General features: G+C 37.2%; 9 protein-coding genes, 1 long non-coding RNA gene, 2 other non-coding genes and 1 pseudogene across 18 annotated transcripts in view; 5 read left to right on the top strand and 8 right to left on the bottom strand.

Annotated features, from left to right (window-relative positions):
• Nucleotides 1-213: 213 nt before the first annotated feature.
• Nucleotides 214-4,674, bottom strand: LOC147569857 (binding partner of ACD11 1-like). Of its 2 annotated transcripts, none has more exons than XM_086656369.1 (5): nucleotides 4,327-4,674; nucleotides 2,385-2,494; nucleotides 2,212-2,287; nucleotides 1,027-1,110; nucleotides 214-920 (listed from the first exon to the last, which is right to left on the bottom strand). In XM_086656369.1, exons 1-5 carry the CDS (start codon nucleotides 4,330-4,332, stop codon nucleotides 348-350), a joined length of 849 nt encoding a protein of 282 aa, XP_086512495.1. In that variant the 5' UTR covers nucleotides 4,333-4,674; the 3' UTR covers nucleotides 214-347. The 2 variants fall into 2 exon arrangements, with proteins under 2 accessions (XP_086512495.1, XP_086512496.1); XM_086656370.1 differs by having other exon boundaries at nucleotides 2,385-2,488; nucleotides 4,327-4,554.
• A 2,416-nt stretch (nucleotides 4,675-7,090) lies between these two features.
• On the top strand, nucleotides 7,091-11,201 carry LOC147569856 (syntaxin-22-like). 2 transcript variants are annotated; one of them, XM_086656368.1, is made up of 7 exons: nucleotides 7,091-7,524; nucleotides 8,159-8,252; nucleotides 8,736-8,875; nucleotides 9,134-9,208; nucleotides 10,008-10,165; nucleotides 10,256-10,356; nucleotides 10,811-11,201. In XM_086656368.1, the coding sequence occupies exons 1-7, from the start codon at nucleotides 7,337-7,339 to the stop codon at nucleotides 10,874-10,876; spliced, it is 822 nt and encodes a 273-aa protein (XP_086512494.1). In that variant the 5' UTR covers nucleotides 7,091-7,336; the 3' UTR covers nucleotides 10,877-11,201. The 2 variants fall into 2 exon arrangements, with proteins under 2 accessions (XP_086512494.1, XP_086512493.1); XM_086656367.1 differs by having other exon boundaries at nucleotides 7,093-7,524; nucleotides 10,008-10,356.
• A 1,074-nt stretch (nucleotides 11,202-12,275) lies between these two features.
• LOC147569855 (B3 domain-containing transcription factor VRN1-like) lies at nucleotides 12,276-14,777 on the top strand. 2 transcript variants are annotated; one of them, XM_086656362.1, is made up of 5 exons: nucleotides 12,276-12,518; nucleotides 12,618-12,857; nucleotides 13,406-13,754; nucleotides 13,871-14,118; nucleotides 14,350-14,777. In XM_086656362.1, exons 2-5 carry the CDS (start codon nucleotides 12,684-12,686, stop codon nucleotides 14,590-14,592), a joined length of 1,014 nt encoding a protein of 337 aa, XP_086512488.1. In that variant the 5' UTR covers nucleotides 12,276-12,518; nucleotides 12,618-12,683; the 3' UTR covers nucleotides 14,593-14,777. The 2 variants fall into 2 exon arrangements, with proteins under 2 accessions (XP_086512488.1, XP_086512489.1); XM_086656363.1 differs by having other exon boundaries at nucleotides 12,348-12,406; nucleotides 12,519-12,857.
• Nucleotides 14,778-15,301: 524 nt separating this feature from the next.
• Nucleotides 15,302-21,484, bottom strand: LOC147569854 (heat stress transcription factor A-1b-like). Its single transcript, XM_086656361.1, has 2 exons — nucleotides 19,701-21,484; nucleotides 15,302-17,099 (listed from the first exon to the last, which is right to left on the bottom strand). The coding sequence occupies exons 1-2, from the start codon at nucleotides 19,950-19,952 to the stop codon at nucleotides 15,822-15,824; spliced, it is 1,530 nt and encodes a 509-aa protein (XP_086512487.1). The 5' UTR covers nucleotides 19,953-21,484; the 3' UTR covers nucleotides 15,302-15,821.
• A 382-nt stretch (nucleotides 21,485-21,866) lies between these two features.
• TRNAW-CCA (transfer RNA tryptophan (anticodon CCA)) lies at nucleotides 21,867-21,938 on the bottom strand. Its single transcript has one exon. It is a non-coding gene; the product is annotated as a tRNA-Trp (tRNA).
• A 1,095-nt stretch (nucleotides 21,939-23,033) lies between these two features.
• LOC147569852 (histone acetyltransferase MCC1-like) lies at nucleotides 23,034-25,725 on the top strand. Of its 3 annotated transcripts, none has more exons than XM_086656365.1 (6): nucleotides 23,034-23,172; nucleotides 23,731-24,079; nucleotides 24,188-24,332; nucleotides 24,430-24,529; nucleotides 24,677-24,905; nucleotides 25,340-25,725. In XM_086656365.1, the coding sequence occupies exons 2-6, from the start codon at nucleotides 23,973-23,975 to the stop codon at nucleotides 25,509-25,511; spliced, it is 753 nt and encodes a 250-aa protein (XP_086512491.1). In that variant the 5' UTR covers nucleotides 23,034-23,172; nucleotides 23,731-23,972; the 3' UTR covers nucleotides 25,512-25,725. The 3 variants fall into 3 exon arrangements, with proteins under 3 accessions (XP_086512491.1, XP_086512492.1, XP_086512490.1); XM_086656366.1 differs by having other exon boundaries at nucleotides 23,039-23,172; nucleotides 25,349-25,725; XM_086656364.1 differs by having other exon boundaries at nucleotides 23,039-23,172; nucleotides 25,337-25,725.
• Nucleotides 25,726-26,108: 383 nt separating this feature from the next.
• On the bottom strand, nucleotides 26,109-28,308 carry LOC147569851 (THO complex subunit 7A-like). The gene is made up of 3 exons (XM_086656360.1): nucleotides 27,946-28,308; nucleotides 26,773-27,387; nucleotides 26,109-26,433 (listed from the first exon to the last, which is right to left on the bottom strand). Exons 2-3 carry the CDS (start codon nucleotides 27,364-27,366, stop codon nucleotides 26,299-26,301), a joined length of 729 nt encoding a protein of 242 aa, XP_086512486.1. The 5' UTR covers nucleotides 27,367-27,387; nucleotides 27,946-28,308; the 3' UTR covers nucleotides 26,109-26,298.
• Nucleotides 28,309-28,578: 270 nt separating this feature from the next.
• LOC147569850 (protein EXORDIUM-like 2 pseudogene) lies at nucleotides 28,579-29,745 on the bottom strand (annotated as a pseudogene). Its single transcript, XR_015231351.1, has one exon. The product of XR_015231351.1 is annotated as a protein EXORDIUM-like 2 pseudogene (transcript).
• Nucleotides 29,746-30,947: 1,202 nt separating this feature from the next.
• TRNAI-AAU (transfer RNA isoleucine (anticodon AAU)) lies at nucleotides 30,948-31,021 on the top strand. Its single transcript has one exon. It is a non-coding gene; the product is annotated as a tRNA-Ile (tRNA).
• Nucleotides 31,022-32,817: 1,796 nt separating this feature from the next.
• Nucleotides 32,818-34,486, bottom strand: LOC147569848 (peroxidase 55-like). Its single transcript, XM_086656359.1, has 3 exons — nucleotides 34,034-34,486; nucleotides 33,710-33,904; nucleotides 32,818-33,502 (listed from the first exon to the last, which is right to left on the bottom strand). The coding sequence occupies exons 1-3, from the start codon at nucleotides 34,244-34,246 to the stop codon at nucleotides 32,939-32,941; spliced, it is 972 nt and encodes a 323-aa protein (XP_086512485.1). The 5' UTR covers nucleotides 34,247-34,486; the 3' UTR covers nucleotides 32,818-32,938.
• A 14,263-nt stretch (nucleotides 34,487-48,749) lies between these two features.
• Nucleotides 48,750-49,687, bottom strand: LOC147569847 (S-norcoclaurine synthase 1-like). Its single transcript, XM_086672411.1, has 2 exons — nucleotides 49,388-49,687; nucleotides 48,750-49,191 (listed from the first exon to the last, which is right to left on the bottom strand). The coding sequence occupies exons 1-2, from the start codon at nucleotides 49,572-49,574 to the stop codon at nucleotides 48,878-48,880; spliced, it is 501 nt and encodes a 166-aa protein (XP_086528537.1). The 5' UTR covers nucleotides 49,575-49,687; the 3' UTR covers nucleotides 48,750-48,877.
• A 6,707-nt stretch (nucleotides 49,688-56,394) lies between these two features.
• LOC147569846 (uncharacterized) lies at nucleotides 56,395-57,754 on the bottom strand. Its single transcript, XR_015231350.1, has 2 exons — nucleotides 57,444-57,754; nucleotides 56,395-56,782 (listed from the first exon to the last, which is right to left on the bottom strand). It is a non-coding gene; the product is annotated as an uncharacterized LOC147569846 (long non-coding RNA).
• An 880-nt stretch (nucleotides 57,755-58,634) lies between these two features.
• Nucleotides 58,635-60,948, top strand: part of LOC147569845 (uncharacterized) — a 6,290-nt gene continuing 3,976 nt past the window's right edge. Inside the window, exons 1-2 of the mRNA XM_086656358.1 lie at nucleotides 58,635-59,379; nucleotides 60,215-60,270. Coding sequence (XP_086512484.1) covers nucleotides 59,227-59,379; nucleotides 60,215-60,270 — 209 coding nt within the window. The 5' untranslated portion in view covers nucleotides 58,635-59,226. The remainder of the gene's footprint in view (nucleotides 59,380-60,214; nucleotides 60,271-60,948) is intronic.

The following is a 60,948-nucleotide window of genomic DNA, read 5'->3' as shown; positions in this document are numbered from 1 at the left end:
ACGGAGATGAGATAGTCGTGGTGATGGGAGATGGCTAGGAAGGAGAGAAATGGTTGTAGGCAATGATGGAGGTGGAGCCGGTAATGGCGATGAAAATGAGAGATAGGGTTGAGAGGTGTCTCCAGCAGAGAAGGTAAAAAGAGAACTCATTTTTTAAAGATGTTATTACCAGAAAAAAGAAGTAAGATGTTCAAAACCCTAAAATGCAAGAGATATTTAACTGAGTATTAACATAGAAACCACCAATTCAACCCAACAGGAAGGGATTAAAACTGTTGTAAATCTATAACATGTTCAAAGAGCAAAGCAGTAATATGATCCAAAGTTATTTACATATTTCTATGAAATCAAAGGATCAAACCTTGAGCAGGTTCAGGCTTAGAAGGCTTCTGTTCGTCTTTTTCAGCTCTTGGAGATTCATCCAGATGAACCCTAGCATAATCATCCACCATTTCTCTTCTCTGTTCATCTTCAGCCACCCCAACTTTCTCTTTTGCCTTCTGACCCACCTCTCCAGCTACTTTCGCTACCTTATTGAAAGCACCAGTTACCCACGAAGCGCTTGTTAATACATATCGGTTTTTCATAATGGCAGATCCAGCAGTGCTAGCTTTCTGCTCAGCTGCTGCAAAAACTGATTTCGTCTTCTCCGATACCTGAAATTTCTGGTCCATTTCCTTGACTTTTTCGTTAACAACTGATGCACCCATTGATACCTTCTCAGTGAGCCCAATCTTTTGATCTAAGGAAGCAACCTTGGCAGTGGCAGTAGATGTTAACTGGTGTTTTTCATCAAGGGCTTTTGCCTTGTTAATCGCGTCTTTCCCCAAGATGAAGCCCTTGGCTAACATGCTACTGATGACATCCTCTGCCTTCTGAACAGCTGATTCAGAGCCACCTCCAACACCAACTTCTCTTACCTAAAGCGGTCAATACGAGTTTGGGTTTGAGATATACTAATTTAGACTTCATATGTGAGTATGTAATTGAAAGGGTAACAGGAAATTTCTGCAGGTAAGATCTTACAGGAGGAGGATTTAAAGCAGCGGGTGGAAGCACGTAATCTGGAGCTGGAGTTATTGTAACGGAGAGGTCAACTATTGTTGCTCCCTGTAAATTCAGAACTTAATGATCAGATAAGAAATTGAAAATGATTAACATGCGCAAGTTTTGAGTAGTCTTAGGGTTCTCGCACACCCCAAAAGCTAATTCAACAGATAAGATTTCACTCCTACTTATGAATTGAGCACCTGCCCTTCAACAACCACTATGGGATATCCCAACAATCACCACCTTGAAAATTGGTTTTAATTCAATAGACCTATTGAGCTGAGAGTAGTTGTCTCCTGGGTTCTACCAGTTTTGGGTGGTCTTGGGCCTCCATCCCCCCAAAGCTAGCTCAGGAGGTGAGGCTTTTCCGTCACTATGAACTTATCACCTGCATCTATGTCGAATTATCTGAATTCTGAACAGCAAGATAGCCTATAAAGTCCTAAGATTTTTGGTAGCATGGTGAAGGATCTAGGGGAACAGATCAACATTACCTCTACATTCTTTTAATGGCTGCAAACCGTACAATCCTAAAGTTCATTATTCTATCACTATGAACTTACCACCTGCATCAGATAGCCTATAAAATCTAAGATTTTTGGTAGCATGGTGAAGGAACTTGGAGAGCAGATCAACAAGTGCCCTAAATTCTTTTAATGGCTGCAAATTATGCAATCCTGAAGTTCGTTTTTCTACCAAGGGTTCATTATCCCTTACCCAACCCATCATAAAAGTAATTGAAGTGAGATTCGAAAGAGGGATACACATCAACTGAACAGCAAGAGAGAGAACATTGTAAGAGAAACACAACTAGATCCTAAACAATTAAACTAGCAGGTAAAACACCGACGACTTCTCATCCTTTTCTGAAAGGAAAACAGTAAGATGATTATAAATTTATAATTGTCTCATTTGAGTTGATTTTGGACACAAAATTGTCAGCTATGCATGACAGCATGAGCCATAAAATAGTGGGAACTTTTGTTAGGGTGGTTCTAATCTTGTGAATATGATCAAAGATTAGCCTTCTAACTTGTTATAATGATAATAAAGTAACGACCAAGAATAATGCCTATGATCTATTATATGCTTTATGAATATGTATTTGAGTTTTTTTTTCTCTAATAAACAAACAGAAAGAAAAATCTTAGATGAACATACCGAAAGAAGAAGTGCAGTCTCGGCTCCCTGAGGATCCTTGAAGGCAACGTACACAATCTGAGAACGTTCGTCGGCACTGCAATAAACAGATATTAGGACTGATATTGTTAGAAAGAAGCCAGATGAAGAGAGTAGGAAGACAAAAGGAACTAAGACACTCTAATAGAAGTAACCTTTGCATTTCAACATATTCAATATCACCAGAGAAGGAGAAGAACTCCTTGATGTCTTGCTCTGATGCACTTAAGGAAACATTGCTAACTTTCACGGCTTTTACCTGTATCTGTATAATAACTCAATAAGCAACATGCAGTCATACTAAGTTAACTGCAAAGCGAAATGGTTTACTTCACCCATTTCAAAAAGAATGTTTTACTTCATCACAACACAGAAACACATCTCACAATGGTTCTCTTAAAATCAGAAGTTTAAAAACTTAACAAAAGAATATTCAACCAAAGTCAAGAGTGAAATTAGTATTAGAAGCTTTTTGTATTCAGTACTCAATTAAAAGATCCAAAGACAAATTAGAACTCCTAAAATGCTACCCAGGATACCAACTATTAGGACTCTTTTCAGCATAAGATAACTAAAGATAGCATGTTATGACCTCCTAAAACCCTCTAAGAGCTGTTGCCAAATACATAGAAGTAGCAATCTAACCAATGAAGGAACGCGCCTAAAAAGACTAAATATCCTCCCCTCCTTAAAATAAGTTTGACCTCAAGCTTATCGCAAACGGTCGTGTTTGAGGTGAAAATGCCGCTCCACACACGCTGAAGAGGCAACATGGTGTTGGAGTTACACGCTATTGGTTCTCCTGGTAAAATGAAGGGACCATAGCGGTGGATTTTGGCGGAGGCCATAACAGCAGTTCTCTGAATAATTTACGACTCGACGTCTGATGACTTCCACGGGAACTCCGCCAGTCCATTCTATTTCAATTTTCGATGCCATTCTAGCACAGTCTCCTTCACTGGAAGGGCTAAGGTAGCCTCGGTTGGCTAGTAAGCAAGATTTTCAGTTAACTAAGCAGCAAGGCTCTCGGCTGAATGGGCAGTGGACTAGGTTCCATGGGTGTTTGCTGGGGGGAGGAAACAAAGGCTTCACAGAGGGCTGCTCAGTCGAGTTTTTCACAATGTATTATTCACTTGTGGCTACAGTAGCCATAACAGCCAAGTACTTCCACATGGCCAGGTTTTGATGCACGTCCCCATTCACATACCAACGCTCGAGTCAGATCATTATAACTCTAGTCTTTGTAGCGTTTATGCAATTGATTTACTTCATTATAAAGTAAAAACAATTTTCACAAGATCGACGCTTAAGGAGAATTAAGTATCACGGAACACAAAATGTATAGTGATACGATTGCCCGAAGCAAGTATTGTCAAGTTCCTCTAACAACCGCAATCTACAATGCACAGGTCCTTTAACTCGTGTCAAAATAATTATTCTCGACGGGGCAAACAATTGTTGATCTTCGTCAATTAATACTGACTAAACATTTCAACTAGCATATTTATGTTTAATAGACAGGTAACTTCCTGACTAAGCTGATACCCTTCGCCCCTTTCCTTTTAATTAATTAAACACAATTCACTCGACATAACACGAGTAGCCTTCAACAAGATATGAACTTATATTACTAAACCTGCCTCAATGAACCAATAACTTATATTATAATCTATGACTTGCTTCTATGGCCAGCGATATCACAGGGAGAAAAGAGTATGGAGTACTTATTTATAATTGAAGAAACAACCATGAACTCAACCACTGTATGAATTTCTACTTCTCTCTGTCAAAAACTAGTATAACTTTGATGAATTAGACTCAGGAACAACGATAACACAGTTAAAAATCATCGAAATCAAACAGATCTAAATCGATTGAAATGATCTCTAACAGAAATTCCCGATTTAACTCAAAAACAACATTAAGCTCAACACCAGATCATTCAATCCATTTCAAATGCTTAAAATACTCATATCATATAAAAGAAACAACTAATCAATAAGAGAAACTCCAAAACCCTAGGCATGCAGTTAGTTGTTCATCATAACCGTTTAAAAAGCATAAATCGATGAAAAAAATGATGAAATTGGTACTCACCGACATTGAATCTGTTATCTGAGAAGTCGAAGATCGATCTGTTGAATAGATGGAGAATCACGCCGGAAGAATTCGTCGGAGAAATCAGGGTTTTCTTGATGATGATGATGATGACAAAAGTTTTATTTATAAATCTGAGACGAGTAGGTGAGGAGGATACATGGGGAAGAAAGAGAATTGAGAGTTTCGAGTTTGGACCCAAAAAAAGAGAACGAGAGTTATTTTCACGTGATATACTTTTGCTGTGTTGATTGAATATAAAAATTGATGCGTATCGTCTCAGAAAGTGGCACGTTGTAATTGATGGCACACTCTTCCTCCATATAATTCACCCACTTTTTGAAGTCTACTGTCTACAAATGTCAAGGCTATCAGTCAATCTATGGATTTTGATGAATTTGTACGACTGGTAGCCCATATTTCAAAAAAAAAAAAAATTAAGAAGTAATCGGTAGCAATTCTTTTTTTTTTTTGTTGAGAATAATCGGTAGCAAGTTGGTGAGTGTATCTTATCGACAACACAGAGATCCCAGGTTCTCGATTCCACTGAAGTGCAAATCCAAGAATATTGAACTTAATTATGAATAAATTAGTTTTTGTGGGCAGTCATTTAATTTCGTCGGGTTTTAGATCAATAATAATTCAACAGTTATTGTGTTTATCACATCGATGTATCAATGCGGTCTTTATAATGACCATTATAGTCAATATCAAAAAAATTGTCTACAAAAAATTAGTGACATTTCTTTCTAAGTAGTTTAACAACAAAATTAATGATAATTTAATATTTATTTATTTAATTATGATATAAGGAATACAAAGGAAAATAAATTAAAATTAAAAAAAATTAGGTAATTCATTTTGGGACGGAAGGGGAAGGTAATATAATAATTAAATCTTATTAGTTATTGATTGAGTTTATCACAAATAAATATATTACACTTTCATTAACGTGAAATCCACGAGAGTCGAAACAAGGTTCTGTTGTTTAAAGGGAGAATAGAATCTCTAGAATAAAAAAGTAATTGTCTTCAATCTCAACTATTAACGGAGTGATTCCTTCGCCGAAATCCCTTTTTCCTTGAAAGAGATTTATAATTATTATTTTTAGTCTTGCACTTTGATCTCGGTGGAGGGACTAATTTGATTTGAGTTTCCTCTGATTGCCTTTCATCTCCTTCTTCATGTTCAGATCTTCTATCATTTATTTGTTTATTTTCTAGAGTTGTCGAATTTAAAGAGAAGTCTAAATCAGATCTGGGAGTAAATCACAAATATGAGATTATTGAGAAAGCGAAGATCAATAGTCGCTTTAATTAGTTACAGTAAATGTTTGATTCAGTGGTTTTCTTCAACTGCTTTATTTGAAAACTTCGAAAAATTTATTGATCCAACAATTTAATTTAGGATTTTTCTTTTTTATGTTGTTGCAATGGATCTCTCTATCTACACCTACCATTTATTATTTTATTATGTTGGTCTTTGTTAGTTCATCTAGAACTTCCAGTTCAGACTTGGCACAATGATGAAGAAAAACAGAAAGAGCACAAAAAAGAAGATTAACCATCATCTTATTAAATCAAAAGGTTAACAACTTACCAAATCAAGTTGACAACATCTTATTCAATCAACTGCCTATGCTCGGTTCATTGTTCCTTCATATATTTAAGTATAAAAAAGTTTGAGGCTTTTAGGGTATTCCCATTTGCGATCTTTAGGATCTTTTCATTTTGTGACCTTTAGGGTCTTTTTATTTTGTTATTGTAATGTTGTTCTCCTTTAAGCTTCATGTTGTAATTTACTTTTGTAGATATGATGTTGTACTCAAAGTAGTCAAAACTCTCAAAACCATGTAAACCATATTAGATTGAATTCATACATATGAATGAAAATTCTAGTTTAACTCAAAAAAGAAATGCATAGAAGTCCATGAAAATCTATAGACAATGTAACTATAAATTTCATTAAGATGTCAATAAGAATCCATAACGTCCATGGCCTCTCAATTTTCAGTGAAGATGTACATGGACATGAAGTCTACAATTGTCCTTGAATACTCCGACTTTCCTAACATTCTATCTAAGCAAGTACCAAGAAGAATGTCAAATAATATATCGGTCCAGGGTGCGAACAACTTTTCTAATCTAACCTACAACATTGTTTTCGTGGGTTCGAGACAAATGTGGTGGAGTTGTGGTGATGGTTGGGAGTTGTGATTGTGCTGGTGGGTGTAGCGATTGTTGAAAGGTGGGTGGGCGTGTGTTGATGGTAATATTGTGGTGTTGATGGTTTATTAGTAATAATAGTAGTGGTTGAATTACAAGAGTGGTGATGCTAGTGGTAGTGAGATGTTATGATGTTGATGGTTGAAGTATGGTGATGGTAGTATAGTGGCAGTGAAATGTTTATGGTGTAAGTGCGGATTCGTGGTGAAACTGGTGGAGTGATTGTCGAAGCGAGTTGGCGACGGGGTCAAAGAAAACATTCTTATTTTCAGTCTTCCCTACGAATTCCAAAACTCGGATGTAGAGAGAGTATGAGAGAGAAAAACAAAAAAGAAGAAGAAAGAAACAAAAAATATCTCAAGGGGGTAGAATTGGAACGAAAACATATACTGTAGTTAACTTTCTTCTCTTAGATTTGTTAACTCCGAGAGGCAAAACCGCCTGTTAGATAATAAGAGGGACTAAAATAGTCGGTTGGACACATCATGGACCTCAAACGGAATTAACCCTATTAAGCCAAGTACATCAGATACAAAATTCCAAATCAACGTCACCAATTTCTCTCTCTAACCAGCGAATTTCTTCCTCCGACGCCCAAAACAAAAACCCCCAAAACGAGACTTCGAGAGTCCCTCCCTCTCCCTCCTCAACTACCGGTTTTTTTTTTATCTCGTCTTTCCCAAACCCCGAATCCCTTCTCTCAACTTTCTGCGAGATCGGTGCCGGAATTTCAACTTCTATAGTTTTCAGAAAGATCAAAACTTTTTGGGAATTATAGGGAAAATATGAGTTTTCAAGATCTAGAAGCTGGTCGTACTTTGCCTTCTAGGCGTGGATATATTAATGGAAAACAGGATCCTACCCAAGCTGTTGCATCTGGGGTTTTTCAGATCAATACCGCCGTTTCGACGTTTCAACGTCTTGTTAATACCATCGGAACGCCTAAAGATACGCCTGAGCTCCGAGAGAAGTTGTGAGTTTTCAATTATATCTTCTTATATATATCTATGTGTTTGCAGTTGATTGGGATTTTGTTTGGTTGGTTAAAGATGTGAAATTCCAGGGTTTTGATGATTTGGGTAGGTGGAATTTGGTTGCAATTTAGAGATAAATTGGGGTTCAATTGCTATTTGTATGTCTCGAATTAAAATTTGAATTGGGTTAAAAAGTTCAACAATTAATGTCTTGTTGATATGGGTAGTCAACAAGCACAGAATTTTTTTATATGCCATAATTTCTAACACAATTAGTCATCAGTCTTTAATTTTGTTCAATTTTCTGGTTTTGTGATGAGAATTTAGTTATGGCTCAAGTCTTTAGTATTCTCAGCAATTGAAACCTATCTATATTTTGAGAAATCTATAGAGTTGGTCAATGTGGTTATATCATGTGGTGGTTTTCTGAATTTATTCCTTAGTAGTAGCCCAATTTCAAGTTCAACGGAAATATGGAACTCAGATATGTTTAGACTTTTGTTCATGACCGTATATGTAGTGGTCGAACTTTTATTACTTATTTACGTATGCTCGAAGTTGGGTTTTTCATTACTTATGAACATCGATATAATGTTCTAATGATTTTTCATATTAATTTTTTTACCCTGATAGGCGCAAGACAAGACTACATATTGGGCAGTTGGTAAAAAATACTTCAGAAAAACTTAAACAAGCCAGCGACACAGATCAACATACCGAAGTCAGCGTAAGTTCATATGCTTCTCTGAGAGGAGAGAACTTTTGGGAAAAAATTGGTCATTACTCTCTAGGCTATTTTTTTTTTGTCAAAAAGAATCCATCGATTCTTTAGGCGTCAACTCCTTACGGAAGGTTTGCACATGCTTTTACAAGTTCACACATATTACATAAGATCTTTACATAGTTTGCACGGGTTTCCACAGGATTGCCCGGTTTTCATATGGAGCCTAAACGAATAAAAACATTGACATTTCTTTTTAACCACGACCAATAGAAAATTGAGACTTCGTCCCAATTTCCTGATAGTTTTTCAGCCTTCGATGGATCTTTATATTGTAGTTTACGTTCTAGCTCCATTTCTTTAGGTTTCCTAGTGGGTGATGATGCATTGGCTAACACATTGCTACCAAAAGAGTATGATTTCCATCGATTTTGTCTGTTTTCTCTATGAATTCTCCTTATACCTTGAGCACCGTCCATCTAACTGCAGACAAGCAAGAAGATAGCGGATGCTAAGCTTGCTAAGGACTTCCAGGCAGTTCTAAAAGAGTTTCAGAAGGCTCAACGTCTTGCCGCTGAAAGGGAAACAGCATTTGCACCTTTTGTTCCTCAAGCAGTTCTTCCATCCAGGTAATTACTGAAAGACGCCTTTAACTAGTAACTAATCTGAAAATGACTCACTCTATACTAATTGGTTTATTTGCAAAACCTGATATTCGTGGCAAGTGAAAATTGACTCAACTTTAACCAACATTGATCATAGTTGCTTATAGAATTTCAGTATGGTGTACATGAAATCAAGTAGTTTTTAACTTTCTTGTATAGCTAATCGTACTTCCCTCCCTGTTTCAACTGTTCGTGACATTATACTTTTTATCATGAAAACAGCTATACTGCAGGCGAGCTAGATATTAGTTCGGATAAGAGTCCTGAACAGCGTGCTGCTCTTGTGGAATCTAGAAGGTTAGTAAATGTTTCTATCAGTCCTGTGTGAATATTCAGCCTATATATGTTTGTGAGCCTAGAATTGATATCTTAGACTTCATTTTAGGGTTGTTATTCTTTGTCAAAACAGTCTTAGCACAATGTTATCTAATCTGTTATATGGTTTGGTCAAAGTTTTTTTGAGCTGCGACTTTTAGTTGTCCTAGTTTGTGTTTATCACTTACGCCCTTAGAATGTTATTTCCTTTAATACGTAACTTTGTATACAGAGGGTCCAAGTGACATATCAAAAGACAAACTCACGAGGAGGGTCCAAGTGCTTTATGCGATGGACCTGGCTTTATATCTAGGATTTCAGATGAACAACTATTGTAAGGGCACTGCTAACTGATCTATAAAGTATGGATGAATTTGATCAAATCATCAGATGTTACTTTTCAAGGAGACAAGTGCTCTAGATTAAATTTCAAAAAGTTCTCCATGATTGCATCTGTTGCGCATAGTCAAGAAAAGTCAAGAAAATTTTAGTCATTCTATTTGGAGCCAAAAAATGTGGCGTACCAGAACGATTGCGCATGAGTACCGAATACCTCTTTCCTATCTATAACAAGGAATTAAATTCGAAATATTTTGTTCAAAATGACCAAAATATCTCCATTTCCATGCCTAGCGAAATTTTGATTGAAACCAAAATTTAACTAAGTTTCTCGTAACAATGCCTTGTCAAGGAAATAAATTTAGATGACTGAAATATTTTTGTCTCTGATCCTTCTGGTCAGTCAACGACTTGTTTCTGATCTTTTGTATTTGTGCAACAGGCAGGAGGTGGTGCTACTGGACAACGAGATAGTTTTCAATGAAGCCATAATCGAGGAACGAGAACAAGGGATTCAAGAGATCCAGCAACAGATTGGTGAGGTAAACGAGATTTTCAAAGATCTTGCTGTACTGGTACACGAACAAGGAGCTATGATAGGTAACTCATTTGACCTTCCTAACTCTTGTGTTTGTTTCTTTGATCTTGTCTTCATCTATCACCTAACGTCTAAGAAATATTGGCTTCCAGATGACATTGATTCCAACATTGAGAGCTCACATGCAGCCACTGCACAGGCAAAAACACAACTTGCAAAAGCATCTAAAACTCAAAAGTCAAATTCATCTCTGGTAAGATTTTAGAGCGCTATGTTTGTTTAAACATATATATGGTGGTTTCAGGCAAACATGTTGATGATTATTCGACCATAACTCCATAAATTACAGAGACACATGATTTTTATAGTTGCGACTCATCATTATCCAGAGTCCAAACTTTCGTCTCATGTGACCAGAGACAGAAAGCGCCAACCTGGATCTTATTGAGGGCTTGATTTTATAAGCTCCTCTAATGGACAGATTGGCCCGGGTTAATTGGTTCAAATCGAAAAATTTCAATCTATTAGGACCTCTCTAAGAGGAACAATTAGTAAGCTAACCCAAGCTATACTAGAACTTCCCCCCTGCCCGCAATGCCACAACATCATATGGTTTTCCCCAGTCCGCCCATAATTGACGTTTACCTTGAAACTTGGATATATTTCGCTTATTATTCTTAATCTATGATCACCTTTATGTGATGCAGACATGTTTGCTCTTGGTGATCTTTGGCGTTGTTCTTCTCATTGTCATCATCGTCCTTACAGCATAATTAGCATTGCGGTTCATCCCAATCAAGAATGCAGGAGAAGGCAAAAACTGTGTTTATGAAGGTCTGATCACATTTGGCTGATCAGATGATATTTCAGGCAGTCGGGTTTACTGAAATTTGTGTCATCTTGTGTCTCTACATTACAAGTAACTATAGTATATAAGTTTGGGTCATTTGTTGCTTTTAGTGTGGAAGCTTTTACCTTTTCTTTGTCCTCATTGTAAGTTGGTGTTTAAGGTCTTTGTTTGGATAGTTTATTTGATGTCATCATCTGGTGATGTACAATTCTACTTCTATCATCAATAAATTCAATATTTTTTAAAAATATCCTTTCCCATATCTCAACTCAAGCAGATAACAATATTAAGGGCAATTATTTCTAAATGATCTGATCTACAACATTCTTGTGTTCACCAGTTAAATTGTACAGAAAATATGAGTATCAATAACTCTGTATTAAGCAAAAGCTGGTTGATCCAGGTTGTTTTAGGTTGTGGAACTAGGAGTTCTTTGCATTTCATTTTTTGCTTAATTTCTCTCATAAAGTTCGAATAATAGATCACGAGGTATTCAATTTCTTTTATTTTATTTTAGTTGCATTTATCACAATCACAATTTAATAGTTTTACTTTTCATTGAAAATTTTAAGATGTGTTTCTCTAGACGATTGTTACTATGCAGAAATTGTTCATGTTTGGCGAAGTATTTACATCAAAACGATTTTATTTTGTTCATTAATAAATATTGTTCCTCCGGAGAAAGTGTTGCTTCATGGTACAATTTGTGATAAGAAAAAGATTATTTTTTTTCACGAAAAAGAAATGATATTCGCATCCAGATGTTTTCACATTTATCAAACAGATCCTTAGCGAAAAATGGAAGGCGAGACCTTTTGGAACTTATTACTTGGTTCTAACTTTCCAGATAGAATGTCAAAACACCTTGGTTGCTCAATTGGTTGATAATGTCGACATAAACTCCAAAACCCTGAAAGTCCCAAGTTCGATCTACCAGATGAGGTGAAATCCATGGTTATTGAATTTGAGTTATTGTGCTTATCACATCTTGAATCTTGATGATGTATCAATGTCGTGTAATTACTGACATAAATCGTAGTCTATTTCCAAAAAAACTTCCCACATAAAATACCTTGAACGCGAGACCAGCCCAGCCCATTCATTATAGTGGACTTTGATGGGTAGTACTGCTCAATTTGGGCCTCCGCCCTTCGGGTGTCCGCAACCCGTTAGAAGACCGGGTAAACAAATCAGCTTGAACTTGAAGACACCTGCAACCCCTCTCTATCTCTCTCACTTTCAAGATACTATATATGTCACCAATAATGCTCTAACTCTTGTTCATAATATGGTCAGTTCAGGTTCTAATAACTATATATAACACCAATAATGCACCAACTCTTTATCATAATAAGGTCAGTTTAAGTAAAGTTCAGGCTCACACATTTACTCTCATCCCCAATTTTTTTTTTTATTGAAATGGTCAGCCAGCCGGACTCTCATCTCCACTTCAGTCTTAGGATTTTCAGTACCCTGCGCTACCTGAACTTGTGAAACACTTTCTGAACTGTACATCTGTGTGTGTGTGTCTGCGCGCTTTCTTCATCGACCAGCACACTACTGAGGTATCTTTCCACTCTCTTCTCTCTCTGTCTTCTCTTCTAATATCTCTAGTCCACAGTCTCTCATCTCATTCCATGTCTTCCATTTGAATATGTGTTCAGTCCAAGCGAAAGCTAGTCCAGTAAACAAGAACAACTAGTTAGCAGTTCCTACCCAAGTTTGTAATCATGAGTAACAGGAGACCAGCAGGGAGTAATATTACTGGCTATAATGGGAAAGGGAAAGGGAAAGGGAAAGGGAAAGAGAAGAATAGAGAATTAATTGCTGATGAAGAAGAAAATGCAGGGTTTGGAGGTTTCTTCAAGATAGTATACCTACCATTTGTTCAAAATGGTTGCTTTGTAAGTTCATCACACCTCAAATACTATTTTTTTATACCTATTGTGTTTCATAGGATGCCAGAAAAAGTGGGCTGAAATCAAGACAAAATGCGATATGGACGGCCGGATTTCACCCATTCTTTTTGAATCTCCATATGCACTACAAAATAAGACTAATTTTGACGGCATAAGTCCGTCGAAAATAGAGGATCTTACCTTGGAAAAGGTTTTTTTACGACGAACCCAACCGTCGTAAAGTGGTCGTAAAAAATGACGTAGCAAATAGCTTTTTCGATGACATACTTTCGTCGTAAAAAAACACTTTCAACGGCTCACCTAGAAAAGGCCGACGTTAATACCGACTACTCTCGATGGTGTGCAAAAAACCGTCGGTACTAGATCTATTTCCGACGGTTTCTGGTATCGATTGGAAAATCATGACTATTTTGACCACTTTTTGTTTTCCGTCGGAAAAGATATGTCACAAATAACACGTGCATATGTCCTTTTATTATAGAGTTCAATCTTTTTTATATCATTTAAAAAGAGAAATCTGTATCTCCACTCAGGGAATCCCTAAGAAATTCATCAGGCTACATGGAGAAGGTTTATGTGATACTGTGGTTCTTCAAATTCCTAATGGATTAATATGGAAAGTCGAGTTAAGCAAAGATAAGAATGGTTTAGTGTATTTCACCAAGGGTTTAAGTGAACTCTTTGACTATTACTTACTCAAGAATGGGGATTTTCTAACCTTTACTTATAAAGGAAATTCTAACTTTCATGTTTTGATTTTCAATATGAGTGGGTGTGAGATTGATTATGATAATCCTTCATCTCATAATCAAGTATCTAATGATGAGAAGGGAAAAGGTCATGAAAATCTCTCCGACGAAGATTATATTCAAATTACTTCTGGTACGTAGTAATTTTTTTTTTTTTTTTTTTTATGTTATAATTACTATTTTATTTAGTCAAAAGAAAAAAAAAGTTGTCATAGCGAATATGATTACTAAGAGTACTACTTGATTCAGATGACGAATACGACAACGACAACGATTATGTTTCATCTTCAGGAGGTTTTCAAATGATGAACATAGGCAATGGTGAAAGATCTACTATGGAAAAGAACACGACGAAGAAGAAATCTGGGCCAAGAAGGAGGAGTGCTACCTCCATCATAACAAGAGATAGAGCTGATAGTATAAATAAAGAATTCAAATCTCAACATCCTTTCTTCACTGTTCCTATACAATCAGCCTATTTTCATCACACATATCTGGTGAGTTTCGAATCTTACTGTTGTTTGTAAGAAAAAAAACGCGTTAGACTGAAATACCCCACACGTGAGGGGGTGTGAGAAAATAGTCCCATATGGGAAAAGAGGTATCTAACAACCAAACGTATAACGTCTAGATCCTCTCAACTCATTGTCGATCGATGACCATAAACTTAACGATATATATTTATATATATATATATATATAACTATACTTGTGTTTATTATATGCAGCCAATACCGGTGAGATTTGAGGGGAGACATATAATGGAGAGTATGACAAGTATAAAGGTTGAGGTTGCAGATGGTCGATCATGGCCGCTCTCAATCATCCCGAGAGGAAGAGACTTAAGGCTTAGTAGAGGTGTTGTCGATTTCATCAACGACAACGATCTAGAGGAAGGACACATCTGTGTTTTTGAGATGATTAAGAAGTTCTCTGAATATGTTTTGAAAGCTCACATTTACCGTCCTTGATCAGACCTACCTACTTCAATGGCTTAACCCGCAAATTTGCAGTTTCAATTTGTGTTTAGTAATTAGTTTCTTAGAACAGTTCGCTGTAATTGATGATTACTAGACTGATTTCATTTTATCTGTATTATTATTTAGTTTGGCTACGGTTTAGTTGTTATATTAGAAACTTATTACCAACATAAAAAGTATTGACTAGTTCTTTAGTAGTTCACCAGGACACGAGGGACATCAAACTAGCTTGGACTATTACTTTTACTTAGGTAGGCAACGGCCAGTTACCGTTCATTTTGTCCAACTGGATTTGGTTTGGTTGATTAGTTCAACCGATTTGATCTGATTGGATTTGGTTTGGTTCATTGCTTCAACCGAATGCGAAATGTTATATAAACCTTATATTGATCGTAAAACAACTCAACAGTACAAAGAAAAAAAACATGAATTGTTCATTTTAGCTTGGATTAGCTTGTTCTATTCTGCCAAAAAGATATACCGGTTTAGTTAGTTAGGCTAGGTTCGAGTGGTCTTGTTTATTTTAGCACATCCTACTACTTTCATAAATGAGAACATTTCTTTTGTCCCCTGAGTAGCACCAAAAGTAAGAGTTCGAAAATCAAGAGTTTTGTGGATATTCAGACTAAATGTCTTTTCTCTCACAAGCAAATATCATTAAGTAACACAACAAACAGTAGAAGAGTTTCGACATCCACAGTGAACACAATTGGCATGGAATGCCTCCATCTCCACTAATACCACAACTATCCTGTTCATTTTTAGGTTCATAACCAACACAAAATGGAAGAGTCGATTTATTTTCTTTCTTATCATTTGAGAAAACATGAACAAAATTTCTGATAAGTAAAACTTATAAACCCATGTCAGAATTATCATTACAAGGACCCAGAAAAATTATACCTTACAGAGCTCCCATGGTTTTTGCTTCAACTCTTTTTTACCCCTTTTAGTTTAGAAGATAAACATTTAGGGAAGACAAGTACTTTTCCTGTATGTGCATTAGTAAGATGGGGCAATAATGGGTATTATGGGTTTTCTACTTATAGCGAGAGAGCGATGACTTAAACAAATAACAATGTCGCAGTGGTGTGAAGTGGGCCAGGCTACCTGAGTTGGGCGTGTTCAGTTTGCAGGACAGGCCAGGTGGACCGTGGCCAGCGGCCTTGAGCCTGATCGAGATAAGTGGGGCCGACCTGGCCCGATTGACACCACTACTCTCAGGCTCTGTTGTTTTTTGATGTAAGAAGGCCCATCTGTTGAGTTAGGTGGTCCACATTGTCACTCTTGCCCCATCCATTGTCCTGCTGCCCTCCTGTTGCTGGTTGCTGCTGCTGTCCCTCTTCTTCATTCCTAACATTTTCTGGCGTACCTGAGTCGTTATTCTCATATTCTTCCATCAAGAGCTGTCCACTTGACAGAATCTGTTCCCAGAAAGGATCATTTATGCTAGGAAGCTTCATTCCTTCCAACAAATCTGCATCTTGATCAGGTGAGAATTTTTCGCTTTCTAACAGATTTGTATCATCCATCCCCGCTAAAACATGATCTAGAAAACCTCCATTTTCTGTCTCAGCATCCGCAAAATTTGCACCATCAATTTCGATTTCGTTACTATCTAACATCATTTCTTGGATTGGAGCAAGATCTGGAGTGATAGTCTCATCTCGCAGATCAGCAAGGATATTCATATCTGCTAATGGACTTGTTGTTACCATATCTTTTACTGCACCAGAAAAAGATTGGATCTCAGATATTGCCGCTGATGGACGTAACCCTTGAAGTCCAGAAAGTTGCATAAATGAATCTGGTGGGACTTCCGAAAGTGTAACCCCAGAAATGCGATTTGACGTGGTATTGCCACTGTCTAATGCCCTTGATGGCGAGGAAACATCATCTCTAAAAAAACTATCGGGTATAGTTTCTGTTTCTAGTCCTTGAGGTGTATCGAACTTTAACTGCATTACCATTGCTTTTGCCGCCTCATTCATCAGTGGCTGGAATTTAACGATCTGCCCATCGGTAGAATTACCATCTTCTAAATTATCTTCTTGTTTCGGAAGTCTTCTTTTCTTGTTAACAGCTATCCGTCGATTCGTTTCATTCTGTTGTTGCATCAGTTGAGTTAAGATACCTGGACTTTGCATTGCCTTTGCTAGAAATGACATCATTTGTTGTTGGCGTTGTTCCATGCCTTGAAGTCGTTGCCCTAAAACCTGCATCTGATTATCAGTTACTTCTTGTTGTTTCCTGAGCCTAACTAGCTCTTGCATGAGGACGTTTTTGTCCCTTTTAAGTCTCTCAATCTCTTCCTCAATCCCAAACTTTCCCACTTCAACACATGCCCCCACTGAAGAATTCTGTCCTTGAGGTTGTTGTTGATGATTCTGTATATTGGACGATTTCCGCCTATTTATACTCTTTAACAAATGCTTTTGACCTCTTAAAAATCCTTCATTTGCGAACTCCCAACGATCAGGATCAACCTTCCTGAAACCCTGAGCAGAGCAACAGTGGATTGAATTGTTAAAGGAGAAGAGATAATTTAACCGTAAAGGGAGAAAACTGAATTAAACAAAGGTAACATGTATATATAGAGTCAAGACAAGATCGAGGTAACACAAATCTGTTTATCAGAAAGCACTACTAAATTTGTCTCATCCTGCACATAAAACAATGTGAAAGATATAAATGCTTTCAGAATTGGGATGTCACACCCATTATAGAAGATTATTGTCCCAAAGCCACCATCCAAAAAAATAATCATATCTGCATATATGCATGAATTGGAGTTCACAGGCAAGAGTCAAGACAATCAACTAAATGAAACATATATGAAATGAATCACAGATCTAATCTTGGCTTATTTTCTTGGCTTTCAGAATTGGGATGTCACAGATCTAATGTTGGAAAGTTAGAATATGAAGCTGAAATCTTAAGCCCCTTCCCCAATTGTCAATCAAATCCCTCAGCTCCTTTACGCTTGAAAGTTTCATAGGTAGGTATATCATTAAGAAAGCCTCACAAGACACTTCATAGTTGATTCAATGTTCTCTTCTCCTCTCCAACGACATATTATAAGGTGGCATTTAATCCATTTAAGAAATAGGACTTCCATGGCTAGAATAAAAATTGGAATTAGAAAAAGTTTTAGATTCAGGGCACATAGCAATCCATTTAAACTGAAACAGGATTTCGATCATATACGCAATCCTCGAGGCTTGAAACCCCAATCTCATGTTTCAAGTCTTCCAACTGTTTCACGAACTCTCTAAATTGTATGACTGTTTATGGAAGTAAAACCGAAACAAAGCAAACACAATCAACTAGAAATAGCAACAAAAGCTGCGTTAGTACCGACAGAATACCAGTTTTGAAGTTCAAACACAGAACATGCAAATAGAGTCGGCCGAATTGTCAGAATTTAACAGATAAAAACAAAGGAAAGGAAATGCAACAAGATAAGATAAAAAGTAGTTTAAATATTTTAAGCACCTAAGGAGTGATTTTCCGGAAGAAAACCAAAAAACAAGGGCCGGGCCATTTTAGTCACTACAGGGGAAAGATCTTATGACTAAAAGAACAAAACGTGCCATCAGGATTCAGACAGATGATGAGAAGGTGAAAGATGGAAACAACCTTCAGTTTGTTGCCTGGGGACTGTCAAAAAAAAAGGAAAAGGATACACAAGGCACTGAGAGAAAAAAATCCAGGATATAGCCCTAAAATCTTCTCAATTCCTACTAAAAAATGTACAGAGTTACAAAGTGCCGACTAAGGCGGCAGCACTAGTGCTCCAACAACCACTATCTGTATGCAGCTTGTTTTCAAAGTTGTAAGTTATATGGCTATTTTATATTTGCAGTTTCAGCCTTTCAGGTAATACCCCAGAATATAGGTCAAATTTATCACTGATTTATTATCCCCAGTTTGTGAAGCACATTAAAGTTACATGAAAATCCGCATGTTTTAACAACTTTACAGGTCAGGCTAAGCTGTGAACAGCAAGCAACAACCAGTTTTCTGCCTAGGCCCATCAAACCAAACTGATAACCTCAGTAGGAAAGTTAAGCGAGTAGATATCATAGCCATGCATATCCAACAACCGAGATTATAACTCTAAAAAGAAAATGTGCAGCAATTTTTGAAACATGTAAAATGCAGAAACATATAGGGTTTCTCATGAAATGTAACAATAACTGGCCCGTTCAAAAGAGCATGCAGTTAGAACATCTTGCAGACCATAAAGGGCTCAAACATGGCACTTTTATTAGACTGAAATGGTGGAATTTCTTGTTCACAAACAAGGCTATATACCCAAGAAGTAAGTCATCTGTTTACATTTTAAATCCGATTAAATCCATTACCAAACTCAGAGAAGTGTAGGGTTCAGGGTTTCACAGCAATTTTTGAAACATGTAAAATTCAGAACCGTGTAGGGTTTCACATGAAATGAAACAATAACTGGCCCGTTCATAAGAGCATGCAATTAGAACATCTTGCAAACCATAAAGGGCTCAAACATGGCCACTTTTATTGGGACTGAAACCATGGCATTTCTTATTCACATAAACAGATATATACCCATGAAGTAAGTCATCTATTTACGTTTTAAATTCAATTAAACCATTACCAAACTCAGAGAAGTTTAGGGTTTCACATGAAATCCAAATACTGGCCCATTCACAAGAACCATCTTGCAAATATAGCAATTGAATTGAGACTGAAAACCATGGAATTTCTTATTCACATAAAAAGGTTATATACACATGAAGTATGTCATTTGTTTACGTTCTACATCCGATTAAACCCATTACCAAATCCCTTTACGACTTAAAGAAGACAACCAGATGCAACCACTGGTTCGACTTTAAGTGCCTAAAATCTTACTAATCTCTAAGTTCAAACAACTAGATATAATGGATCCACCAACAAAACCTAATGATATCCCTGATTTTGTTAATGATTCGCCTCATGTCGGAATTTCTCCATTCAATATTCAATAACTAAAATTCAAACTATTGAAGAAAAAAAAAAAACTCTGACCTAATTATTAAAACAAAAACAACATTCAATTAGAAAGGGCAAAAATCACATACATATGTATTTAACTGGCGGACGAAGCTGGAGAAGTTACTGTGCTTAAAATATTTGGGCAAAAGATCTGTTGCGAATTCCGATGGTTTCCAAACAACAAAGCTATTATTGCTAGAACTCCAAGAAACAATAGAATCAGTCGACGGATCATCGACCATATCATATGTTTTGCTTAGAAATGGAGGTGGGGAATTTATGTTTAGGTTTGAACTCGGCATCGTCGTCGTCGTCGTATTGACTTGACTTCTATCCATTTTATTGTCCAATCATCGGTGACAAATAATTGAATTTATTGATAAGGAATCAGTATCAGAGAAATGAAAACAGGTCGTGAAGTTAAGAAATTTAACTGGAATTAGGGTTTCATCGATGAATTCTATACATCGCCATTGATAAAGTAGGGGGGGGGGGGGGGGGGGGTGAGAGATGGCCAGGGGGATTTAAGATATTTGAGTTACAGAGAGGAGGGAAAGAGAGAGAGAGGTAAAACCCTAAAATGGAGGAATGGTGTGCCGTACTGTCGTCTGGTTAAATTGATCTTTCCTAGACAAATGTTTTCATTTGCAAAACTTTCTGTAAAACGGTATTATAGCGGTATGGACAATGGACCGTGTGGTACAAGTACCGTTAAAGATATGCCACGGGCCACGACTTTGAGCACGACGAGTCCGAAACATCCAAGATTTTGGGTGAGAAAATCCTTCTTCTTCGTTCTAAATTTGGAAGAGCTGGCGATAGGTTTAAAAGGTCTGACATTCTGGAACCCTTCGAGGGAACTTGAGTCTGTTAGAGCCTATGAACGCCTGAAATTTGAAAGTTGATCCAACCAGCCCAATTTGATGAAATAAACAGGTCGAGTTCGAGTTTTGAAGTGTTACCCGACGTCTCGCCGAGCCCATAATCCCACATCGTAAACATATAACACATGTTTGGATATGACCCTCGTTTATCATGGTCGAGCTTCTCAAAATTTCATTAAGCTCTAGTGACCTACTGGGTCTTGACATTCATGCATTCATATCGACAACTTCTGAAGAGGTCACTCTTTGAGTAGCATGTAAAGAAATCATCCCTTTTTAATAGTGTAAACCGAACCCACTGTCTGATACACGCCGAGGGAATATGTCTGTTGTTACTCGACCTGACCCAATTCTCACTCCTACTCATGACCTTTCAGTGAAAAAAAACTTACTCTTGTTCATTTTCTCTTTCCACCACCACCTCTGCTCATCGCTCCCATATCTTTTTCTCTGTTTCATCAAAGGGGAAGATTTTTTCATCGGAAAACAAAATCCAAAATCGAAAGATGTCGATCAACTGGTATGGAACTTCCCTCTGATCAATTGATATGGTCCGCGCAAGGGGGACCTTCGCATTCGCTAGAGAAAGCTTGAGTAGATAGAAGAAAGAAAAATGGTGGTGGGGCGAGACGATGAAGAAGAGTTTTTTTTTTTTTTTTTTTTTTTTTATGGAGGGTCATTAACACTGTCAGTGTGGTGGTGATCCTTCTCTCACATGAAAAGAGGGGATAGAGGACATTCAAGATTTTTTTTTTTCACACAAAAACATGGGAGGTTAGAGAAGTTTTTTCATGCCCCATAACATTTATATCTTAGGATAGCTTTTGTAGCATTTCTTGGATGAAATAGAACTCAAAGATTATATTAGGTAAATACTAATAATTATGGAATTTGCCTTTTCCTTGGATTTCATTGAATCAAGATCTTGCTCCCATACCTGTGGGAGATCTTGGTTATGAGATCAAGAAAGGTCATAATAAGAGAACAGGATTCCTGTGAGACCTTCTTTTATTATCAGTTTAAAGTTGGATCCTTTTTTTTAACAAACCCTATCACTTTAGCATGAAGAAATGACTTTGTTATCTCATACTATTGTTGTGAAGGCCTTCAAATACTGCTTCTAATGAACTCACTTAAGGTCTTTCCTCTGCGGTAGAGCATCTGATTAATTCTAATTGTTTCACAAGTGAGAATGATCAGCTTGGCTGCTTGGGGGCCAAAATTTCCTACACAAAGAATAAGAATCCCAAATTTAATCCGGTCTGTCACAAATGATGGTTGTCACTAATAAAATTAAACCCAATAAGTAACGATATATCACTGTTGATTTTTCTGTCTCTAAAAGGTACCACCGAAAATAAAAAAAAGTGAACCCGACGTGAATCGAACACGCAACCTTCTGATCTGGAGTCAGACGCGCTACCATTGCGCCACGGATCCCTTGGATGCTCTATGTCTTGCTATTTCTTTATAAATATTAATGACATTTCATTACAAACAACAAATTGGTTTTGGAGGATTATAAGGTTCCACAAATGAAGATGCCCCGTTATCTTATCAATGTAGCTCTAGATCATTAGAAGGAATGGTCGATCTTGGTGGTAGCCATGATGGATGATAGTGAGCACTACTTAGAGAGTTGTAGTGAGCGATGGTGGTTGTCGGTGATGATTGTGAAGAAGATAGACATGAGAGTGAGAGGCTAAATACAAGCACGTTTTTATTTTTAAGTCCCTAAAATGACGGCCAAAATCAATTGAATCCAATTGGATAGACTAGTTTTTTGCAAAACATTTTTTGTCCTTCAACCGAGCAACGATTAGGGGTCTTCAAAGGAGTGGCCTAAAACAGTAACATGACCAGTAACAAGGGTGATTGAACTAAAGGTCAAAAAGATATGGTCAATAAGGGAAGTCCGAATAAAAAAATAAACAACAGGTCCAAAAAGTTATGTTCAGACTGACAAAAATGTGACGTCAACAAACTTTTACTCTTGAAAATAATTATGCACTTGAAAAATTGTACACTAACATATCTACCCATACACATTTCATAATGTGGAGTGCAAAACACTATATTTATCCAATGTATAGTACATTTTTAAATGTCATTCCCTTCATCTAGTATTTGTCATGATTCATAAATTCGTGGACAATACATTTCCAAATGTCCTTCCTTCTATCTGACATTTTGAACGATACGTATATCGTGCATAATACATTTTGAAATGTCCTGTACATAATCTGATGTTTTTCGACTGACATAACCTATGTGCGTCTGACATAGCCCGTGCTCACCTGACATAACCAATGTGAACCAGACACAAATCCATATACATTACATGTAATTTACATTTTTACCCGTCAAAATGTGACATTACCTCATCCAGACCTTCTACATGCCTCAAGTTTTATAGTTTGGACTGATTTCATATATTTTTGTCTGACTTGGACCCTTTTCGCATTAAAATGTGTTACATTTTGGACCTAAAAATAATTCGGCAGCAAGAAAACCACCCTATTCTGCCTGCCGTTCAGCTAAGATAACAGAAAACCCGTCTCTTCAAACGGCGTCAGCAAACAAACGGCATTTCTTCTCTCTCTCTCTCTCTAAAATCTACAGTCGATCCCTCTTGCTTTCTCTGACATCTTCCAAATCATGAACCTAAAATCAGGTACCTGCTTCGAATTCAAAAGAAAGAAAATTCATCAGATATTTGCTCCTTCTTAACAACTTTTGTATAGTCAATTATTTCTTATTTTGTATAGTCTATATTAGGTTGATTATCTATAGGTTCCTTTATTTACATATGTAGGTTTTGTGATCTATCTTGCTTTACCCTTCAATCTCTGAACTTTGTTGTTTTTTGACCATACGTGGTTGATGATATGTTTAGTTTTGGTAAAGGGTCGAATTTGAAATTGATATTTAGTCCAAAACCTAATTGAACTTCAACTGGGGTTTCAATCTTGATTTGAAACCTAGCTAGTTCTCTATGTTTTTGATGGTCCTTATATACATCAAGAATTTTCTCTTCGATAACCTTAGAAAATCTAAATGTTGTTTAGGAACTAAGAATTTGAAATGATTTTTTTTTTTTTCATGTTCTATTAATTGAATTATTCGAAGTTTTAGTTCATTTGCTTGTTCGATTTTATAGGGGTAGCCTTGTTTTTGGCGACACATTTTATACATCTCATTTTCTTTGCTTCTTGATTGTACTTGTTGGCAGCAATCAAATTCATTAGATGAAGACAATAATCTCTAAGAGTTTGTGTTTCGAACGAGATTCCTATAACTTATGGTACCTGTAAGCGATTTTACTTAGTGGGTATTAAACAGTCGGAAGTTTTTCATGAACAAAGGCCATAGTTCTAATGTTTGGCGTTGTATAAATGGAATAGGAAGTTATTGAACTACTTAATATGGATAAAATCTATCAAGGGAATTGGCATTTGACACTATAACTTTTCAATGGTAAACCCAAACGATCCACTTTGTTCATCCGTTACTTATAGGCCTATACAACCCTCTGATCTTGGAGTTCTCGAGAGATTACATTGTGATTTATTTCCTATAAGGTAAAGTTTATTTCTTCTTTCATTTTACTCTTTATATCTCTAGTAAAATTCTAGTTTTGTCATTTCCAATTATTCTTGCAAGTTCTATAACGAAGACGATATTATTAGGTATGAAAGTGAGTTCTTCGTCAATGTTGTAAGTGGCCGGGATATTGTGTCTTGGGGGGCTGTCGACTGCAGCAGACCTGATGGAAGAGGTGATGAACTTATTGGATTTGTTACTGCACGTATTGTTCTAGCCAGTGATAGCGAGGTTTGAATTTGCACATATGATTATTATTATCATAGATTAACCCATATATCTATATAAGTATATAACCCAAGATACAAATTCAACATGTCTCTGACAGATAGGAGATATGCTCATACATGACTCTTCGAGACAAAATCAACAACTAGTTTATATTCTCACTTTGGGAGTGGTGGAATCTTATCGAAATCTTGGTATAGGTAAAATTTTCTGCTGTCGTTCTGTTTCAGTGAAATTATTCTATTCTTATCTTTTTTTCACTTTCCGGACTATTAAGGTCGACGAAGAGATGGCATTATTCCATTATAGTTATTATGAATAGTTTCAATTTGCCTTCATATTTTCAGCCGCATCACTTATTCGGGAGGTTATCAACTATGCATCAAGCCTTGCCAATTGTCGAGCAGTTTACTTGCATGTCATCGCTTATAATGATCCTGCAATTCGTTTCTACAACAAGATGTCATTTAAATGCGTACGAAGATTATTGAGCTTTTATTACATACAAGGCCAGCATTATGATTCGTACCTGTTCATTTACTATGTTAATGGCGGTCGATCTCCTTCTTCTCCACTGTAAGTAGTACATTCACATGTTTTCAAAAGTTCTTGACTATTAGTTATAACCACAAAGAACAAGGGTTTAAGAAAAAGAGTTAGCTTCACATCAGCATACCTTGCTATAGGACAATCGGTTCTATGAAACGAGATAGCAATATATCTTTAAGGTTTTTGAGGATCATATTTTGTGAAAGAAATAAAATAAAATAGGAGAGAAGTATCACAAGGTATTTCCCTTACTAGGAATCTCATTACGCCATAATGATTACGGGATCGGTACTCGTGGTAACCGTATCCGATTCCCACGTGGCCATGTGTCAAACATGAAAAATATGATAAAATACTAAGCTTCAGTTTCATCACCCGGGTAACAAAAATCTCGGAACTATTGAACGTTCCGTAACAATTTCTTTCTAAATTTAGATTTGCATTGATTTTATCGATAGTAGATCTTGCAGAGATGTAGTAGCAGTCGTGGCATCGTACATGAGAAGTCTATTCAAGTTGATGGTGAGTAAGTTGTGGAAGAATGAAGACAAGGCATCATCAAGATGGTCTAGATGTAAGGAATCCAGTGGCCTTCTCATGACCCAAAACAATAGGATCCTCAATCTCTCATAATTCTGGCTGTTACCCATTAATTCTCTTCTTATTCTTAATGTGTAAAAACTGTGTGATTACTCTTAAATTCTCATCTTATTGTTTTCATTTACAGAATTTCAATAAACACATGTACTATAGTTTCTTTTCCTGTTGTAAAATCCTCTGTTATTTGTAATTACTCAACTCAATATTTGTTATAATGAAACTAAATACCAAGGGGGTTTTCTGCTTCTTTTTCTCTTTTGGTTTGTTTAATTATGTTATTTGGGCTCTGGTAGTTTTGATGCACCGACGATGACGCATATAACATAATCAATAGACGTAGTTTCCGACATTCTTCATCTATAAAACTTCAATTTTAACTAGGTAACTAAAAAATCTTTTTGTCGTCTACTCAACTAGTTGAATTATATATTTTACAAGGAATCTAGGTTAAAGGAATCGTAATATTTGGTTGGGCGAAATTTAAGATACTGGATTATGTCATTATGGATCAACCAATATATGAAACCCTGTATAGGCAAGGGCAGCTAGAATATATATGGGGACATTGGGTTTGATTAATGAGCATTTGGTAACATAGGATTGAAACACGAAAAAGATAGAGATCAATCATAAAAGTCAACATCAACCTCATAATTGAGTTTTAAACCATGAATTTAAAACATGGAAAAGAGAAAGAGATCACCCATACAAGTTAACATGAACTTCTTAAGCTTCGAACACTTTCTTGTTTTCTTCACAGTTTCTCTCATTGACCTTCTTTCTTAAGTACATTATCTTTACTAATTGTACCATTGAGTGACTAATCAACAGCCATGGCTTCTGAACCACCACTTCCATCCTCCATACTATTTTTCTGCTCTTCCATGGCTGCCATCCTTAGCTCCTCCGCCAAACTTTTCTGCTCATCTTCTATAGTATTTTGCAATTCATCCACCTGTAGAAGACAGGGAAAAGACCATTGAGAAAACAAAGTCAGGTCACAGAGAATCATCGTTCACGATAACTCTTCATTTTTTAACTTCATAAAGATTATAGTTCCATCTTAAGACTTTGCCTATCCCCTTGTGAGTATAAGTATATAATAATATGACGTTCAAATTATCAGGGCAACGTTTTTATCTGTTCCCTCACTATCAAACACAAAATGAACATCAAAACCAAGAGGTAGAAAAGATTGAGACTTGAAAGCAAAACTGAGACGAATAAGGGCAGAAAGTTCATTTCACATGAGGAAAAAATAACATGTAAATGAGAAAGCGAAAACCCAACTCACCACATGTAGTAAAAGAGAAAACTGTTTCTTGCGAAGCTCCAACGTCCTCGAGCCAGCAGTATTCTCTGCTTCCAACACAGCAATCTCCTTCTCAAGTTCTGTGATAATCTTCTGTGTTTCTGATCTCGGTGGTTGAGTAGAGATCAATTTCCTAATTGCCTCACATTCCTCCTTGTGCTGTCTCTCAATCTTACTTTCTTCTAGCTGTTTCTTAAGATCCTCTATATCAGCTTGAGTCTGCGTGATTTGCCGATGAAGTTCTTCTTGTAGCTCATTGAAATTCTCTTTCTCTCTAAGATTTGCATCAATAACTACCTTACTCTTAAGGAGCGGAAGCTCGAATGAATTCATCTCCTGCAAGAAAGCTTTATACATCTTTTCACATACAGCATAGTTATCTCCTTCTCTGTCAACCTCGAGTGCGAACGAGATGAACTTCTTCTGAATTTTCTTTAATGGGGGCTCGCCTCTTGTAGTAGTCGTTCGAGTAAGAAGCCTATGCTTGATTATGGTTTCATCTTCAAGTGGACCAAAGGCATAATGTACTGCCATCTCTTCTCCTCTACCAGCAACTCTTCTTCCTTTTACCGACATCTGATCGATCGGTAATTATATCTACACAATAGTTGTACCAAAACAAACATATAAAGAAGGAATGAATTTAATCATGATATGATGATAATACTAAGAAATCCAGGAAAGGGTAAGCAAACCCTCAATTTGAAATTCGGAATATCATAAATCAGTGATTCCCCACATTCCGGAATATGATAAACAAAACTGAGATCAATCTGGTTCATATATAACATACAGGGGATACCCAACTAGGGCATCTGAAAGATCTTAAATTTGTGTGATTTTATCTTTCTCTATAACCTTTTATGGATAAAATACAAAATTGAAGTATGGGTTTCGAACTTGAACAAGTTGTTAATCAAATTGAAGCCCATACGATAGGGGAAATGACTGTTTCTCAAACAAGAACATAAAACGATTTGGTTGAGAAATTTCAACGAACAGTTGGTAAGCAACCATTACTTTATGCATATCACGACCCATTTGAAAACCTAATAAACTACCATCAACAACATCAATATCATATACGATAAGGGAATACAAAATTTAGAGAGAGGAAGTAGTAAGAAAAAGTAGAGAGAGAGAGAGAGAGGATACCTGAGCTATGGAGGAGGATTTTGGGGGTAACTGTGACTGACTGTATAGACTGAAAAACCGAAATCTGAAAGCCCCGGCAAACTTTTCTCCACTCTGAAGAAATCGGTTCCGATTTGAAACAAAATTACCAAAGACTACCCTAGTTTTTTCGGGAATTACATAAAAACAAAAACCAATAACTCGGGACCTGGTTCGTAAACGTTCCGGTTTATTCCTACAGAAATAGAATTTGGGTTACAAAAGTTCTTACGTTGACATTATCAAAGGATCCATTCTAAATTTCTAATGTCTAGTAGGTATAAATGATCCGATTGAGTTTAATTGAGAAAATCTATCTTTCCTCGTATCAAATTCACCACGTTCGATTTATAACAGTTTGGCGCTAGTTATTTTGTAGTCGCCATTTAATTTTCTAACATGGGCGTCACAACGAGACTTAAAATGGAGTACAAGTTTGATGCTAGTTATATTAAGACATAATCTGATATAATTTGTCAAGTGTTCGCTCCTTAATTATATTTGTTCGAATTTTGAGAATTATATATATATTTTGTAGTCGTCACTTAATTTTCTAACATAGGGGTCACAACGAGATTTCCAAGAGAACCCATCTGATAGGAAAACTAACACTAATTTTCATATTAACATCAATTAACTTACTTATCATATATAACGCCTTTGATCCATCAAATTACATAAAACAAAAAAGAAATTTTTATAATGTTTTATGACTTTGTCGTTCTAAAAGATACACTTCCCAAAATGTCCTTACAGGGATTTCCAATTTACGAAATACCGGGTTAAATTAGGGTCCAGCAGGATTTGGTATCCGGGTTCCATAAAGCAGGAAGCAAATACTTTCTACCGTTTATGCCATGGGCATTAAAACACCCACCGTTACCTGGTGCAATTAGAACTTTTCCAGCAAAGCCCGGGAATGCCCCACTACCGAATATACCAGGGCAAGCATTTGCAGCTTCAATGGGCTTCATCGCTTCGCCCGCGTAAAACCCAGTGTTAAAAGGGTTTGTTACAGTACCCGCCAAAGCCGAAGCCAAGCCAATGACCATAGCATCAGCACCGATGTTTCCGTTTGGTGGTTGGAGTGGCAATGTCTGAGGCCCGTAGTCAGCCTTGTGAAATGGCCACCCACATACACCGGGACATTCGGTTTCAGGGTTACCAATAACCATATACAAACGGGCATTTCGACCCGACCCTATTGCTCCATGTCGAGAGCACCGACCCATACAAGTTTCAGCCACCGAAACATCCCTTGCCGCGAAAATGATGGTAATCCAAGCCTTATTACCTCCTGTAACTTTATCCATGAGAGGTTGGAAGAAGTCTTGGGTGAGAATTTTACCCAAAGAATAATTTCTATCGGTTTTTTGTTTTACAATCTTGACAGTAATTGGACCACTAGGATGACCTTGAGACGCGACATGTTGGTACCTCTCTACAGTTTTCCACCAGCTAGCGACTGATGGATCCAATCCAGCTGTGGGTTTGTTTAGAGAAAGGAGAAAATCACGAAGAATGTTTTTCGTTTCTCTAGCAAAACGACCGTACCACATAATAGCAATGTTTAGCTGACCACCCAGGACAGGGCCATGGTGGTGAACAAGAGGTGCAGGTGCCTTAAAAGTAGGAAGGGTGGCTAATGACCCGATTGGAAGAACAAGGGAAAGAATGGTGAGGAAGAGAAGTGGGTTTATAGGCAAGGAAGCCATTGTTAGTTTATACTTCTCTTGTTCTTTCTTGTTAGGGTTGATTTGAAATGTTTATATACAAAGAACAATTACAAAGGAGAAACACAAGATGGGGTTTACCTTTCATTATATTGTTAGATCCTTAAAATTTGTGGTAAGAAATGATTAGGTCAATTACTAATTTGGATTATAAGAATGAATGGTTAATGGTTTTGCATAACTATTAACTCACCAATTACAGGTAAGCAAAGTTGTTGATATTGCCAGGTAAATATACAACCCGGCGCAGAGCAAAAAAGTCCATTAAAGATGAGAAAAAAAAAATGACTCGACAATGACGATGATTGATTTCGTGTAAGTCTAGAGTAGACTTTGACTTGTAACTTCTTTTAGCATTACTATTTCTCTTATAACAAACATTTGACATATCGACGTTACTAATATTTTTTGTGTATCATGTTTTAATCAATATTGGCTACTCTTCGAAATAAAAAGGAATTTTCTTCCAAATTTGATGGGTTGGCCATGAATGGCTGATGGAACATGGATTGTTACTGAAGTTTTCTATATCTAAGCTTAGGTATAAATTTCCTTTACTTCTTTTTCTTTTGTTTCCTTACTGATAAACTAAAACGACCCTTTTATTGAGTCTGATGATTGTTTACAAACTTCCCTGGAAATGTATTTTATAATGGCAAATATCAAAATTAATCGACAGTAAGGTAGCCCAAATTGAGTGAGGATTATAGTTAAAGATGACATAGTTGATTGTTGAGACGAGTTGAAATCCCATCTAATCTTCGGACTCCATGTGCATGTTTCATGTTTTACGGCATAAAGGTAGAAACCGTAACACAAGGGTTTAACACAACGGGCGGTCACCTAATTAGTTTTCCTCTGTTCTATCTATCCAACTTCTCAGTGGTTATAATTTATAAATTACCTTGTCCATCCGATGATCCGAATAGAATCATTCTTGCATACTATGAATGACCCTGTGGCATGAAACTGAAGAAAAGAGAAAAAGAAATCCAATATTCTGATGGATCAGGGATCAATCGTAGTAGGCAAATTACACTCACGCTTTCGTTGTTTTTTCTCATGATTAAAGAGTCAAATGACTTTTTTTTTTCTCTAGTTTTGGACCTTTGGTATACCAATCCAAAGCTATCTCTCTCAACCAAAAAAAATCCAAAGCTACTTTTCATAGTTAAAGGAGTCACAAGGAGTCCACATTTTTCTTGTATCTACACAGTATATATAAATTTAGCAAATTATTTGAAAACAAATGGCCCATTAGCTCAGTTGGTTAGAGCGTCGTGCTAATAACGCGAAGGTCGCAGGTTCGAAACCTGCATGGGCCACTTTAATTTTTTTTTTTTCTCTTTCTTCACCATTCTATTTCGGGACCTATTAGCTCTGATGGTTAGATTCTCGTGTTAATAACACGAGTTTCTTTAAGTTGTTTTTTCTGCTCTTTCTTTGTTATCAAATTTTGGGTATAAACAAAAAAAAAAAAAGATTGTGTGATGGTGTTGATCTAAAACAGATGCTATGCCCGGCCGAATCCCGGTCAGGTGAGCTGGCGAGCCAACCGGGCATAGCATGTGTTAGGGTGATTGAAGCGAATTTGAAGTTTAGTCCCTTAAAATTTGCATATTTACACATAAGATCCTTTTTTTAAAACCAATAGAAACCTCATTTCTGAGATCAGAAACACATCTCGGCTTTTTCTTCTCACTTTTCTGACTAGGGCTTCAGAAAGAAGGGATTTTGAGAGGGTTTCAAGCTTGATTTTGAGGGGAAAACACATCTTGACTAATAGTTAACTCGCATTTCTTTTGTTATAAAATTTTAGGTCGAAAATGCAAAAAAGAAAATGTGATTTTTTTTGTGATGAAGTTGGTTTAAGAGAAGAAGTATCAATATATTAAATGGCCCATGAGTTTTTTCTAGGATGGGATTGGTTTAAGAGTAGTATCAACTATTAAATGACCCATTATCTCAATTAGTTAGAGCGTCCGGCTAATGTCGCAGGTTCGAGATCTGTATGGGTCATTTTAAGCGGTTCATTCTTTCTCTTCATTTTCTTTTTCTATTTAAAGTCCCTGTTAACTTGTAATGGGGTTGGTTTAAAGTATCAATCCATTGTAACGTGATTGTCTCTATTTTTTGGTCAAATGACTCCAATTATTTTTTTATCACGACCAAGTGTTTCAAATTGATTAACAAAGCTATGGAGGTGCACAAGACCTTTAGGTGTGTACAGAGATATTCCTAAACGTTGGTGAACACGTAGGACCTTTAGGAGTGTATAGAGTTATCCCTAAACGTTGAAGAGAACAGGATAAACAAATTTTAAGGCATTGCCCAATGCTACTGAATGATAATGCTACGGAAGAAAACAATATCTTTATGGGTGTACAGTGACATTTCCAAACGTTGCCGATAAGAAGTTGTGGATTGCTTAGTTTGTGTTTATTATAAGAGCAAGTCCAACCGTGGAGGAGCTTAGGCCTAAAATCCACTTTTTATTTTTTATTATAACTAAATGAAAAGATTCTACCAAAAAAATTAACTCTAACCGTGAATGGGCTTAGGTCTAAAAAGTGTGTATGTGCGAAAAACATATTAGCATTTTGTGGGTATGCGAAAAACGTGTGTGATCTTGTGCATGTGTGAACTTTTAATTTTTTTATGAAATTCAACCCAAAATTGAACCGTTGGGTCCAACGGCCATATTTGGCTCAATATATGACCATTGGGCTCCCATCGGTCATATGTGACCGGCTCAAAATGGGTTCAGTCGACTTCGCTTTAGAGTCGGCTGAGCTTCTCTTTGGGCATGGGCATAAGCTCAACCCGAAGAGAAGCTAATTGGAGTTGTAGGCTGGAGCTGAAAATTTAAATTTCCAGCCTCATCCCACAACGGTTGGACTTGCTCTGAGAAGCTTTGTCATTGAAAGCGGAAATTAGGTTTTGGAACTTTTTCCTTCGAGTCATTAACTACCTCAAGAATTCAAGATTTGCTCCAAAAATACTACCGATTAACTTCTAAATGGGTCTCTTTAAATAGACAAGTAACTATCTCAACTCTTATATGCTTTTGAAGGCCCGATAGACCTACTACATTTTTATACGTCTTGTACAACAAACATTAGCTACTAAACATATTAATTGCAATCGAAATCAAGAACAACTACTCACGTATATTTTCGTGTTATTATTATCCAACTCGTACTTAATATTATATGTAATCTCTTGATTAACAATGACAAAATTCAGTTAAATTTAGTACACTCCCTCCTAATCTCTCCTTCATTTCCAGTTTTAACCCCAACTCTTCCCAATTTCACCATAGCATTAGCAAATTCCTTGAAAAACAATTCTTGATCCTTGGCATACTTATAAACCAACGAACGGCTGAGATGATCCCAACTAGAAAACAACACTTGATCGGACGTCAGTAAACCCTTATGGTCTATCAAACTCTTGAAGAAGAAGTTGTCAAAGGTGTTGGGTGTATACTGATCTAGTGCTTGCGCAACATTTTTATCAATATGTGGGATTGGACAAGCACTAATCATATCTTTCCTTAATGCGGGATCCATCGTTGGATCTTTCCTATTTATACGGTCAACGAATTCACTACAATGTGAGAAACCAATAGTATGGGCTCCAGAAAGAGTGACTAAATCAACGGTTGAGAGTTTCTTTGATTTGAATAAACGGATGAGATTAGTCAAGTTTGTTTCTCCAGGTGGAATGATTTGTTGTGCTTGATCAGCGGCTGAGATTAGTCCATCTTTTCTTCCTTTCTCTACTTCCCAGTGTGGGCCATCTACCTGCACAATGTTTGGCCCATGTGAGATTATGCCTGGCAAGTTGCGGAACGGACAGGCTTGATGCGCCTAGGGGTCGGAATCCGGCTGGTATGGTACTGGTGCCCACGGCCGGATAAAATCCCTTCGGGCTAGGACGGGTCGCGGAGGCACTCTCAATGGCTATTAGGGTAGTCGGGTGAAGAGTGTATATGAATGAATAGGTCTTACCATTACTACGACATCACGAGCTAAGATGGCGAGGATATCTGAGCAAGAGACTACACCCGGGCATGTTTCTTCAAGAGCTTTCTTTGCTCGTTCTACGATGTCAAAAGCATCTCCCGCTAGCGACAAACTTATTTCTGCATCTCGTTCGACTTTATTCTTGCCAGTCGATGTAACTAGTATAGAACCATCACAACCCTAAACAACCCAATAAAAAGTAGTACTATTAATTTTGAGGAAACCCCATTACATCAAATTGGATTTGTAGGAACAACAATGCCATTGAAATTGTTAAGAGAGAGAGAGAGGGAAGGGTGGTGGTGGTACCTCAACAAAGCAGTCATGAAAGAAGAGTCTTAGAGTTCCAGGGAGTGTGATATTGGGTCGTGGATCTTCTGTCATCTTCTTCACAAGCACATCTCGAATCGTTTCTTCAACATTTGGGCATGATTTCTTATAGTAATCAATTGAAAGAATTGATGAATTGATCAATGTAACAGTGTTCAATATAAAAATGAAGAAGATGAGAACAACACCCATCTCTCCCTTTTGATTTCTTCTCTTTCTCTGCCTAATTTCTATCTCTCTTTTAATTTCTAAATGTCTTTCTCTATGTACATTTTTGAAATATGCTTCTTGTCAGACTCTTTGGTTTTAAAAGCAAAATTGGAATCAATTAATAGAGAAGACAGTTTTCATGAAAACAAGAGCAAGAGATTATTCTACAAGTCTTACTATAAATTGATAATAAAATGTAATTTACAAGTGGAACTGACTAAGCAGAAGTTGAGAGTTATGAACCCCATTATCAACCCCTTTGTTTACAAAAGAAAACGGCCTGCCCACTAAGTGTTGGGCGCTTTCAACTAATGTGAAGTCCATATCGCACTTATTCCGCTTTCAAGTTTAGTAATTTGTTTATTTAAAGTTTGGAAGTATTTCATCGCTAAAGAAGAGATTGTCATATCAATATTAGTTGTCAGCATTAAGTGGTTTCTTTACATAGTAATTTTGCTTTATGAGAATGCAAGTTTAATTAAACAGGCACTTTTAGTTAGAGAAAGATAAAAATGACAAACGACAAGAAATTTTATAGAGAGAAAGTTGGCAATAGCTCATAACACTAATAAAAGACATCTTTTTTTTGCTTAAAAGTAAGAGGTTGTAAGTTCAAATCAACAATATCTTTGTTAACGTCATAATTCTCTTTACATTTTCTAATTTTTTTAAAGAAAATTTAACTATTGAAAGTTCAATCCCTTGTTTACAAAGTCAGAATACTTTAGAAACCCATGATATAACAATTGTTATAGTAACATCATACTATTAATATAGTTTTTCGTTTTCTTCAATTTTTTATGAAAATGATTTTACAATTACTAATAGAAAATGTTTTATACGATATTAACAATGTATAACAAGAAAAAAGGTTTTGGTTTGTCATGAAAAGAGGTGACAATAGGGAGATATACCCCATATTACTAATTTGTTAAGCCAACATTACTAGTCCCATCATTTCATAGCTAAAGGCAGTGACAAAATCTTGTAGGGAGCTGAGGACACTTGGAGTGTGACAATATGAAGGCACTCAACAATATAGACTCGTAGCAGTATAAATGCGCTCAAACTGCCTTGTCTGCGGCCCTGCGGGCTTCTGACCAAGAGTAAAAAAAGGAGGGGCGACAATAGGCACACCCCATCTTGTATTTCACAGCTTGATGTCACACATGGAGTTTCAGAGTCCCGTCTGACCGGCTAAAAATATGACCAAAGAGGTGGCACGAATCCCTACATGGAACTAGGGGTGAACATTGGATAACCGACTTTTTGGGTCAATCCAAAGTCCAAACCGAAGAGTTCGGTTTTTTCAAATCTAAATCCGAACTCATCCGTTCAGGGTTTGGTTCGGTTACCGATCCAAACTACGCATAAATGGTTTGGATCGGTTGGATAACCGAACCACCAGTGATATTTTACCATAAACAAAATTTCGCGTTTTCGAAACATGGAACTAACTTAACTATTGATTAAGCTACAATTCTCCTTGCCATTTACTTTCTGTTACACATGCATTAAGTTACAATATCAACAAACATGGAACTAACTTAACTATTAAATCTCAGTCATTCATCATTCCCATCATATGTATATAATATATAAAAAAATAACAATAAATGGTTTGGTTCGGTTTGTTCGGTTGTCCGTCGACCAAATCCATAAACCGATCCAAACCACTCGGTTTTGTCATTTTAACATATGAACCAACCCGGATCACTATTGGATCGGTCCCCAAACCGTCCAAATCCGTTTGGATCAGATCGGATTGGATTGATCGGTTCAGATACTAAATGAACACCCCTATCCCTACCCCCCATTATATATAGGGTTATTTCCCAAATAGCCCCTAACTTTATGACCAGCTTCTTTCCTAGCCCTCTACTTTATCAAAAAATACCCAGATAGCTTCCTTTTTGAGTTTCCGTTATAACTCCGTTAACCAATCATCATTTCTCTCTCCTCCATCTCATCACCTCATCTTCTCGCCATTTCATCGTATTCACCGGTCAAAGTCGCCGACCGACCAATTTTCGGGGCGGCGACCTTTAAACATTAAAAAAAGAAAAAAAATTTCATCTCTCCCCTCTCTCTCTCTAAAAAATATTTTTTTTCCTTTTTTAATTTCCTCCCTCTCTTTAAATACTCTGGCGAAGCGGAACCCCCTTCGCCGGAGATCTGCTCGGACATACCTTAAAGGTCTGCCCGAACAGACCTTCAAGATCTGTTCGAGCAGACCTTGAAGGTCTCCGGCGAAGGGGTTTCCCCTTCACCGGAGTATTCAGAGAGAGGGAGAGGGGAGAGAGGAAATAAAAAAATATATTCTTTTAGAGAGAGAAAGAGAGGAGAGATGATTTTTTTTTTTAAATGTTTGAAGGTCGCCGGCCGGAAAATTGGGAGGCCGACGACAATGGCCGGTGAAGACGATGAGGTGGGGAGAAGATGAGGTGGCAGAGAGAGGTGATGAGATGGAGGAGAGAGAAATGATGACTGGTTAACGGAGTTATAACAGTAACTCAAAAGGGGGTCCATCTGGGTATTTTTGATAAAGTAGGGGCCTAGGCAAGAAGATGGTCATAAAGTTGGGGGCTATTTGGGAAATAACCCTTATATATACTCTTCGAAACCATTATTTTACCGACCAGGCTCGCGGGGCTTGTTTAAGTCCATATGCCGTCTTCTTGAGTCGACATACGTAATCTGGAAACTCCTTGGACGTGAAGCCATGTGTCTAGTTCATAAACACATCTCGATCAATTTCTTCCATAAAGAAAAGCATTACGTACATCTAGTTGCCATAATTTCCATCTTTTACAAGTAACTAAAGAGATTATGGTTCTGACTATAACCATTTTGGCGACCGGGCTGAATGTTTTCTCATAATCCAGTCCATATTCTTGAGTAAATCCCTGCGCTACTAAACGAGCTTTAAATTTCTCAATTGACCCATCTGATTTTCTCTTTAATTTGTAAACCCATTTGCAAATTACCGGTTCAATTCCTTGAGGCCTTGGAACTAACTCCCATGTCTCGCTTTTCTGCAGTACTTTCATTTCCTCGAGCATGACGTTTTCCCATTCAGCAATACCTTTTGCTTCATCATAGCATGTTGGTTCATTGTCTAGTGGTCCCGCAAGGAAACAAGAAGCCATTGCACAATGATCTAAATCGACTTCATAATCTTTTAGAAACTCAGGTTGATCCTTCTTCCTTGTTGATTTTCTCAGCATTTCATCATCACCATATTGTGAATTTTTGGGCAGCAATATTTCTGGTGAGGGATGATCACTCCCCCTGTCTTTAGGCACTGTACCAATCAGAGTTGTTGCTTGTGTTTCTTCTAAGCTTCCTTTATCTGCAACTAGATCGTCATCTTCAAGATTATTGTTAGTGTTGAATTTTGGAACTATGTAATGTGATGATATCTCATCAAATATGACATCTCTAGAAGTAATATATTTGTTCGTCTCAGGATCTATACACCTCCATCCCTTTCGAAATGTATCATAACCAATAAAAATGTATTTTCTAGCTTTTGGGTCTAGTTTGATTCTAGTCCTTTTAGGAACATGGACATAGCAAATATAACCAAATACCCGAAAGTAACTTGCATTTGATTTAACTTTGTGTAAACATTCAAATTGAGAATTATACTCACCGTTCCATGGAGGTAGTCGATTGATCACATGGCAAGCGCATCACATCGCCTCTACCCATAGTTCATTGAGAATTTTTTATTTTCTGTTCTTAAGTTGTATTTGCCTATTTGGTGATGTTTGTTTTTGTAAATTTTATATACTTCCTTTTTTATTTTAATTGATGTGGATATGTGAGGCATAATCCAAAAGTAACAAAAAAGAATTATTTTTGAGTTATGTAATTTCTTTTTATATGTTTTTTTGTAAATTTTGTTGTGTAATTTCTTTTTTTTTTATGTTAATTAATGTGGATCATTGGTAAAGTTAATTATTTTTATTAAAGTAACTTTTTTTTTGCAAAAAGAACCGAACCCGTCCGGCCCGAGTCCGATGGAGCCCGCTCGGACGGGATACGGGCCTTGAATTGGTTGCTTCTGTCCGACCCGATCCGCTCGGCAACTAGTCGCGGGCTAGGCAATGTAGTCCCCGATCCGCCCGAGTCCGGCTATATTATGCCCGAGCCCGTCCCAACCCCCCGATTCCCACCCCTAGTTATAGGTGCCACGACTTTTTGCCACAAGTGAGGGAACTAATTTCTGTAGGTTCCCAATGGCTAGGGGTGGGAATCGGTTCAGACCGGTCGGTACCAGACTCTAACTTCATCGAACCGGTCGACTCGGACATAAACTATTGGTGACCACCTATTTACTCGGGCGGTCACTCTCAAGAATTCTTTGTCCATTGACCGTCCAAGACCGTTTATTTTACCGGGCCAGTCGTGTTGGGTTTTACACCCTTCTACTAGTGTTTATAGCGGAATTAAGACATCTAATGTCTACACTAGTATTCCCAGGATCACATGCATAAACCTATGATAATCATTAATTAAAACTAGAAAGATAAATACCTCGTTCGCTAGTTTTCCCTCGAACCTTTCCAATTGCTTATGAGAAGATCAAGAGCTTCAAGTGTAGCTCCTCTACTTGGGACACGAGCAAACAATTTGATCTCCCACCTTGTTGTATAGCTAGCACACCAATGGTGGTTGGAAAGAAGAACTCCTTTCTTCTCGACTAGATAGATAGTTAATGGGAATTAGCTCACTTTCTCCTCTCTACTTGATGTGGTAGAGTAAGAAAGCTTAGAGAGAAATTCCACACCTTATTCTCTGCCCTAAGAGTGTTTATATAGAACCCTAATAAGAATCCACCTCCTTTTAGGTTTCCTAAAACACCCTTTAGAATAAGATTTAGGGAAATAGTCGAAAATAGCAACTATTGGTATTTTCTCAATTCCCCAAGGAGGAGGTGTCCAAACACCACGAAAATTGGCAGATATAATGTTTATTATATAAGAAACTAACCCTCCAAAATTCAGCCCAATCCGAGTCCTAGAAGTACCCGAACCGGTCTAGGCCCAAAAACCCTGTTTTTGGCCTTTTTGTACTATCTTTGCCTAATTCCTTTTTAGGCCTATGAGATATGTTTATGGGACACTCCCATGATTATATCTCACTCCCACTAGTCATATCCTAGATCAATTTGTCACTCTTATGTGTAACCCGTTGTAGGATCCGATCGAAGTTAGCCGCGAATTACTTCGTAATTCGACGATCGTAGTTGGTCTCTAGCTACAACTCTACGATCCCTAAATCAATCGGACTTGATGATCTTCCACATCAATTGTCCTATCCGACAAATTGTTCGCATTGTCACCTTGGTCGAAGGACATCTCCTTCAACTCCTTCAGACTCCCACTTGGACTTAGAACAAGTACAATGCTCGATTCCCATGTCACTTAGTATCCCATCTGATACGTCACGTCATTCAGACTTTCTTGATCTCGAGTACAACTGTCAAAACAAATGATTAACTTTTAATCCATTTGAGCACGGCCATGCATTTTCAGTTGTTGCTCGTCAAGTGGCCCGAGGACACTGTACCCTAACATGGTTAGGAGGACATAATCCATTCTTGCGCTCCCACTCAACTTCATGTCTATCCTGTCCTTCCCAGTATCCGCCTTTATAACCTCCTTTTACGGTGTGGCGTTTAACGGAACCAAAGTCAGACATTCCTTACATAAGATGAGCTGAGCACTCATGTTTTGAGGAATCTCTTCAATCTTGTCTTTGTGAGAAGTTTGACGATTTCATCATTCTTTGGATGAACTTCTCACGTTGAGGGTTATTCCAGTGTATAATCGCTATTATGCACTCACGTAGTCGAATCGAATACACTATTTCTATAGCCCATGAAACTGCGCTATCCCATCGACTCCCGTACTAGTCTTCGTGAGTCATTGTTGTCCATGCAATGACCTGGACTAGGGAATTGATAATGAATCACTCCAAGTTCACTTAGTAGGGTTTCATTCATCAGATCACGTATCTGACAAGCCTACTCGGAGCATTTTCTTTATCGTGTGGACTGTCTCTTAAAATACCAAACCAAATTTTAAGGACAAAATAAAATTTCTTTTATTTTATTTATCGAATGTAAGTAATTAGGCACATAAACTCTATTATGAATCCAAATTACATTTGTTGCCATTCCCCAATGCGCTTTATACCAATGTCCCTCATGTGTAAATCATGTTTGGGCTGAGGTAACGGTTTGGTTAACGGATCTGCAACGTTATCATCCGTATGAACCTTGCAAATTACCACATCTTTTCTCTCTATGATTTCTCTAATCAAGTGGTACTTCCTTTGGATATGTTTGGATTTTTGGTGCGCTCTTGGTTCCTTGGCTTGGGCTATAGCTCCGTTGTTGTCACAATAGAGAGTCACGCCCTCTTCCATGCCAGGTACGACACCAAGTTCTATCATGAACTTCTTGATCCAGACTCCTTCCTTTGCAGCTTCCGAGGCCGCTAGGTATTCTGCTTCAGTGGTAGAGTCTGCAACTATGCTCTGCTTGGAACTTTTCCAACATACCGCTCCTCCATTCAGACAGTAGACGAACCCAGATTGTGATTTGAAGTCGTCTCTATCCGTTTGAAAGCTTGCATCCACATGGCCTACAACTTTTAGTGTATCTTCCCCGCCATATACCAGGAAATGATCCTTAGTCCTTTTCAGGTACTTTAGGATATTCTTGGCGGCGTGCCAGTGCGCTTGGCCTGGATTTGATTGGTAACGGCTACACATGCTCAAAGCATATGAGACGTCTGGGCGAGTGCAGATCATGGCGTACATGATTGATCCTATTGCCGAAGCATAGGGTACTTTCATCATGTGTGCTAGCTCATCAGGACTCTTAGGACACTGATCTTTGCTAAGCACCATACCATGTGACATGGGAAGGAATCCTCTTTTGGAGTTTGTCATCTCGAACCGTTGAAGAATCTTATCTATATAAGTTTCTTGACTAAGTCCGATCATCCTCCTTGATCTATCTCTATAGATCTTGATTCCCAATATGTATTCTGCTTCCCCTAAGTCCTTCATAGAGAAGCATTTCCGAAGCCAGTCTTTAACTGATTCCAACATCGGAATATTGTTTCCTATGATTAATATGTCATCGACATAAAGGACTAAGAAAACTAGGTCGCTCCCACTAACCTTCTTGTAAACACAAGATTCTTCTGCATTCTTGAGAAATCCAAATTCTTTGATTTTCTCGTCGAATCGAAGATTCCAACTCCGGCTTGCTTGCTTGAGTCCATAAATGGATTTCTTAAGCTTGCAAACTTTTCCAGCATTTTTGGAATCTACAAAACCTTCGGGTTGTGTCATGTACACATCCTCTTCCAAGTGTCCGTTCAGGAAGGCGGTTTTGACATCCATTTGCCAAATCTCATAATCATAATGAGCTGCAATTGCTAGAATGATCCGAATGGATTTAAGCATTGCGACAGGTGAAAAGGTTTCATCATAGTCTATGCCATGAATCTGTTTGTATCCTTTTGCCACGAGTCTAGCTTTGAAAACGCTAACGATTCCATCCTTGTCAGTTTTTACTTTGAAAACCCATTTGCATCCGATTGGTTTTGCTTCATCGGGCAAATCGATCAAGTTCCATACTTGATTTTCTGACATGGAATCCATTTCCGATCTCATGGCTTTTAGCCATTTTTCGGAGTCGGGGCTCGTCATAGCTTGGTTGTAGGTACTCGGCTCATTATCTTCTAACAGTAGGATATCTGTTTTCTGAGATAATTCCTGGAGCCTTTGAGATCTACGAGGGGCCTGAGCAACTTTTGGAGTGTTCTCAACTAGTTGAGATGTCTCCTGCGAATTTGATTCGACTTGAGCGGGAGGTACTCTCTCGACCTCATTTTCCTCTTCCATACTTTGTGTATAGATAGGAGCCGCTAAACCTCTTGATATTTCTATATCTGTGTTTATTTGTTGCTCATATCGAATTTCATCGATATCTACATTTCTCCCACTTGTCTGTTTGGAAAGGAATTCCTTTTCAAGGAAGACACCATCTCGAGCAACAAACACTTTGTTCTCAGATTCGTGGTAGAAGTAGTAACCCTTCGTCTCTTTTGGATAGCCCACAAAGAGACATTTGTCTGATTTAGGTGCGAGTTTGTCTCCTTGTAAGCGTTTTACATAAACTTCGCATCCCCAGACTTTGAGAAAAGACAGCTTTGGAATCTTTCCAAACCATAACTCATATGACGTCTTTTCTACAGCTTTTGACGGAGCTCGGTTAAGTGTGAAAGCAGCCGTTTCTAGAGCATACCCCCAAAACGTGTTTGGAAGATTTGCTAAGCTCATCATAGATCGAACCATGTCTAACAAGGTGCGATTTCTCCTTTCAGAAACACCATTCATCTGGGGTGTTCCTGGCGGAGTGAGTTGAGATACTATACCACAACTCCTAAGATGATCGTCAAATTCTTGACTCAAATATTCACCACCTCGATCGGATCGAATGACTTTTATTTTCTTGCCAAGTTGACTCTCTACTTCGTTCTGAAATTGTTTGAACATGTCAAACGATTCGGACTTATGCCTCATCAAGTATATGTAACCATAACGAGTGAAGTCATCCGTGAACGTGATGAAGTAGCCATAGTTACCTCTCGCCGGAGTACTCATTGGTCCGCATACATCCGTATGTATGAGTTCCAAGGGTTCTTTGGCTCGGTCTCCTTTTCCTTTAAAAGAATACCTCGTCATTTTACCCATTAAACATGATTCGCATGTGTCATATGATTCTAAATTATACGAACCTAGAAGTCCATGTTCATGGAGCTTCTTCATGCGTGTCATGTTAATGTGACCCAAACGACAATGCCAAAGGTAACTTGGATTTGAATCATCTGACCGTAGCCTATTGGTTTCTATGTTGAAGACTTCGTTCTCAATATTCGTAATATAGAGACCGTTGTATAGCTTAGCACTGGTATAAAACATTTCACCTTTGTATAAAGAACAACGCTGGTTTTTTATTAATAGGTGATATCCCTCTTTGTCTAATTCTGAGACTGAGATAATGTTTCTAGAAATAGAGGGTACATAATAGCAATTATGAAGTTCTAAAACTAGACCAGTTTCCAAAGGTAGACTGAAAGTTCCTACAGCTTTCGCAGCAACCGTTGCTCTATTTGCTACTCGTAGGACAAGCTCCCTTCCAGATAAATACTTGATTCCCTTAAGGCCCTGCACATCATAAATGATATGAGCACCACATCCGGTATCGAATACCCAGGATTGAGAATCAAATGTATTTGCTAAGTTAACTTCGATAACATAGATACCTTGGTCGGAATCGTGAGTTCCTTCCTTTTTCCTTCTGTTCTTCTGAATCAGTTGAAGTTCTTTCTTTGATTCAGACATTCCAATGCCTCTCCGGATTGCCTTAGAAGTTCCGTACTTCCTCAACCGTGATTTGTTTCGGGACATGTCCCTTAATCGACGGATGATTGTGTGCGCATCCATTTTCCTGAATCTCTTTTGAAGATTAGGCTCCATGGTTGCCAACATAAGGCAAGTTACTGAAATTGATTTCATCCGGATACTTTTGGCCTGCTTTTGTTCCTCAATCTTTGAGTTCGCAGTTATTCTTGGAATAGGGGTATCCAGTACGCTTTCTTTGTTTGTAGATTTGAGAACACTTCTCAATCTCTTTTCCCAATCAAGGAAGTTATCTATGTTCAATTTGTCCTCATCAAGGATTGAACATAGGTTGAAAAGATTGATTTTTGCCATAGTAAAACTACATGAAACAGAAAAAAGGATTTTGCTAAGTATTACATTCGATAATTTTTGCAAAAAGTCCTAAGTTTTTGCCACATTATTCAAGATAAAACGTGTCCCTAGATGAATAATGCGATTCCGAGATCCCATCTCTCAAGGATTAAGCGGACTAGGGCCCTGCCCTTAATTCCCATTGATTTAGGTGAGTGAATACTTTCACTGATCATACCATATGATTCTCGGTTGATGGATTACATGTTTAGTGTAAAATCCATCCTTTTGCCTCGAGTATCCAAGACTCTCTTGCTGATCTCGTTGAGTAGAACCATTTAGACATGTAGGCCTCTTCTATAGGCCTACCCGCAATGTCCCAAGGTAGAGGAGGTACTCTGCGAAGGCCGACCCACCTTCCTCGAACAAGGGCGCAAGGAGTGTCTTAATTTGGATAGGCACTGTACTCAAAATTACTTTTAGGGACTTTTACGCTAGTCTGGCGTTCGTTTTAGTGAACTAATTAGCCTAACTAACATCCACGACATAAAGCGTAAATAAGTAAGTAAATGCGCGCGAGAAAGTAAATCAAGCACATATGGATCCTAGTATGGCCCCTAACCTAGAAGATCTAATCTCCTTTGGTTTGCTTCTTGTTTCGCCTTTTTAGTTCGTCTAGATCTCCATCTTTGAACCTCCATTGATTTCTCCCACTCGCCTTTGAATTTCTTCCTTGAGTTTCATCAATGGACTCATAAACCCTAAACTCTAATTACAAGACTCAAACGATTCGCAGATCGTGTAAACTTGAAATTAAAATTATTACAAAACATGCACCCATCCGTGCTCAAAACAAGAATAAGAAAGAAATTCTATGGCCATACTAGTTTCCGCATTCACATCACATGCAATCATATAATATATTTCAAGGCTATCAATTATATATGCATGTATATCCGGGAGATACTTTTGTCGACATCCGTATGTCATGTACGCACCTTAAGTCTACATCAAAAGATTAGACTAATGGTGTGTCTTGGTTTGATTTTAAAATTTGATTTTAAAGAGAAATTCCGTTTGGGCCTTGAATGGCCCGGGTTAATTTCGGAAATATTTGGATTGGAATTTTGGGAGAAAATTTGGATAAAACTCCCACTCGAATAGTGGTCCCTTTTCGTGGTCCGAAAAGCCTTGAAAAGACCCGGGACAAGTCCTAGACAAGTCCCGGCCCAAGCCCACAAAAGGGCTTGGACAAGGTCCGGATATGGCACAGCCCATAGGGCCAGCATGTCCGAGCCGAGGCCAATAGGCCTGATCTCGTCCTGGCCGGAGCCAGGACGCTAGTCCAAGCACCAGACGCGTCCTAGACGCATCTGGTGCTGGACCGGACCAGCACTAGGTGTCTCGGACTTAGTCCGAGACACCCAGGACCCCAGACGCGTCTTCAAGACGCGTCTGGTAGTAGCTATTGGACGCGTCCTCAGACGCATCCAACAGTAATCTGGGACGCGTCTACCAGACGCATCCTCCAGGCTACTGGTCCGGCCAGGAAGCTTCCTGGCCGGACCTATTGAGTTTCTAAAAAACTCAATAGTTTCCTTTTTTTTTTTTTTTGTGTTGCAATTTTAAATTGCTTTTTCCAAAATTTGAAACACTTCTAAAATATTTCAAATTCTTTTTAGAACTATTCTAAATTTCCAAATTTTGTTTTTCACAAGTTTCCAAAAAACTTAAAACAACTCTTTTAATCAAACCAATTTGGATCAAAATTTTAGGTTTTGAAATTCTTTTCAAAAACAAATTTTGAAATATTTTGACAAATACTTGAATCTTATTCAAAATTAATCAAAAATTTTGTGTTTTAAACACTTTTAAACACAATAATCTATCTAGAAAAGCATGGAATTGGTCCAAAACTTAGATAAGATAGGCTAATTGCAAGAGGCTCTGACGCCACTGTTGGGTTTTACACCCTTCTACTAGTGTTTATAGCGGAATTAAGACATCTAATGTCTACACTAGTATTCCCAGGATCACATGCATAAACCTATGATAATCATTAATTAAAACTAGAAAGATAAATACCTCGTTCGCTAGTTTTCCCTCGAACCTTTCCAATTGCTTATGAGAAGATCAAGAGCTTCAAGTGTAGATCCTCTACTTGGGACACGAGCAAACAATTTGATCTCCCACCTTGTTGTATAGCTAGCACACCAATGGTGGTTGGAAAGAAGAACTCCTTTCTTCTCGACTAGATAGATAGTTAATGGGAATTAGCTCACTTTCTCCTCTCTACTTGATGTGGTAGAGTAAGAAAGCTTAGAGAGAAATTCCACACCTTATTCTCTGCCCTAAGAGTGTTTATATAGAACCCTAATAAGAATCCACCTCCTTTTAGGTTTCCTAAAACACCCTTTAGAATAAGATTTAGGGAAATAGTCGAAAATAGCAACTATTGGTATTTTCTCAATTCCCCAAGGAGGAGGTGTCCAAACACCACGAAAATTGGCAGATATAATTTTTATTATATCAGCAACTAACCCTCCAAAATTCAGCCCAATCCGAGTCCTAGAAGTACCCGAACCGGTCTAGGCCCAAAAACCCTGTTTTTGGCCTTTTTGTACTATCTTTGCCTAATTCCTTTTTAGGCCTATGAGATATGTTTATGGGACACTCCCATGATTATATCTCACTCCCACTAGTCATATCCTAGATCAATTTGTCACTCTTATGTGTAACCCGTTGTAGGATCCGATCGAAGTTAGCCGCGAATTACTTCGTAATTCGACGATCGTAGTTGGTCTCTAGCTACAACTCTACGATCCCTAAATCAATCGGACTTGATGATCTTCCACATCAATTGTCCTATCCGACAAATTGTTCGCATTGTCACCTTGGTCGAAGGACATCTCCTTCAACTCCTTCAAGTCGGACACCGGACGGTCTCGGTCCGGGCTTTCCAATAAAACTTACTTAAATTCAGAACTTTATTTTTATTACCACATACAAAATTACTTACAAATGAAGATGTTTAACCAAGAAATCAAAAGCAAATATAAAAAAAAAACACAGTTGATCATCATTTGGCAAGATATAATTAAGCTATGTACTAATCTTTGAATCTACCTTCATATTTCCGATAACATAAATTGTCTGACACTACAAGGGCCAAGACAAAATACATCCTCAAACAATATGTTGTTGATTCAAAGTTAGCTCCACGACAAAACCACAGCAAACCATCAGAAATAGCAACTCAAAATTTGATTTTTCTTGCACAAAGAAAAATCAAAAATATCAAATTACACGACTAAACTATCAAAAAAGGAATAACAAAAGATGCAACAGCGGTAGTACTGTAATATGTAGGAACTAAGCAGCAGCAGTAACATTGCAAGACTGCAAAAGATGTTGCAGCAGCCAACCGGTAAACTATCCAAAATATCACACATAGTAAACCATCAAAATGTCGAAAGTTTGGATTTGTTGGAGCAAGTCTTCAACAGCAAATCAAATGTCATGGAATTGCGGCCATCTCTTTAACCATCTTGCATCAAATGTCATCATATCTTGGCATCATCAAATGACTATAGCCAACGACCATCATATATTTAATGTCTATAAAATTCAACGGTCAACTTCTAAAAATGAGGACAGTTTAGTCGGTCAACCTATTTGGTCACTCGTACCGGTCGGTTATTTGGACGGTCTATATTGGTCGGTTGGTTATCGGTCGGTCCTTCGACATAAAATTTTGACTGTGACCGTCCGCCAATTCTTTCGGGCGGTTGGACACTGACCGTTATGACCATCGGGTGTCAATGGACACTTTTTATCTCGGTCGAACGGGTCGGGTAGCGCTCTTCCAGATCTTTTTCCCACCCCTACCAATGGCTATAGGGGTCAAACTTATTACTGCAGACATCCCTTCAGATAAAATCACAAACTAATTGAGGTTGTATTTGATAGCAATTTGGAGAAAGAATTGTCAACTAAAAAAAATTGGAGAAAAGAAAAAAAAGTAGAGAAACATTCACTTTGAGATATACTTGGTAGAATCAATTTCTCCATGACTGTTACCATATTTTCATCCATTTAGTAAGTCTGAGGGAAAAAAATTCACTTTCCACTGTTTGCTCCACTAGACAAAAGATTATATTTTATTGTCTCCATTCATCTTGTAAGCATGTAGATAGACTAGCTCTGATCCGTACATACGGCACGATGTGTTCGTTTAACACTTTACGTATTTAAACGCAAATTAGTTTCAATGATCAAAGAAAAACAGGTAGCTAAGGGAGCTAACCAATCCCGAAACAATAAAAAAAAGAAAATTGCAATGGAGGTGGCTTACGATCACGACTTCCTCCAATTGCTAGTGAATAAAAGATATCCATGTGATTGTTGGAGGGATACACAAATGAATAAAGGACTTTGTATTTGTATTCTTCTTTAACTTTCCAATCGCTAACGGGGAAAGGAGAATAAAGGACTTTCTACTGCTAGTATTATTTTTATTTTGTCTAGTGAAGATTCTAAATAACCGAATTATATTGTCATAATTTGACTCTATAATTCGGCGTGACATGTTTATAAAAAATTGTGTGCTCTACGAGTACGAGCTATACCGTAGTCATGAATATGGGATGAACTTCAAGGTCAATATCGTTATACAATTACAACATTATTGTAGTATCATCAATTCATCAACACAGAGACACATTTTATTAAATTCAGTATAACCATGAAATAAATCACTCCGGACACAAATTACATCACTCCAAACACAAATAAATCACACAAAATAAAAATGAAATCGTCCATGCACGTTCACTCGGTCGCTTGAGCACGTGCAAGGTTTACACTTTCCTGTTTCTTTTCAATTACATATTTTGCGATCTCTCTTGACAGTCCGTATCGTGCATTAATGGAGATAAGAGAAGCATTAATTTCAAATTTGTCATCGAGATGAGCAGTCACAGTTGATCTAATAATGCAAGAATTGGCATCTTGCTCCAAGATCTCGAAGGTGTCTTCATAAAATGAAAACCCTAGTTCCTTAAAACCAGCAAACCGCTGGACTCTCTTCACACGGTTTCTATCATCAAGCTCCATTATTTGTCCAGTAAATCTTTCCGGAATTCCTAAATAAGATAAAACCACATTTTCATCCGCTAGTATAAAATACTTTTCTTCTTTGTACTTTTGTACGCCAATGATATGTGAGTTTAAAAATTACTAACAACAATACAAGTAATAAAAAAGATGGGCAAAATTGCTAAGATAAATGCAAAAAAATCTTAAAATTATTTATGCATAGCGATATATATATATATATACCTTTAGCGGGAACGACTTCCATTACTGTACCAACACCTCCGTCACCTACGAGTACATCGACACTCTTGTAAGCAGTGGGCTCCAAAATCATAAGGAGTTTTGGAAAGTCAGGTGAACTGTGAAATGCCCAAATTTCATCTGCTGATGCGCCTACAACGTGGTAATCATTTGTCACGTGCCCCTTCATTTTCCAACTAGATTAAAGATTTTAATCGAAATATTTGGATATTTCTCTTTAACGAGAGAGCTCCTGCTGAATAACTTGAATGTAGCTTTATAGAGACGAAGCTTTCCTTTTATAGAAAAATGTTAGCGATATATATACATAGAGCATATATAATATTCGGAAGTATACTTAGTCGGCTACAGCCAGCCGGTTCCTATTTTTTTTCTGCGTCAACCGACTGCATAATTATTTATTTTGAGGCCGAACTCTTATTAAACAAATAAAGAAAAAGGTAGGTCTCCAACCATAAACATTATAAAGTCTTGTAATCACAATTTAAAAATAAGTCGTCGCCCACTTGTTGTTTATTAAGAAACTATAAGCAGCAACAAAAAAAACTAGGTCTTTATCTAGTATACTAAATGGATAATGCTATTAAGTGTGAAGGAAGAGGCATTACTAAACAAATGAGTCATTCTCTTCAACAAACAAACAAAAAAACAAAATGGGTCATTCTTAGAGCATCTCCCATGGGAGACTTTATCAAACACTCTATAAATCCTAATTGTCAGGTGTCAATAGAGATTCTCTTTCCTAAATGTCAATATAGAGATACTCTAATTTTTGTTGGTCTCCAATGGATCTCTAAAGTCTCTATACTTAATACACATGTCCCTCTTCAATCCAATAGATAAAAAATGGTTGAAAAAATAAAGTTTTCTATTGGTTGGAATTATAAAGTAACACTTAGAGAGTCTCAAGTAGACACTCTCATTTTAGAGTTTCTCTCTCTAGACATTTTATAATAAATGTGTCCACCTCATATTAGAGTGTCTAACAAAGTGTTTAATTGGAGATGGTTTTTTATCAAAAACTCCAAAAAGTCATATGTGGCACTCTAAGTGTTAGAGATTGAGTGTCTCATTGGAGATGCTCTTATAATGAAAATGAAATTATAAGGAGACCGACTCAATTGTACCTAGTCCACTGACAGAACCCTCTTGATTGGGACTGTATGATTGGATCAAGTCTTTAGAGCAACTCCAATGCGGTGAGGCTACGGATCCCAAATTTAAATTTAGGAGCCAATGCTCTTGGAGCTCCAACCGGAAGCCCAAACCAGAGTTCCAACTTGGAAGCCCAAGGTCTGCGCACCCCCATGGCGCGCGCTAGGAGTGCTTATCTCCGGGCTCCCAACCCCTATTATGACCGTCAGCGGGTTCCCCAACCGTCATAATTTGGTGGATTCTTCTAAAAAAGGGGATCCCCAACTATAGTTGTTTCAAATAACTGGGATATTCTTCAGCTGGATGTTTCAAATGCTTTCCTCCATGTTCTCTTGGATGAGGAGGTGTTTATGTCTCAGCCTCCTGGTTTTATAAGTGATGATTATCCTTCTTATGTGTGTAAACTTCAAAGAAACTTATATGGTCTTAAACAAGCACCCACGGCTTGGTTCAATAGATTTGCATCTTTTCAGCTCACTTTGGGATTCAAAAAGAGCTTGCATGATCATTCTATGTTTGTGAGAATTATTGGGTCTTCATCTATCATTCTCTTACTTTATGTGGATGACATTATTCTCATTGGAACTCATTCTCATGAACTTTCTCTTCTTATTACTACTCTTAAGTCAGAATTTCCCACGAAGGAACTTGGGTTTCTGAATTTTTTCTTGGGTGTTGAGGTCTCAAGAAACTCTTCAAATGAATTACTCCTCACTCAGAGAAAGTATGCACATGAGCTATTGAAGAAGGCAAATCTCTTGGATTCTAACCCTAGCATTACACCAGTTTCAGGTGACAATCGCACCTCCAAGTTTGATGGTGAGCCTTTGTCTGATCCAACCTTCTATAGGACTCTGGTTGGGGGTCTTCAATACCTCACTATGACTAGACCTGATATTTCATTTGGGGTCAATTATGCTGCTCAATTCTTGCAAAATTCAAGCTCTCTTCACCTACAAATTGTTAAGAAGATTTTGAGATATTTTAAGGGAACCATTGGTTGTGGTATTTCAATCACGAAAGGGAATTTGATGAAATTGGTGGGTTATTCTGATTCAGATTGGGTTGGATGTCCTGGCACACGAAGATCCACCACTGGCTATTGCATTATCCTGGGTAATTCTCTTGTATCTTGGTGTTCGAAGAAGCAACCCATTGTTGCTAAATCCTCAACTGAAGCTGAATAGTGAATACAAAGCTCTGTCCATTACTGCTGCTGAAATGCAATGGATCTCATTTCTTCTGGCTGAGCTATCTATTCCCATCTCTCGACCTTTTGTCATCTATTGTAATAATCTTGATGCTAAAAACATTGTTGCCAACCCAATTTGCCATGCAAGAACTAAACATATAGAGGTTGATTATCATTTTACCCGAGATTTAGTAGCTTCTGGTTCTCTACTTATCAAGCATATCCCAACCACTGAGCAGCCAGCAGATATGCTCACAAAAGGTTTGTCGAAGGTCCTATATGTCTCTCTTCGCAGCAAACTTCTGGTTCTTTTAGCTGTTTCAGTTTGAGGGAGCATGTTAATATAGATGACAGTGTACACAAGGTGTAAGAATAAATGAAATAGCATATATGGTTGGTGGGTGCCTAAACATACTAGCAGGTGCCTAGTAAGAAGAGCAGTGTGCTTATAACCTAAATGGTTGTTAGGAAGTTAGTTATGAAGCTGGAGAAGAGTTTGTTAGAATAACAAACTTCTCTTAACTAACTTTCTCTCTCTAAGAACTATAAATAGAGCATTACTTCTTGTAATAGAACTGATTGATTTTTGGTTAATAAAATCGTTTTAATTCTCTCTCTATTCATCTTATTATCTTTCTTTGATCATCATCATCACTTGATCATCATCATCATTGATTGATCTTCTATTACTTCTAATTTCACTGATCTCAACAAATCTCTCTCTTTGGTATTTCCTTTCTTCGAATTGAAATACGTACTCTTTCTCTCTCTTTGGTTCTCTTTCGAGCCGGAAGGAAAATGGCTTCACATCATTTCTTTCAATCTTTGTTCATCTTGTTCTTGTCGTCTCTCCCAAAATTATCTCTTTTGTTATCCTTATTCAAGCCCTCTCAAGGTAAGCAAAAGTTGTTCCTATCTAGTTTTGTTGGAAGGTCCACTCCACTCGGCCAAACCGAGTGGATTTGGTCCCATAAGAATCCTATTACAATTAAGATTCCTTAAGCATTAGGATTGTATTTTAGATAACCATCATGGAGTTTTAATGTCTCCCTACTCTTACATTGTAAACCTAAATACATGTATCCATACACATTGTACTGTCATATTGTGGGACCAAATAAACAAGTTCCCATTAATGGGAGGATAAAAGTCCAACAGGCTACTCCACCACCCTACTTTGAAAAAGTGTACAACTATCCATTCCTTGTCTTAAGGAAGAAAAGAAGCACCTTGGTATTAATGGATGGTGAAAAATTGGGCAAAGCATTTAATTCTCTTCCTTCATACGGATGAAATTGGAAGCTATAAATTGGCAGTCTTCCTTCCCATTTCAATCATCCCATTCTTTCAAGTTCTCTGTAAGTGAGAGGTAAAAGAAAGAGTGTGAGATCAAGAGAGTTGTAAGTGTGAGAGGGTGAGAGTTGTAGTGATAAGATATTGTAATCGGGGAGTACACTAGACTTTGTGTACGGTAACTCGGGTAAGTTGTAACTTCATATTTATAGTGGATTTGCTTGGTGCGGCTGAAAGAGGACGTAGGACTTGCTCCGAACCTCTATAAATCTTGTGTGTCATTATTCTTTATTTGCTTCGTGGTTATTTTCTATTTATTCACCATTTCATCCAAGGTCCTGGTTTTCCGCATTAGAGAAAAACTCTAAGTAGACTGATCACCTATAAGGAGTGGTTATTTTTCTCAACATGTACACACACAAGTTGTAGTGAATAACAAAAGGTATTTACGAAGTTCTTCTCTTCCTACACAATCACCATCTCTCTCTCTCTCGGTTTACCCGAAGCCAACCTCTCTCTCTCTCTCTCGTTTCAGCCCAAGCTACCTCTATATTCACACACTCGGCTTCACCAAGTGTGAACATCACCACTTGGTTTCAACCGAGTAGCTTAATTCGCCTTCTTCTCGGCTTCATCCGAGAACGACATTAATCAAGGTTTTACCTCTTCACAAGTTTCTCTTAATTACTATATGATTTTTTTTTCAATCATAGCTAGGGTTTTTAAGGTAGGCAGAGTTATGGTCATTAAGTTATGCACAGCCCTGTGTGCTGATGTAATGCCGACGCTTTTAAGCCCGCGAGAATACTCATTCCTTGTGGTTTTTTTTGCCGATGGTTCTATCATGCTTGTAATGGGGGTAAGCTAAAATAGCCTGACCACATTTACAGAAGTATGGACAATTATATCCAATTGATATACTAGGTTCAAAACAACTGCCACTATAACAGTGTATTTAACAAATAAAAAATATAATAAGGTAGAAGTAAAGACAGGATTATACTCCTTCATGATTCGATGAGAAAGAGATTGATAAGTAATGGTCCAGCTCCAATTTGAATTATACTCTATTACCCTCCCTCAAGCTAAGCGATGGGTAAGAGCTTGAGCTTGCTTCGAAATTGAGGACCAGCCAGTGATTTGGTTGAAACATCAGCAGGCTGAGATGAAGTAAACACATATGATAATCGAATCCTTTTGTTGAAAATCAATTCTCGAATGAAATGGAAATCTAAAGGAAAATGCTTAATTTTGGAATGAAAGACAAGATTCGAAGCTAAGGCTAAAGCCGAGACATTGTCACACCAGAGAACTGGTGGAGTGGAGATAAAGCCATGAAGATCTTGGAGAAGAGAGCAGATCCATAAGGTTTCAGCAGCAGACTGAGCAAGAGATCGATACTCTGCCTCAGTAGAAGATCAAGATACAGTAGGTTGTTTCTTGGCTGACCAAGAGATAGGATTTCCTCCTAAATAAATGATGAAACCAGAAGTAGATCGACTGTCACATATACTCCCAACCCAATCTCCATCAGCAAAAGCTTGAATATCCAAGGAATTGGATTTGGTAAAATGAATACCATAAGTAACAGTACATTTGAGATACCTCAAAATTCTCTTCACAGCCAGGAGATGAGAAGTTTGTTGGCTGGCTCATGAATTGACAAACAAGATTAAAGGCATTACCCCACCATTTACTTAAAAGGCATCACCCCACCATTTACAATCATGCACCTTGTTTATTTATTACTTTCGATAATTCCCACTTGATACAAGAATTGAAACATAATTCAAACACATTAACTAACTTTTAATATTGTTGAAGCACATTACATATCCTCAATATTGAATCCATAGACTCATGTATGATGTATTCATCCAAATATGTCCTGTTTATTTTTTATTACATAATTACATAATGTGCCACCGCTCTTGCTAGTTCGTATCGTGCACTGATGGGTGTAGGAAAAGCATAACAGTCACAGTCGTCCAGATCGAAAACCAAACTTGATTTAATAACACAACAATTCTTATCTGTTTGCTCATGAATTTTAATGGTCTCTAAATAAGCTCGGACACCTGATCCTTCAATTCGACTTAACCACTTTCTCCGCTTATAATTATCATGTTTGGAAATATATTCCTCATACTTCTCTTGAATTCCTAAATAAGATAAAACCCCACATGAATTAGAATTTTCCTTCAAATTAAATTTAGTTATATTTTGTTTTTTTTTTTTTCTTTGTTGAACTAGTTATATTTTGTTTGAATAGAAAATGTTTATCTTATTGTATAATGATCTTTTAGTATCAATCGTTTTTTCGGTTCAAAAGAGTAATTGTAAACAAAAACAATATCGGCCAGATAAAGTTGTTGAAGATTACCATTAACGGGAACAGTTTTCGTCATTGTGTTGCAGAACCTTTTAAAACACAATTTAAAAATAAAAGTCGTGGCTTGACTATAAACACAATTTGCTTTGTTTATTCCTTTTCTAATATTCTGAAATGTATATAGCCGGTTAGAGCTAGCTGGTTCCTTTTTCCACGGATCAAATTGTCTCATACCTATTTGTTTCTGTATGTGCCTATTAACTAATGAACTCTTGTAAGCAACTAATTTAAACATAAGTCGCGTCTGACTTGTTTATTAAAAAATAAAGTCTTAGTCGGTAGATTAAGAAACAGTTTCGCCATTAACAATGAAAATTTCCAGCCATCATAATAAACTAATCTCACTAATAAGTCGTATATAACACGAATACTTGAAAATAAAGAAGGAAGAAGAGTATTTGTCAATAAGAAGGGTAAAACTGTCAAATGACAAACAATCATCTTTTTAACGAATCAGATATTGGGAGAATGGGAGGGAGTAAGTTAAAATAACTTGACCCACATTTAGACGAAGTAGATTTTGAAGAGATTGATGTCTAAAAAAAAGAATGCTTAAAATCCCAGTTATTCAAGAAATCCCCTATTCTATTCCTCAAGTCCCACATCGGCTTGATGGCATCTTCGTGACCCCGATAGGTCTAGCTCCCTAACTGAAGGATTAGCTTTTAGAGAAGCCGTCCTACGGTTGTTCTCTCCAACCGCAAGGGTGGCTAAAGGCTGGAGCAGACTTTCTTTATTTTTAGGTGTGAATCACTTAAACTATTTATTCCCCTACCTTAATTTTTTGGAATAGAATTTTTTATTTTGACCTTGCGAGCACCCCCTCAAAATAGGGCAACTAGCCGAAGCCTGTGTGAAGCTTCAGCGTCACATCAAGGTGACAAGATTCAAACCTATGGCCCTCTGTACCCAAAACAGATGCGCTGACCACTACTTGTTAAATTGAGAAATACCACATTTCTAACAGACAACAACAAAAATCTGAATTTCAAAATTAATCACCAAACACAAAACACCTCGTATGAAATCCTTTCTGCACGATCTTACCATCACTCTATTGGCTACTTGGATGCTGGTCTATTTTCAATTACATATTCTGTTATAGCTTTCAATTGTTTACGTCGTGTAGTGATGGGAACAAGAGAAGCATAACATTCACAGTCGTCATCGAATTGAAAAAGCAAATAATATTTAACTGTACATGAATTCTCGTCTTCCCCCTCTAAGATTTTGAAGGTTTCTTTATACTGTCTCAATCTGTTATGATCAGGATATCGCGCTATTGACTTGTGACGATGTTGATCATCAAGCATTTGTATTTCTTCCTTATACTTTTCTGGGATTCCTAACTAACACAAAACCACATTCTCATTAGTTAGTAAAAGAAGAATAAGTATTTTTCACTTATACTTTGATGTCATTCTTAATTTTATTTGTGTGAGATTACCATAGAAACTAGAAAAGATTATTAAAAGTGAACAATGCCGAAATAAAAACTTTAACTTTCTATAATTTATAATTGCAAAAAATTGTATGATCCAATGTTTAGAGAAATTTAGTCAAAACTTCTTATAAATTTTTTGTTTTGTTAAAAAATGATTAGCCAATTTTTTAATCTTCAGTTCCCCAGACATTTCCTTAATTTATCACAACTTACAACAACTTAATGTCAAAGGTCTGCAGCGCAACAGCTTTGTAACAAGTTTGCAACGACTTGCAACAATTTTGCAAGAGGCTTGCAACACTTTGTAAAGAGCTTTGCGAAAAATTGGATTTAAACTAAATAAAATACAAATATTTTAGTTTTTAACAAAAAAAAATTTGGATTTGTAACAAAAATGTATATATAACTTGTCTTTTTAACTTAATTTTTTTTTAAAATTAAATCTGAGACCCAATTTCTTGTTTATTTTATGAATACAAATTATACTTGCATAGAGAAAGTTCCCTTAAGATAGAAATAAATACATATAGTCATGATAACGTATATATGAAGTTATAATTACCGTTAGCGGGAACGATTTCAACAATCGTACCAACACCTCCATCACCTTCCAGTACGTCGACGCTCTTGTAAGCATCTGGTTCCAGAACCATGAGGAGCTTGGGGAAATCATGTGAACGATAAACTGCCCAAATTTCGTCGGCTGATGCACCTTCGACATAGTACTCATTTTCCAAGAGCCCTATCATTTTTCCAATCAAAAAGAAAATTTGATCTTTGATGTTTCTCTTTCAGTGGTGCTCTGGTCGAATATGACTTGAATGTAGTTTTATAGAGACCACTCTTTCCTTTTTATAGAGAAATTTTGGAGATATATGAAGAGGGTTCTCTAATATTTGGAAATTTATTTAGCATGATAGAGTTCGTTGGTTCCTTTTTTCACGGGTCAAATTGTCTCATATTTATTTGTTTTTTGCCGCCAAACTCTTATTTAACAAACAAATAAAAAATAGGTCTGTGCCCAACAATTCAATGAGCTCCTCTAATCACGATTAATTTAAGAACAAGTCGTGTCTCACTTGTTTATTTAAGAACAAAGTCTCTATCGGTAGGTGAAGGAAGAGTTTTGGCCATAAAAAATGAAAATTTCTGGCTATTATTATAAACAAATCTTACATTCGGTGATTGAGTTATGGAGCTTTGAGTAGTCACATGATAAGGCGAGGTGCATTGCATAAATGTTATAAATAAAATCACTAATAAGTGGTATATAGCAAAAAAACAAGTAATAACCTGAATAACGATTTAGTAAAAGGTAGAGACCATATTTATAAAGAAAAGCTTAATTTGGTTTAATCAATCTGTATGATCCCATTGATCAAGTAAATGATATAAATAACCAAAAAGGATCCACCACACAAAATTTTGTGGTTTGGTCAAAGAAAGAGTCTACAGGCAGACCCAAATTTTGCAACAGCCCCGTCCGAGTGCCTTCGGACTGCCTTGTCTGATGGGCCTTGTTTTGAGGCCGAGGGTTAAATTCTTCCTCTATTATTCTTTTCAGAATGTCCATCTTATTGTGAGCACTCTTTTGTGTTATAAACTTCACTGGGAATGGAAATACTATTTATGTTTACTCATACAAGGATCGACTCATCGTATCTTTTATGATATGGTTTGAGGTGACCAAACCTTTATTAAGATAAATAGCTTAGACTTAAAACTAATCATTTCATTTTAATATCATTTGGGCAGTGTGCGGAATTTGGTATATGCATAAACTTAGTAATCCTCGAAGTCTGTCGGGTGAATTTGTCGAACCTTCACTAGAAACAATATTTTGTATCCATAGACTTAGATCTGAATGTCAAAAGCGGGGACAATATTGACAAAATTGCTTAGACTTGAAGGCATTACAATTCACATACATCAAGAATTTGGAAATATGAATTTTATGGGTAACTTAGATCTCTATTATTCTCTTCACTAAGGCACCAGACTCTCAGGTAGTTCATTTGGAGATGACCTTAGTTAGCAATAATGGGGGAGCGCCTTTAAATCTTCCATGCTTCTTGGTGGAAAGTGCCTCTAAAAACTACATGGGAAGACCAATTTGAAGCCACGTTGATCCACGTCATCTGTCTACGTGGACACCTTCCAATACATTTTCCAGGAAAGTTATTTTGACTGACCATCCAGAATACCCCTTTGCCCTTGGTTTATGAGATTTGAGACGAGAAACGATCGAGGCTCTTTTTTCCTCCTGGAATTCTCAGCCCTCATTTCACTGTGATTTTTGTACTCGACACTTTTGTTCGTCGTCATCGCCACCACCATCACAAAAGATGAGGAGTATTATCATCAGGCGTCTCGCCGGAGGTGCGATTAATTCCTCCTTCAGAATACCGACGGCAAGATCCTCTACTCCCGCTGCATTAGCAGCTGCCGGAACCAACTCCTCTCCTACTCCTTCTCCTTCCGTTTTCTCCTTCAGACGAGTAAGTTTACTCGCCTTTTTATTTGTTTGATTTGATTCGAGTAGTTTTCGGGTAGTAGAACAGATGATGTTTTTAGATCGGCAGATTTAGGGATGTTGATTGACTTACATTTTCATAAATAGGGTTATCTTGGTTTTGTCTCTCTCTGGTTTAATTAGAGGTTAGGACAATTAGGTTTTTCTTTTTAGTTATCTAAAATGTGAACTTTTGAGATTAAGAATCGTATTAGTTGGGAGGAGTTGTAATCGCAGTATTGATGTAACGAATTTGTGTTGTTCAATTGATAAAGAGTAATGCTAGTAATGCTGATATAAATATATAATTGAAGATTACAAAAAATGAAATTGGGATATATTACTATGGAATAATTGTTAAAGAAAGATGAATGCACTCTTAAGAAAGGCGTGACTAGAAAGGAAGTTCATTAGAAAAAGATGGCAGGTGTAAAGGAAGCATTTTTTTTTTTCTTATTTCGTCTGACAGTGTTTGCACCCCTGACTGATGAAGATAGAGCTTTCTGTAGTGGTAAGATTAACACGCAATTTAGCTCAAGTTCTAGCAGTCATGTTTAGTTGTTTATGATTTATATTTGATAGTCGGTTGTTGATTTGTGCTTTTGGTTAAAGATCATATAGTTCTTAAGGCTTGATATGTAAGATTCTATTCAGCATATTGTACTTCGTATTCATTTTACCAATTATGGTTCACAGCTCTTTGTTTCATGTATTACGCCATGCCTTCTCTCCAGTGAGAAGGAAAGAAGTGCTTTTATTTTTTTTTTCTTTTGAGTTGACAATTACATTATGTAACGATATCTTCCATTTGAATTGTCCAGTACGCTGTTGCAGCTACCTTGGCTGAAGAGCAAGCAGAAACAGTTGTATTTCCAAGGTAATTTCAATATTTACCCATGTCCCAAATAACTGCAGTACCAATCCTTTAAAAGAATATGCAGATTAACTTGGCAAATATCATAGTTGATATATGGGTAGATGAGCTTTAGCATATATTTTGTTGTATGCCATCTATCTAACACTACTGGAAGAGAAATTAAATACATCCATAAGTTTGTTACATGTATGAAAAAGCTTGGGATTTTGGTTTGAAAAATTCTCAAATGTTAGGACTCGGGAATCAATAGTTGGTTAAAAACTGTTGATTGCAGTAATATTGTTACATGGAGATAGAGTTCTTGAGACATGAGCCCACTGCCTCGTCTCAATATTCTGATTTTTTTTCGTTTATGCAAAATGTAATACAATCCAAAAATGCTTCAGAGTATTTTTCTACTTTATATCATCATCAAAGCAAAGGGAATGTTTGAATATGTTTTGTGCATAAGTAACATGCTTGACTTTTAATAAAGTTTTTGTTGTCACTCATCTAGCAGACATTATAATACTTATTTTCGCAAGTATTCTAAGTCAAGTCCGCAGGGGTGGTAGTAGTGGCTAACTTTCATCTCACAACACAGCTATCTATAGCCATATACTCCATGTGAAACTCTGTCTTTCTGAGTCGACCACCGAAAGGAGTCTTTAGTTCTTATTTAATCTATGAAGTGAGTGC

This window comes from Eschscholzia californica, unplaced genomic scaffold (genome assembly GCF_041429995.1).
Source record: "Eschscholzia californica isolate CP2 unplaced genomic scaffold, dmEscCali1.0.p SCAF_1, whole genome shotgun sequence".
Classification (NCBI taxonomy): Eukaryota; Viridiplantae; Streptophyta; class Magnoliopsida; order Ranunculales; family Papaveraceae; genus Eschscholzia; species Eschscholzia californica.
Note: the sequence above shows the minus strand (reverse complement) of the source record. Positions and strands in the feature narration are given on the sequence as shown.

Excerpts from the sequence above, each read along its gene's own strand:
- LOC147569848 (XM_086656359.1), bottom strand. The coding sequence starts at position 34,246 with ATGGGTGTTGTTCTCATCTTCTTCATTTTTATATTGAACACTGTTACA. Across the intron at positions 33,905-34,033 it reads TTCATGACTGCTTTGTTGAG|GGTTGTGATGGTTCTATACT; the intron begins GTACCACCACCA and ends TGGGTTGTTTAG. Across the intron at positions 33,503-33,709 it reads CTCGTGATGTCGTAGTAATG|GTAGATGGCCCACACTGGGA; the intron begins GTAAGACCTATT and ends AACATTGTGCAG.
- LOC147569852 (XM_086656364.1), top strand. The coding sequence starts at position 23,973 with ATGGTAAACCCAAACGATCCACTTTGTTCATCCGTTACTTATAGGCCT. Across the intron at positions 24,080-24,187 it reads TGTGATTTATTTCCTATAAG|GTATGAAAGTGAGTTCTTCG; the intron begins GTAAAGTTTATT and ends CGATATTATTAG. Across the intron at positions 24,530-24,676 it reads TTATCGAAATCTTGGTATAG|CCGCATCACTTATTCGGGAG; the intron begins GTAAAATTTTCT and ends TCATATTTTCAG.
- LOC147569847 (XM_086672411.1), bottom strand. The coding sequence starts at position 49,574 with ATGAAGGGGCACGTGACAAATGATTACCACGTTGTAGGCGCATCAGCA. Across the intron at positions 49,192-49,387 it reads GGAAGTCGTTCCCGCTAAAG|GAATTCCGGAAAGATTTACT; the intron begins GTATATATATAT and ends TATCTTATTTAG.
- LOC147569851 (XM_086656360.1), bottom strand. The coding sequence starts at position 27,366 with ATGTCGGTAAAAGGAAGAAGAGTTGCTGGTAGAGGAGAAGAGATGGCA. Across the intron at positions 26,434-26,772 it reads TTTCTCTTTTACTACATGTG|GTGGATGAATTGCAAAATAC; the intron begins GTGAGTTGGGTT and ends TGTCTTCTACAG.
- LOC147569855 (XM_086656362.1), top strand. The coding sequence starts at position 12,684 with ATGAGTAACAGGAGACCAGCAGGGAGTAATATTACTGGCTATAATGGG. Across the intron at positions 13,755-13,870 it reads TTATATTCAAATTACTTCTG|ATGACGAATACGACAACGAC; the intron begins GTACGTAGTAAT and ends TACTTGATTCAG. Across the intron at positions 14,119-14,349 it reads ATTTTCATCACACATATCTG|CCAATACCGGTGAGATTTGA; the intron begins GTGAGTTTCGAA and ends TATTATATGCAG.
- LOC147569854 (XM_086656361.1), bottom strand. The coding sequence starts at position 19,952 with ATGGATAGAAGTCAAGTCAATACGACGACGACGACGATGCCGAGTTCA. Across the intron at positions 17,100-19,700 it reads TCCGCCAGTTAAATACATAT|GGTTTCAGGAAGGTTGATCC; the intron begins GTATGTGATTTT and ends TGCTCTGCTCAG.
- LOC147569856 (XM_086656367.1), top strand. The coding sequence starts at position 7,337 with ATGAGTTTTCAAGATCTAGAAGCTGGTCGTACTTTGCCTTCTAGGCGT. Across the intron at positions 7,525-8,158 it reads CCTGAGCTCCGAGAGAAGTT|GCGCAAGACAAGACTACATA; the intron begins GTGAGTTTTCAA and ends TTACCCTGATAG. Across the intron at positions 9,209-10,007 it reads GCTCTTGTGGAATCTAGAAG|GCAGGAGGTGGTGCTACTGG; the intron begins GTTAGTAAATGT and ends TTTGTGCAACAG.
- LOC147569857 (XM_086656369.1), bottom strand. Across the intron at positions 2,288-2,384 it reads GAATATGTTGAAATGCAAAG|TGCCGACGAACGTTCTCAGA; the intron begins GTTACTTCTATT and ends TGTTTATTGCAG. Across the intron at positions 1,111-2,211 it reads AGACTGCACTTCTTCTTTCG|GGAGCAACAATAGTTGACCT; the intron begins GTATGTTCATCT and ends CTGAATTTACAG.